Source organism: Ptychodera flava, chromosome 9 (assembly GCF_041260155.1).
Source record: "Ptychodera flava strain L36383 chromosome 9, AS_Pfla_20210202, whole genome shotgun sequence".
In the NCBI taxonomy this organism is placed as follows: Eukaryota; Metazoa; Hemichordata; class Enteropneusta; family Ptychoderidae; genus Ptychodera; species Ptychodera flava.
This window is the reverse complement of record NC_091936.1, coordinates 5,158,589-5,230,677: the sequence shown is the minus strand read 5'-3', so window position 1 is coordinate 5,230,677 and position 72,089 is coordinate 5,158,589. Positions and strand designations below refer to the sequence as shown.

Here is a 72,089-nt window from a genome sequence, read left to right as displayed (position 1 = left end):
TTAAAAAGCTGCTACGCTAATAAATATGGTATCCAAATTAAAAACATTTTATCGCATTGTATACAAGGAACGCTCTATTTCAAGACAAAACCCAGTAGAAGCATACATTGTGGTCAGATACATGAAAAAAAAATTGTCTGAGGGGCAGTAAAAGCACATGTAACCCAAACAAGCCCCTCTACTCTTTATACAAAATTAATGAAATTTTTATTTCATCATATCATGCAGAAGATTGGTGTCGCAAAGTCCCCAACTCGTATACATTCTGGCAAGGGATCCAGCATTTTTCAAGGTGATTTACTTCTCGGGTGATAGGGCTGGGGATTTGGGAAATGTAGAAACACAAGAGATATAGTTTTCCAGCCAACTCCGGTTTATTGTTTAATCACACTTTTGGGAAAAGACACTGAAGGGAGGCTCATCTAATTTGTTTGCGATTAAAAGATGTGAAGACAAGTTTTTATGTCCGGTGAACACCGTAGAACAATATATTTGTTTAGCAAAGGATTTAGGTATGGATCTGAGGAGAGGGCATCTCTTCCGACCGACAACCTCAAGTGGAGACATTGAACAACGCCCTCTAGCATCACAAGTTTCTTATCAGCGCCTAAAACTACCTCAAAGAATTAGACATGGATACTCCTCACAGTTGTAGAAGCGCATGCGCTGTAACATTAGCCATGGCAGATACGGATATCAAAAGCCTGGTGCGTCACCTTGGTTGGCGGTCGGAAGAGATGGTCAATTGTCAAATATGTCAGTCAGGACCCAGCACACAAGTTTGTTAAAGCTGTGAATGAAAATCTAGACACCTTGCAAAGTTATGAACGAGTTTTACGATAGCCTTTGAGCCATAGTATGTGCATATGTGAAGTGTCGATTAATAACCGCTGTATAAATATTAAAGAAGATAAAACAATCTGGCATAGTTTATCTTGATGTCCTGTTTTGATAGGAAAACTGGTTTCATGAATAACTGATGGTTGTAGCACGCATGTATGAGTTGGGGTTTGGATGAGGAAGAGGAGAGTTATAGGCAAGGGTTTATAGGAATGGGGTTAAGTAGTGAGGGGGATATATAATTATATATATGGTTAATGTGTGAAATGGACTGCCGGAACAATACCCGCATCCCCCAATCCTTAACAATAGGCTATATTCATGAGCGGAGTGATTGGGCTTTAAATATTATATTATTCAAAGCCCAATCACACAGCGATATAATTACGCCAGGTGTTAAGTTCCATGAATATTCATCAAATGGAGAGAAGTATAAAAGAAAGAAGAAGTACCAAGACATGTGTCATTCCTCGCACAGATAAGGGCCAGGCTGCTGCAGGAATGGTATAATAACGTATACGACGACAGAGCAGTAAAGGTACAAGCAAGAGATAAAGATGTGCTGCCCACCCACCCACCCTTAAGATGGTTTAATCTTTCGCATGGATGTAGCCTCCACAATACCCGCATCCCCCAATCCTTAACAATAGGCTATATTCATGAGCGGAGTGATTGGGCTTTAAATATTATATAATCGCCCATGGTCGCCGGCTGAATGACCTGCGAATGGTTTTATTTTGTTCTTCTCCGTTCAAATACGTACTGCTACTGTGTTTCAGAGGATACAGAACTTTGGCAGAGGAGGCTGACATTCTATTCTGGTACAGTGTGCGTTATATACGGATTATTCAAACTGCAGTCGGCGGCAGTGCACCGATGCGCACCCTGCAGTTGGTCACTTAGAACTCCGGGTACCGATGTAAAATCAAGACGACACTATATACACTTGGCTCACTTCTGTAGGCAAATAGCTATCAAAATTGAGTAACTTGAAGTAGTAAATTTCAGCTGATTGTCGCTTTAGCGGCAAGATGATTGCGAAATCGAAGCAACATAGTTTGGCAATGTAGGCTGTCGAATGCTTTGAACGCGATGGCCTTTGGCAGCAAGTAAGGGAACCGTTAGTATTTACGACCTGGGGGTCATTCAAAAATTGAAAGTGATAAGGGGGTGCTCAAAATGTTTTTTCTTTGTCTTACTTTGTCCTCAATGACATAATGATTAGTTGATTATATATGTTTTACTCTGATACATATTAAATAAAAAGAAAATAAATACTTTAACAGTACAAATAAATATCAACTAGATGAAGCAAGGCAAAAAACTACAAGTAGGTGCTACTACTAGCAATACTTATTATGAAAGATAAGATAGTGACGATGAGAATGATATCGTTGTTCATGTACGCAATGGCACCAGCGACAGTAAAGATGAGGATCAACAGTGGTGATGATGATGTCACACAGTAGTTTTCTGCAGTCGTTACCAGGGTTGGAAGGAGAGGCTGGGTCGCGGAGAAATGTTCTCGACAGATATCACTATAAGTGCACAGGATCTAGGACAAAACTGAACTGTTGTGAATTCATCCTTTATATTATCATAGAAATGTATATTTTATTTGACTTGAGTTCAACAACCATCTGGACATTTAACCATACCATAATGACATGCTACCCATCCAAATTCAACAATACTATATGGTCGGAGACTGCTTATTAGGTGAGCTTTTATATCTACAAATTATTACATGGGCTCAGGTAAGCCAAACTTTCTGTTAGAGAGGGGGTTACTCAAAGTCATCATGGTTGGCTGGGGTGCGACTCAAATTTCAGAGTTTCTAATGTAATTCCTCCGACCCCCAGATCGTAAATAATGACGGCTCCCTAAACAGCTGTGAACGCCTGAGTCAGAACGATCGGGACCAGTATACGCACTGCTGTATCTCAGCGAAAATTTAGAAAAAAACAATGGAGCTACTGCTAAGAAATTTACAGATTCTTGGCTCTTGATGCATCAGTTACTGAGCTTTAATACTGGTAAAAAGGCATTCTGAATACAGCCGTAAATTTCCTCCCAAACGAGACAGGATAACACGCGGGCATTCTGCAATGGACGCTGTCAATTTTACCTTGCTGCAGGCCCCACACCAATCTCGGCCCGGCCCCGCTGCACTTGTACAGTCTACTACCTCCATGTAGTACAGCCTTACAGGTCTAGTAGCTGGCCAAACACACAAAAAACAACGTCGCAGTGTAAATTCCGTAGGTCAAAACTGTTGATCATAAATTTTCAGAACCAGTGATGTTTAAAACTTTTGTATTGATCACTTCATTTAGGTTTATGTGAATGACTTTCTCATCGAGCTGCGTCTATAATTGTCCCGGGCATTGTCCATGCAAATTTGGGGCCTGCCTTAGCTCCCTCCGATCGTCTGTACACTACAGCCTGAGCAAATTGTACAGTTGTGAAAGTCAGATATGTATCATGAATTTTATACAAAAATATAAACAACAGAATCAAACCAAGAGGTTAGTTTGCTGTCGGGCCGGGTGCGCAGGGGACGACTTTGCAGTGAGGCCGGGATCTCTCTTGCGTTCGAACTTCCATCGCATAGCAGCTACCCGATACTTGTTGTACTACTGTAGTCCTTGTGAGGATTAGATACCCGTTACGTTCGATATTATTTTGAAATACTTTAAAATTTAATAAGTAAGACTTTTGTACTGCATTCAAGATATAATTTTTCCTTTCTGTGCGTTTTCAATTACGCCGTACGGCAACGATATGCGAAGTTGATAGGCTGTGTTGCCTGCAGCGTAGCCTGGCCATACACAAACCTTCGTTTGAGTAGGCGGAGCAGAATCAGTCCCGTCATTTATTTTCAACGAAATTTTCATTATACTCCATAATGGAAGAAACGACTAGTTCAATGATTACAATGGTGAAGTGTTGAATTTTTATTCATATATGTTTTTCTCTCCCAATTCATTCAGCAAACTTGATCTCCGTACCATCGGTCACAACGTGCAGTGCCTTGCATGAAGCTTACACTATCGACTCACCTCCGTCGTTAGTTTAGCTGTTCAAGACGTTTTGTTTGCACGGCTCATTATAGTCGGAACAATCTGTAAACACTTACATATTTATATCTATCTGGTATTTCACCCAACTTTCGCGCGTTTTTCGCTGAGTCTCCAGTTTCGATGGACCAGACGTTTTCGAAGAGCGTATGGTTTCTACAGACGCCACAGTAAAACTTGCGTAGATGTGGTTGAGCATGCGCAGTGGTGTGATTACGTTTCGTTTCGTGTGTCAACAAAGCTGACTTCTGGTCCGGACAAGAAGTCATTTTTCAATCCTTTTACTGTTAATCGTGAGGCGGGCTGGGCATGCAAACCATGCGATTCAGTATTAATTATGGTCTACTTTCACATACTGAGGATGTCATTTTAATCAAAAATATGAAAAAAATTGTTAAAAGTTACAAATACTGGGGCTTTAAGCTGACTTGAACTGTTTGGTTTGGTTGGCTAAGTTGATATAGCATCCCAACTGACTTCAAGCAATGTGGGCTAAAAATCTACATGAGCCACTTTTTTCAGGACCAGAAATATTTGAAGTGTACTGACAATCAGATGAAGTTGTGGGATTTTTTTCTTATTACTTTGCACAATTTTATCAAAGATATTCTAGCCACTAATCATGATGTAAGCATAAGAATACATACATCCCATTCATTTCTTTTGGCCAGTTTTAGCGTCACTACAGACCAGATATCGTTGCTTGCACTGCATCTGTCATAAGCTGGTGTGTATGCTGCAAATATACAAACATTTCAGACTGAATCATTCATTTCTTTCACAATACCTGTGTGTCATATTACGTGCAGAGGAAATATGGTCTAAAATCTCAAAGGGAAATCACTTTGATGAAGGGGGATGATCATGTTATCCGTAATGCAGTTATCATAGAAACTGATACATGAAAGCACCTTGCTTTGAAATGAGATCAACAATATATACAACATATGAAAAACACAAACGCATTACACAGACACAAATTGCATTGACATTTACATGTAGATAGATTAGTACTCAGACTACTGTAGCCATGATTAGATAAAGTAATTTTTGCCAATTTCATAAATTGGGAATCAGTATCTTTCTGAGACTTGATTCACATTATGTCCCTTTGGTTTTACACGTATCACACATTTGCACCAAGATCCTATATGATCAAGGGTGTGGTATTTTAAACCTTTATCTACCAGAAGTAAGTAACATTAACAGAACATTTACATGGAGCCTTTATCATGACCCTTGCAATTTCCATCAAGTAGTCGACTGTGGTAACTCTTGCATCAAAGCCACTGACTTTTACAAATTCCAAACCATCAACAAGTACTTGCAATGCATCACGGTATTTTCCTTCTCTCTGGAAAGCAAGTCCAGCTCTAAAGTAACCCTGAAAGATAAAAGCATACATCAGCATCTCAATGCGATTCTTTAAATTGTCAAAAAAGGAGTTTGTATGATTGATTTATTTACAGATATTCAAGTTAAATAATATACTGTGAAAGTATTATTATCAGTCACCACAAACATATCCTACCATACAACTACATTTGCATTTCAGACTTACTCTTCCATATTCCTCAGGACACGTACAAACACATGAAGTAGTTTTGTTTCACAATCTGTCATCACTGCACAATACTGGTGTACAGGAAGTTGGCAACGCTCAAAATGTGCTAGGATCAGAGTTTTTTTGAAATGTACCGAAACTGAATCTACAACTTACATCACTGTTACGCAAAGAGCATTTACTGACAAGGTTTCAGTCTACCTTATTGTTCATGGAGCATAGTTACTCTACTTTATCAGGCAAGAGCAGGTCTTTCTGAGCGATACCGGCTAGGTGTCGGCACTTTGAATTACATACATTACAATTTGGAATGATTTCAGAACCTCAAATCACAAGAGCTGCCCATCAAACACATTTAGTGCAATACAATAGTATTAATTGATACAAAGTGTGTTGATAAGTATTGTTCTGATATGCAAATTTTATACTAATGATTGACTACATGATTGCATATCTACATTCCTTGAATTGCGCACTATATGAAAATCATAAAACTTGTCTTCCCTTCTACCAGGTTTGTAACATGCCTGGAATTGTGCACTTTATGAAAAATCATTAACTGTGCTCTGTCTTACCAGGTTTTTCATATACCATTGAACTGTGCACTGTATGAAAATCATGAAAATTTATGTCCTCGCATCTACCAGGGTTTTTCTTTTGTATACCTTGGCTCATGCACTATATGAAAATCATGAAATGTCCTACCTTCCACCAGGTTCTGTCCTTCCTGATGGACCGTAAGGCATCATCTACGGCATTTGGGTACTGTTGAAGCTTCAAATATGCTTGAGACCGATTACTGAAGAGAATTGCATGCTCTCTTTTAGTGTTGTTACATGATGGCTGCAAACGCAACGCTACTGTATACATTTCCATTGCCTTCTGGTAGTTCCCTTCCTTCATGTATTTGTTTCCAAGGTATTTCATTCCATCTTGACTCTGCTTTGGTGGTGATTCTGCAGGCCCTTGTAAATCTTTCAGGTCTATTTAAATAAAAGGAAAGAAAAATCAAGAAGTAAATATCTTAAACTCCAGAACAGTTTACCAGTATCATTGAAAATGATAGAGTTGAGGGGATTTTTGAGAGACGCAAAATTCAGTCCTCAACACCAAAATATAAACTTAAATTTACATATGTAATTTGTCAATGTCTAATGACAGTCTATATTTAAGGTAGTATGCGCCTCGAAAGTGAAAGACTTCAACTTTTGCTCAAACTTTCCTCAAGGAGTCTTTCAATCATTCTCCTGCAAAATCAAGAAGAGAATTTGGGGGTCACCGTGCAAAGTTTGGTACCAGAGAAACAAATAACCAAAGATTTATATGGATATTTAAAATTTAAAATGGCCACCATCCCTGTGTTAACTCTATAGAGAAAAATAGTGACAACATCACTGTTCGCTCCCATATAGTTATCAAAACAAGTCAACAATTGTATGAAACATGGACATACATATACAGACAGACTGACATACACAGACTGGCACAGAGTGATGACATTGACCCCAAGTGTGCCTTGGCCCATGGAGAGTGATAAAGATATAACAAACAGCTGAATGTAATGATAAAATAGTTAAAGCGCAGTGGTCGTCGCGCTGCGCGTGCGTGATTTTTTTGTTGATAAACATAAATTTTTGTAAACATAAGTCTTCTCAACTTCAATAGGAGTGAGATGGGAGCAGTCCCCCACTCTGTTAAGGCCTTTGTAAGACTCAACATCATGCAATAGTAAAATATTAAGATCGGAAACGAACTTCAGTGGTGTATTTCTATCTATAAACTCGTGTAGAGCTACGAACATCGGGACACTACACTCAGTACATTATGTCGCTGAGTTTACTGCACGCAGACACAGTGAACAAAAAGGTTTGATCGCGCGCGATCACGTTGGTTGTACACAATGCTATGTACGGTACAGTGAAAATACATAACTAAAATGATCAACGTTGCCTATATATGTAGACCAGCAACAAGCACAATGCCTAACACAAAAATTACACTCAAGACCATGATCGGCAAGCCAGAGCAGGGCACGAGAGATGTTGTTGGGAGACGGTCACCGCGTTGACGTACACGGATATAGAGAATCCGGTCCCACAACGTACCGGCCCGCGACGACTTGGCCCACAACCAACTGTTGATCACCATGTCTTACTTCTCCTAGTATAACGTGGTAAGAAATAGTAAAATGACAGGAAACAATAGACAAAACGAGCGGGTTTTTGCGGCATTTGGCAGGAAAATTGCACGGCTACACCGTGCATAGACGTATCGAGAGATCCTGTGCACGGTCATGGCAGTGATCCAACCGCTAGCTGGTGTAGGCCTACCGGTGATGGGCAAACGTCGTTGTTGTACCTCCGATTGCCGGGTAGGTCTATTCCTCTTTCAAGTGAGATAACCCCCACATAACAAGAAGACCTATGGAAGGTCCTTCGCTAGACTTGATACCTGTACTCGGAATTCTCGTTTGCACCCCCAAACGGGGTAAACTTTGTAGTTGAGTTGGACTCTCCACAGCCGAGTGAAGCGCGCCATATACCCGGTTTGACACGGACGTTCATACAGACCACAGAACGGAACAGATGAAGAGATGCTTCTTGCTGCAGCGGGCATTGCTCTGCAAGCTGTAGATTTCTGTAGTTTGGGTTGTTGTCTTTGTACTCCTGTCGGGCCTCTTGAAATGAAAGCTCTCGTCCTTGCTAGCGATGTCGAAAACTAGAGCCCGGTCGTTGATAGTCTGTTGGCGTATACATGCGTACATGCGTATGTCTAGCTCTATGGCTCAAGCGATAACAGTAGCCGAGCCCCATTCAACTGATTCAAGAAAATCATGAGCAAATGTGATCTCAATCCAGCGTGCAATTATTGTTCAATATTCAGCAGATATTTAACTTAGATTAATTGACCTTTTATTGTGTGTTACATTTGGTTAGTTGGTATACTTGTGACAGATCAGCCGCCATTTTAACAAGCGGCAATATCGCAAACATTACAATCAACCCGTAACATGTGCGGCGTTCTTGGATTTGTTTACAACAGAGGGGGACCCCCTCAGGAGGATGCGCAGCGCGACGACCACTGCGCTTTAAGTATAGGCCTATACAGGCACTGAGAGTGAATAACTTACAGCAATTTGATTAGTTTCTTTTCCTTTTCTACTTCTGTGATAATCTTTAAGACAATCAATCTGCAAGGCACTTTATGTATTGACAAATATGTTATCTTTCACAAGCACACAGTAAACTCTTCTTTGATTTTCAATTTTGACATAGACTGAAATACATAACATGCAACCAATGTTTACACTTTGCCCATACACCAGATACATGGAGAAATTTCAACATACAATCATCAACTCAGAAACCCTACAGGGAAAAGTAAACATTGTTTTCTTCAAGAACAGCTGTGCATCCACATCTGGAACAACTTACAAACTTAACCAATTACACAAGGATGATGACACAAGAGATAAAGTTAAACTGTGGTGAACTTGACTATTCCTTTCAAATCCTTACCTCACTTGACATCTTAAACTAAAATACACTGCATGGTTAATTGTGCACAAAAATACATCGGGGTGGACCATTTGATAAGGGATGGTGTCTGGAAGATCGATGAGGTACGTTATCTTTTCTGTCCGATCCATTGTACATTCTTTTTTCCCACTCTCCCACCTTTTCTTTCTGTCAAACCTTCTCTGGCTGAATTTTTTATTGGCATTTGTTTGGAATTTTTTCAAAATCTGCCAGGATTTTTTTACCATATTTCAACACCAAATACAGTTTACCATATCAAATGCTTCCTAAATCACCACATTATATACTCTTACTTAGTTCCAGTAGGTATAATATTACCCAAAAAAATCTTAAAAATACAAAATGAAAGATATCCCAGTAAAACTGAAAGTTTCGCAAAGTTGCCCCAAAAATTCAAAATTCCGGATTTCAACTTAATTTCAATATATCTTATTAACAAAAACCCTAAGAACCGGTTTACTAAATATCAAAGCAATCAGACTGGTAAATTTTGAGAAACAAATTTTTTGACCAAAAATGAGAAAAATTGCCCCCAAAATACAAAATTGGAGATTTCATCCTAATTTTAAATATATCTAAATAACATAAACCCTAGGAACCTGTACACTAGAAGCTACCAGATCAGTAGTTTTAGGAGAAAAATTTTTTGACCAAAAAAGGCAAAAATTGCCCCAAAAATAAAAAAAAATTGCCAGTTCAACATACCTTCAAAACATTATATTGAGATTAATCTTAGATACCTGTATACCAAATATCAAAGCTATCAAATCAGTAGTTTTTGGATTAAAAAATTTTTTATCAAAAATTGGGAAAATTGCCCCAAAATTACAAATATGACAATATCAATACAATTTGTACAAGCATGACTGAGGTCATTCTGAGGAACATGAATATTAAGTTTCATAGCAATCAGACGAGCGATTTCAGAGCAGATTTTTTGACTAAAAACGGAAAAAATACCCTAAAAATACAAACATGCAAATTTCATCCCAATTTTCGCACACATAATTTAGAATACCAAAAGAAATCTGCATACCAAGTTTCAACCAAATATGACCAATGCTTACTGAGTTTTAGCCATTTGCAGGATTTTTCCTTTTTTTCCCCTCATTTGCATATTTTTGGCATTGACATGTTCATTTGAACAAATTCACATCTCCACCCCTTGGTGCACCTGTACACCAAATACATGTACTAAGACAGTAGGTGCTACGGTTTAGGAGTTTTTGATGTGGACGGACTACAAGACATACATACATACTTACATACATACACACAGATGCCATTTTGCCATCTTATATGAATACCTTCCATTTGCATATATACATATGCATATATATATGGTAGCGTAAAAATCAAATTTCTGAATTTTGAAAAACAAAGCTGATGAAAAGTCTTCTTACACCAAGAGCTTTAAAATGAACCCCCAAATGTGGTATATCAGAAGAGAATTGTAACATTTTTAGGAGTCCAAATATCTGTTCCTGCCGTGAGGTTTTTTCTACCTTAAACTTCAGTTTGCAGTTTACAAAAATTCATGCAGGCATGTTTTAATACATGATTATATCACTTATCAGTCTTTCCAAATGATACTGATAAGCATTTGGAAATACTAATTTTTCTGGCACCTTGTAGAAAAATTTCAAAGGAAATGACATTGTTGACTATAATCTGAACAAAAGGCAGGATATAATACCAATTTGCATAGGAGATTACAGAAAAGTTATCCTCATGTGCATGATTGTTAGGCTTTCCACAATTTTACTCTTCCCAGAAGACCACAGCTATAATGATCGATCAAACTGTAATAGGCATGAATCACTTCATCTCACACACTTTATTTGCGGATCTGCTTTTAATTTCTCTTGCATGTGTTTATATAGTTCTGTCCATTTATTCCTGCACAAGAAGTAAGAATTATATTTGCAATTAAATCTGCAGTTTCTAATAATATGTATTACACTGTCAAAGTAGGGGCAGTGTGATTGGCTGTTGCAAGATATCAGAAATAACCATTAACAAGTCCATATGTTATTATGTATAGAGTTAATCATTAACAAGTGTTTATTTAAATGTAGTTTTACTTTCAATGTTATTGACTCTCATTATTTTCTCTGTATTAAACATGATATTGTACCAAACAGCTTACTTACAATTATTTTTGTTCTAAATAACTACCGTATTGTTATTAGTTATACTGTTAACCCATATTATTACTGTATCAAAATAGAAGAGATCACATGGTACCCATAGAGGCAGGTTTAAAGGTGATATCAGGCCTTAGGACAGGGAAATCCCCATGCAGCTCTTTACCAGAGAACAATGGATTTGGGATTGATAATAGATAAGGTTTCAAAAAGACTTCACAACTTGTCAGAAATCTGCATATGTGCTGAAACACCAAGGTTTTCACAGCTTTCAACATTTAAAAAAATTGCTGATATGACAATGCAAAAAGGCAAACTTCACATGTAAAGAAATGGGAAATGGTGTACAATTCTAATCATTCAGCTGCATGCACTGGACTACACTGGCATATATAAGCTTTGCTTGGTTAACAATCCAATTTTGTCCAATCGCCGGCATTCAGCAACACATCCTGTTTGGACTTCCAGTATAGACACCAATTTCATGCATGCCTTTCGACTAGTGCATGAAAGGAAGTTTGAAAGCGTCCAGAATTTCCGCAAAAAATAATACGAAGTACACATTCCGTACGGAGTTTGCATAAATGCAGGATCGCTTCTTGGTCACAGGAGGTCGTTTTGCACTTCGGCTCTCACACTCTTTGCACCTACTGACCCATTCGATTTACTGGGTGCACAGGGAGTGATCGCCAGGCACACACAAGTGCCTGTGCTCCTGATGGCGGGACCTTGCAAGATACGTGGGAGTTTGTGTATTTTTTGCTTGACCTCGACCACATGTGATCACAGATTTCGAGTGGGTAACCAAGGCAAAACAAAGCAGCCGGGAACTCACAGTATTGCTGAAAAGCTGACAAAGTTCAGTCAAGAGTAACCAATGCATAATATCGTGCGTCGCGAACAATTGTGTATATGGACACACAACATACCTAGTCCGTGAGTCCTTTTCAAATCCTCCGCGTCAACTCTTCTAACCGATTTGCCGTCATCCTGGAGCTCGTAGGCAACCGCTGAACTGTCGAAATTTCTAAGTCCTATCAACCTCGTCGAACTCATTGCATTTGGTGTTTCGTTTGTCCGAACCCGTTTGTCCACCCAAACAAGAAGACCCACGCAATGTTGGTGGGGGGAATCCCCATCCCAAATGTGCTTGCGTATACGGGTAACCCCCTGAAAGATCAGGCTTATGCGCAGATCAGGCTTATGCGCATGTCCGGCATATGGCGAGTACTTACTGCTACGCTGCGGATACCATTTACAAGTTCCAATCAGTTTAGTTACTTCCAGCTGTGTCAACAACTTGAAAAAGAGCAATGAGATTGTAGAAGCCGTCTACGTTCTTTCTACCTCCATGCCGGCACCATAGATTGCGGCAACATGATAACTTTTGGAAACAGATAAACAAAGCTATTTCCAATTTTGCTCTGCAGTTCATTTAGTTTAGGAAATTTATTCACCATACTTTGTTGATATCATAATCATTAAAAATGAATAGGCCCTACGATATGGTATTTCATCTGGATTGATCGAGCTTCCTCTTGATCTCTGCTCTGCAATATTTAAAAAAAACTACCGACGTGACTTAACGTGTGTGAGCTTAAATACTGCAGTTCCGCATCCCGCAACTTTCCCTGGCGATTTTGCGCTGGCAGGAAAAATTCAAAAATCGAAAGTCGCCGCTTACGGTGAAGCACTACGAATTATGTCAAAATTAGGTTGTGGTGTCATTTTCTTAAAACTTTGCACAAATATAGGGCCGTTCACAGTTTACGTCACTGTTCTCTCATTAATATGCAAAAATAAATATTTGTCCGCATTTTTAGATTACGCTTTTGAAAATTACGCATGCAAGAACGACGAAAATACATCTCAGTGGGCGACTGCTAGTGTAACAGTGAATACTAAAAATCATATTCACGACTCAGAGTACAAGCTGCAAAAACAGCCACGCATGCAACATTGATAAAATTTGTCCGCATTTCAAGCTGCGTGTCCGATGTCGCGCGCGTACAGCTATATTTAGTAACAAACCTGTAACCGTGAACAAGGCTATTCTTGGAAGTTGTGCAAGTGCAAAAATGAAATAAAAAATGGGGGTCACCACGCTCGTTTCCATGGAAACTGACGTTAAAATGGCGTCGTTAGAAATAAATAAAAATGATATAATTCACTTAAACTAAAGAAAGCAATTATAAAAAGCTTAGCAAATGAGTTAATTTTAATAAATACCAAGGATTAAGATCCATATCTATCGAATGTATAGTTTTCATGATGTTTGTAAAGAAATTTTTACATAAGTATCGATTACAAAATGACGATATCGAAATTATATCACTACATAATTTTCGAACTTTCTTCCTGTCGCTTTGAATGGTGTCATTTTGACCAAACTTGGCGAATAAAATCCTGACATAATACCATTTAGTTTACACTTTTAATAAAAGGGTGTCACCACGCTACTTTTTACAATATCTCCAGGTGAATGGGTAATATGCGCCATGTAAATGGGAGAGAAATGTTAATTTTGCGCTCATATTGAATAAAAACCAGCTTCCTAGGGGGTCAAAATATGACAAGGTTAAAGGTCACATGTATTTCTAAGACACTGGGTCAAAAAATTAGGTAAAAGCGCAATTTCTTAAGTTGTAGGCTACGGAACGGCAGCAATGAATATGCGTGAATGATACTCAACATTATTATACACCTGCGTCTGTAATGTAAGCTTATCAGTTTCTTATGGAGTTTCGGATAAGTAGACCCGTGAATTGAGTTATAGATCTATCACGGCGCATCCCATATGTCCAAGAATGGCCGGTGCGAAGGCCTATGTATTATTTACGTTAGTGCCCTTTCTTTTATGTACTGATGTTGCAGAGCAGAAATGATCCCAGAAAGCTCAACCTAAATGAAATACCATAATGATTTGATCATTAATGTAGAACACGTCTCGTGGACAGATCGTCAGGCTCTCACATTTCTAAAATTCCTTTCTGATCTACCACTTGCGGGAGCTTAGTAAAATCCTTGGAGAATGAATAACTTTCATCGTCTTATTTTCGACAATCCAAAAATTTAATTTTTCCCCATAGTGTAAACACAGGGAAATGTTGGGCGATTTGTTTCGCTAGTTCTAAACTTTGCACGGTGATCCCCGACTTTTATCGTTACTTGGTAACATTGGTTGAACGTTTCATTTCGGAAAGTTTGAGCAAAAGTTTAATTAGGAGTCTTTCACTTTCGCCAGGCGCATACTACCTTAATATTAGCCTAATATTCCATGATATTGATAATAATATATTTCTTAGACTATTCAAGCCCTGTTAACACGTGGTACTTCTTGTGATCGCGCGATCTGTAAGGATTGTGGTTGACACTTCAGGGAGATGTCACTGTTTATACAACTTTGGCTCCACAATGGGAAAAGGTTTCTAAAACCGATCGTATAAAAAACAAAGAGCACAAAACAATTCTCGAGTGACAAGTGTTCTCACTATCACAAAAACAGGGTTACTAATATTCAAAAGTCAAGCTTTATAAGTCTTCAATAGTTTCCGTATCAAAAGGGGATCTCCCCACATGTATTCATAAATTTACAGCTGTCTATAGCTTATAAACAGGGAGGTAGCTCCATGGCTTAATAGTATGAGTAAATATAGGCCCTATACTGTTGAAAAATGGTATGCAGAGATAGCCACTTCTTAATTCCGTGACAATGAAGACAGATTGCCATCTTGTCAGTTCCTTCCTAATATATCCTGTGTTTACACATAGTCGTAATTCTTTCTGACGCGATTTATCTTTAGCCAATCAAAGTCAAACACACTTCTATGTTTCCTGCCAAAATCGCAGCCTGACTTAAAGTAAATTTAATCAAAAGTCAAGTCAAGTCAAGTCAGCAAAGTCAAGTCAAGTCTTAATTGAAATCGTATCCCTTTGGGATCTTGATACATACAAAAGTTCTACAACTACAAAAGAACAAAATGAACGACAACTTTACTACATGTAGAACATATATACCTATGCATCGCGGCGGCATATGCGTATACTCCTCTATAACTAGTGCATATCTTACCATGGGAACTGGTCGTCACACACTTATTGCACCCACTAATTCACATATTGTAGCAGCAGTACAACGTAGCTGTAGTAATAAAGTCTGAAGAAATAGAGCCGCCTCTCTGTCTCCATCACTTGAACTCAAAATTATATAACTGCTTCACAAACAGTTCCACAAAGATATAGGGAACCTAATGCAGTGACTATACCATGGACTGTATGTAGTTCTTGCATTCTCCAGCAGTATTACATATGCATGTAAAGCTTGCCTTTGTTGCATCTCATATGCTATTGATACTGGGAGAGTTTAGATTGGCATGGTAGATTAAGTGTATGACAAAATCAAATGTAACGATGCACATTTTATGAACACATTTAAAATACTACATAGTTGCGGTTGAGCTAGTTGAGGTTGGATGTGGGCAGTGTTGCTGGTATCATCTAATGTCTCTATTTTTTTCAAATTAAAGCATCAGCCTAATAGTTGATAAGATTTTTGTTTACAAATTATTTGATGAGAGAGATTATTTTAATTATCTTTCATTGCTTCATTGTACCCATGTTCAAAATAACGTCACATATCTTCAAGGTACACTTCTCCACTGTTTAAGCTTAGCGCGAGAATAATAGCGTTCGCCATGTAATTGGATTGATCTTTATAAGCGGTTGTTATCACAAACAGGTTTAGCCTAGATTACATTCGTCCGCTTGCCTCCGTACCTCCGACCCACTCGTACGGAGGCAAGCGGACGAATAGAATCTAGGCTACAAACAGGTTGGTAGTAGAGAAAATGTTTTGAACAGTTCTGGAAGTTTTGAGACTCATTGATATCACCGGAGATATCAGAGTTGCCTTTATAGTGAGGCCGTGTGCAGTCTGATCAACACTGCATGCATACTATATCTAATTATATCTATCAATCGATGAATATATCTATCTATCTATCTATCTATCTATCTATCTATCTATATATATCTATCTATCATCTATCTATCTATCGATCGATCGATCGATCGATCGATCTATCGATCTATCTATCTATCTATCTAACAGGAATTATACTGTAAGTACAAAGTAATTATATGTGTAGCTTTTCATGCATCTCGCAATCGTCACTCTTGTGCATAAAGGAATCGTGAAATAAGTACTTCACTGTACTGAAAAATCTATAAAACTGGTGAGGTCCCAGAACACAGCCTTTGATCTCTTGTACTGAACAGCAACGGTGAGGACTCAACTTTCAATCTCCACCCCTCTCACCTCTGCCCTACTTACTTCTCTGCTCTACTCTACTCTAAAAACTTTCAAAATCTACATATTACAATCAATGACTGTAATTGAATACAGATACGTCGGAAAATTTGAAAAGACAGGAAATATTATTGTCAAAACAGGATGAGATGATCTTTCTAACTTGAATCTTGAATCTGGAGTCAACGTCAATCTCCGGTCATTTTTACCTTCTCGTGTCTATTTATAGACAGAGAAGGTATTAGAGTTGAAAACCAATATGCTGCTGTCAAGAACTTCCGTCTGTCAAGACTTCCGTCTGTCAAGATCCGTTGACGTCATGCCATTGTGATGGGTCATATCATAAACTGGTGGGGTGTTCATGGCTCAGGTTGAGGTGTGGGAGAACGATTTTGAGCTATGACAAAAATCAAAAGGGACTTAGCGGCATAGCCACAGTGTTAAGCCTTTCTCCAAGGTTTCTTAGTTGACTACAATCTATTACAGACTACTGAGCTGACGTTAGGGTACTCACTTTGTGTTTGCTCACTCTGTGAGCGCTAGTGTTTGGTACTGAGTTGCGTGGATATCCCCTCATGGCCTCACGTGATCTGGGCCTGTTGCATAATCTGCAGAGATGATCATATGCCTCCGAGTCTGAAAACTGTCATTGTGTAAGCCTGTCGGCATTTTCCTTGCATTTTTTCTCATTTAATTTTGCAAAATATCGGCGAGTACCTCAATATTTCAAGATAACCCTTTCTTTCCAATCGTTCCTGGAGTTTCAGAGTCATATGAACGAAAATGAGTGAAAGTTTTAGACAGGAAAATCGGACGTCGGCCATGTTCAATGTTTACAGTACAATCAGAAGTTTACGTGGAGGAATTAACCAACAAACACAGGAGTGTTCATGATGCCCGCCCTCTAGAGGCAGACCCTCCTATATGAAGTACCACATTTGATGCTTGTGGAAAGCTTGACCACACAATGGAGCATTTAAACTTTTAGAAAATGACAAACTGAATAAGAAGGTATTCAGAAAATGTCAAATACTGAGGAAAAATGCGCAAATATTCAATATAAACAGGTTAACTGACCGGTCAGCTATAAAAAACAATGAAAATGTTTATGATCAAAAGTTTTTGAGATGTACACATTTTAACAAATACAGAAATTATTAACATTATAAATATAAGACCAAACTATTTTTTCAGGGATGGGACAGGTTGGAAATGAGGGGTGAGAGACAAAGGCACTCCTATTGCTGCATGTGGATGCAGCCACACCATTTCATTTACAGCATACTTATTCACTGTGTTGTGTTCAAGTTCCATATTGTACTGACTGTCATACAAGGATAACATAAGCAAATCAAATCAAATTAGAAAAGGATCAATGCTGTTGTGTGGATTTTGCTGAACATGGCTGATATTTCGCCCAATATATTTGGTACCCAGCAAAGGCATATTTTGATGTAAAGTCAAAATTAACACTACATTGCTGACAATATATTTTACCGTTTCTGCATGAATTTTTCTTTTTTAAATTATAGTATATTAGTACTTCAAACAGATTAACAGTTATCGTGATGTCAACCCATAATTTTACATCACAAAGACTGTAATTCTGCCAACTTTTGTTTTTCAGTCATTTTATAAATTTTGCACTGCACAAGATGATTGAACAAATTGCAATGTTTGAATTTGTAAACTCAAAGAATAAAAATCCTTTGGTCACAAACTAAATTATTTTTTGAAAAGAAATGTACTCTTAAACACTTTTAGCATATATTCTTTACACGGTCATGTATTTCAAGGAAAATATGCCTATGAAAAACAGTAATTTCTTCACTTTCAATTTTTTTTCAATACTATGACAATTATCAGCCATGAGGTTATACAAACACAAGACCAGATAGGCGTTTTTCATCATTTCCACAGGACTCTTTGGAAAATCCATTAAAAACAGTTAAAAGTGACTGGAAATGATCACTTGGTATACATTTAATTTACAGATGCCAGGTTGTGTATTTCACATGCACTCAGGTCAGGAAGGAAGTGCGTCATTACTATTTTGGACTGTTAATTCTTATTTCTGAATTGTTTAACTTTTTTCCACATTGAACTATCTTTAGGCAGTTTATACTGTAGCTTAGAATTTTTTTGATTGATGTATTTAATCATCTTTTGGGTTCTTTGGGTCCATATCCCACCTCATGCCCCTACATCATCAAATATTTACCAACAACTCCATGCCAACAACCAATTACCTGACCTGGCCACACATTAGAGAAGGTACAGCGTCATTGACGGTATTTTTAATGACTTTGAATAGCTACTAATTTAAAACACACATCGTAACTCAACCATCTGACGATAGACCCTGGAGCGACTCAACGCAGGACAGATGGTTACTTCAAGATTGGGAGTGTTAACAGGCTTTGTAAACATTATCACAGGAAGTTACGTCTGTCTGCTATCGTCGAATTGAAGAAACAAGTATAGAAACGCAGTGTAGTCTAGTCTTGTAGGTTACTATCGGTCAAGCTATGGGTGATTGTGGCTTTGCTATAATCCTGCATGATGGAGTGTTACAGGGACGCAGACAACAAGCCCACTGATTCGTTGCAGCCAATCACACCACTGCTTCACCTTATCATATACTATGATGTAACACTAACCGTAGCCAATCTTCACCTGTACATTATCCCTATCAAGTTTACTTGCGACGACATCTCCTCTGAGGCATCACCCAACGTAATACCCACTCGGGTTCGCATATCCGCACTGTAACATCACATAGACTGACAGTCATGCCACGTCGTCAGCTCGGCCACGCTCAGTGAAACAAGAAGTGCCAGTTCGCTAACTGTGATGTTGTCCGGACGCATATGATTCAAGATGCTTTAAATTAATTGTCTTTGTTTAATATGTCTGTGAATTGAGCATCAATTACCTTTACAATTAACTAAGGGAGCCTTCAGTTATTATGAGGCGGTGGGCCGGAGGAATTTGGGGAGGGTTACATTTTACAAACGTACCCTGAAGGAAGGGTCACATTTTTGTTGCTAAATTTATGATGAATGCAAAATCTGAATGAGTTGTGTAAAGAAACTTCACAGCAGTCACACGGACCTCTACTGGCTTCAAATTCAACACCCTAGCCTACTACCCCTCCGTTCGCATCTATAAACATGATCAATATTTCCTCCAATCCTCGACAGAGACTAACATTCAAATTAAAGTTCGCATGGATTAGTGGTGAATCACCGGTTGCCGCGAACAAATGACACATGGTACATAGTTGTGGTGTTAAAACCATCATAACAGAATAACATTGTATTGCTCCGCTTCACGTTTTACAACCAGATATGAACTGAAAATTGCTCACGTGTTTCATTATATATTGCAGTTATGTGTAAATTTGAACCTTTGCCACATGTTTGCAACTTCATTGAAAGTGTTATGATCCAAATAATGATCAATATTCACCACAGATTAATTCCAAATCCAAGTATATATCCCTAACTAGGAAAGATCATTAAATATGCAAATAAGGAATTGGCTAAAGTAAAAATGCTTTAATAATGACTTTCAACAATGTTGTATCGTAGTACCTTTACTGTACATACGCAAGTTTTGTCAAATTTGGTCTAGTCAATACACATTAATATCCATAATTAGAAAAGTTCATTAAATATCTAAATTAAGAATTGGCTAAAATAAACAAGTTTAATGAATTTCAATAATGTTGTTTTATAGTACCATACGGTATCTCCAATATATGTAGCAAGATTCATCAACTTTGGTCGAGTCAATTCAGATATACATCCCTAATTAGGAAAGTTTATTACATAAGTAAATCAGGAATTGACTTAAGGAAAACTGCGTAATGATTTCAATAATGTTATAGCATAGTATCTTCAATGTACATAGCAAGTTTCATCAACTTTGATCAAGTCAATTCAGATATATTTATTTAATTAGGAAAGTTTGTTAAATATGCAAATAAGGAATTGGCTGAAGTAAAAATGCTTAATGACTGTCAACAATGTTATATCATAGTATCTTCAATGTATATAGCATGTTTCATCAATTTTGGTCAAGTCAATTCAAATAAATATCCCTAATTTCAATTGTTCATTAAATATGCAAAGTAGAGTTGGATGAAGTAAAAATGCTTTATGACTTTCAATAATGTTAAATCATAGTATCTTCAATATACATACCAAGTTTTGTCAATTTCGATGGAGTCAATTCAGATATTTGTCCCTAATTAGGACAGTTCATTAAATATGCAAATTATCCATTATCTTTTATGTCACCCCTTAATATCTTTAACAGCTGATATATCTCAACATTTGTAGCAAATCTCATCAAGTTGTGTGTAGTCAAATCATTAATTATGCAAATGAGCAAAAGTAAGCAAGCCTCACCCACCAAAAACTAACCAGTTCTTGCCATTTTCACTCTGAATCTATGTACTGCAGATTTGATTCTGATGAGCCGTTTTTGAGATATCGAGCACGCAGACAGACACACACACAGACAGAAGATAGACAGATAGACAGACATACATCGCTGCAACATTAGCTCACTTGTGTGAACGCGTGAGCTAAAACGACGCACGTGTTCCATATATAATGTCTAATACTAAGTTAGTTCTTGATAAGTGGTTTGTGATAGCAGACTTCAATGAATGAGGTACACGGTCGGATTCGAGTGACGGATTACCAAAAAAAAAAAAACAAAAACGATCGAAAGACGTCGGAAAATGGATCCAAACAGTACCTTTTTTGGTACTTCCTAGATGATGTCATGTCTTTCCTTCTAGATACTGTAGATATGACACGAAATGTTCATTTAAAGCTCGCCACGCGAGGCGGGGCTGGGAGTGGGGTGCTCAAAATTTCTGCATTATCGAGGTATGAACGCCTTCGATTCGGATCCGGGACCCGGCTCAGCTGCATTATCGCTCACGTATACATGTAGTTCATTTAGCCACTGTGACTCGTAACCAATTCTTCGATGGTGAGTATTAACGCCTAGCAGTCAATTCCCACAGGGCAGCCAGGACAGACTCACAAAAACAAATAAAAATCAACCAACCAAACAAGCATAAAAAACCAACCAAAGACAACAAAACCAAATATGAAAATTAATCTAAATTGTTGTTTGGCATAGATATTACTTTCTGCGGCAAATGTAGACGCAGAATAAAATTTGTACATTTTTGTCATTATTTACTTTTCTGACGGGAAGTTGGTAGAACTGCAGCGGCATATTTGTCGGCTTCTTCCCGAATATGAGCATTGAAATTCCCGCTTTAGGTACGGAAGATAGTTAGCTGTTTATCGAGTACTTAATCGCAAGCTGTCAGCTCAGAGTCATTCAATTTCACGTATATACCTTAGGTACGGATATTGTCAATCCTTTTTCAAGTAAAGCTTTCGCTAACTGCCCGCTGACGGCCATTCCAATCCACATTCTTTGGTACGGAAAATGTCGACCCTTTTCCTGGCATACCTGTTGTCTGCTGCCGGTTGACAGCAATTCCAATCTACGCGCTTTTTGCACGGGAAATTTTCAGCTCTTTATCGGATTCACTTGTCGCCAATTCCCGCCGCCCGACTTTCTAGTCCTCTGCAATTTTTTAGTTGTCCTTATTGCAAAACCTTTATCGAGCGCATTCGTTGCCTAATTCCTGATACTCGACAAAATACGTCCATTCTGTCAAGACTTGGTTTGACCACTCAGGAGCTGTACGAGACTTTCTTAAGCTTCTATCAGCACGGCCGTCAACTGCCGCAGGAAAGATATTAAAATCCCTGTAGAACAGTGCCTCTCCAACAAATCACAAGTATTTCCGCCATGCATTTTTTTGCTGACTCATTGAAAGGTAAATTTCGTTTAAAACTGCGGCAAATGTAGACACAATAAAATTTGTACATTTTTGTCACTATTTACTTTTCTGACGGGAGGTTGGTAGTACTGCAGCGGCATATTTGTCGGCTTCAAACCTTTATCGAGCACATTCGTTGCCTAGGCTAATTCCTGATACTCGCATCCGTTCTGTCAAGACTTGGTTGGATACTGTGGAGCAGTACGAGAATAGGGACCGTTCAGTTTTTACGGCCGGGGGGGGCCGGCAAAATCCAGGGGGGTCATTGTAATTTTGGAATCCGCAAAGGGGGATCATCGCTTTTTCACTGGTAGGAAAGGGGGGGGGGGGTCACCACATTTTCAAAACAAATACAACATAATACCAACAATAAAGTTCACTTTATGCCATGGCCATGATCGACCCACTACAATAAATATACATTATGTATTACCCATGACCCTCTTAACGGGCAGACGCCTTTGGTGGCCCACTCCAATTAGGTTTACTTCATGCAATGGCCATGATCCGACCCTCTTTACCGGTGGGCCGCCTGCAGCGGCCCCATACAATAAATTGACTTTATGTAATACCCCACGGCAATCTTAATGTAAAATTCCTAATTGAAGCCGCGGCTTGTATTAGAAACTTTTTGAGGGACCCCTGGGATCACGCACTGGGATCACGCGCCTTCAGCAGCCCTGTCCAGTAAAGTCTACTTTATGCAATAGCCATGATCGACCCTCTTTACCGGCGGGCCACCTTTGGTGGCCCACTAGAATAAAGTTGACTTTACGTAATGGCCCATGACCCTCTTAACCGGAGGGCTGCCTTTGGCGAACCACTCCAATAAGTTTACTTTATACAATGTCCATGGACATGAGTTGTCTATGGAAATGAAGTTAAAATTGCCTTACAGTCGTCCTAATTAACAGACGTTTCAATGGATGTGGCTGAGAAGTTTGTGCACTGGCATCTCTGCTACACCAATAAAGTGCGCCGCGTACCGGAGTTCAAATCCAAACCATGCGGGTAAATTTGACATATGGGTTTTGGTTATTTTTTAGGGGGGGGGTCATCAATTTTTTTTCGTCTTACAAAGGGGGGTCATCTTTTTTTCACAAAAAATGCAGGGGGTCTATATTTTTTTGAACACCGGCGACAAGATTTTGCCGGCCCCCCCCAGGCCATAAAACTGAACGCTCCCTAAGGCCGAATATTTGTAATTAGGTGTAAGTATATATAAGCTTAGGCCTGTTCTGGTGTGACCTGCACAAAATCATACGGTATGACGTGTGTCCATCCGATTTATCTAAAAAAGTAAGTAGGGAACATTATCTGTTCTTATCGTCATCTTATGGCACTGTATTCTGTACGTATTAGGTTAAATATAAGTAAGTTTAGGATAAGAAAAATAAAAATTTGTTTCTCATCCTAGACATATTACAAAAAATGATTCTTCAATCAACAGGATTGCGCAACAAACATGAAAACAACATAGGACTGCACGCAGAGATAAATGCACAGCAGTGTTGCCCAATTATGTTTGTATCGCAACGGTTTTGCGGTTTGACTTTTAGTGCAGCAATGGACAGTTTTGACAGCTTCATACTGACATATGTGTACAGTTCTGAATGGAATGTTAGTGTCAATTATTTTGTTTACGGTTTGTGTTTTATACAGCACTGTGTTAAAACTATCGTTGCGTATTTTTGCGTTTATTTTTACATTTTTTCCTCATGAGTAGAAAAAATGGTCGACGCGACGGGTCTGAATTGACGCGCACGAGGATGAGAAACAAACTTTTTATTTTTCTTGGCTTTAGGCATTGAGAGTACTTTTACGTTTAAACCAATATCGTGTAAGTGAAGCAAAGAAGTTTTGAACGACCGGACAATCGACACAATCATGTCCGTAGAATACTATTTCTGATCATTTGGCGTTTTTCATTTATGGATGCAGTCGTCTTAACTGCACTCAAAGGTCTTATGGGACCCATACGACCAATGTAAACGCGGTATCCAAGGTACGATGGTGATTGATGAAAATGAAAAAATGTCTGTCATAGTCTAGACCTACATCGAATAATTTAAATGTTGCAGCTATGATGACTAGGTGCATGTAGATATCGTGCACGAAATACATTTTTGTAAACAAGAAACTCGCACAGGAGCAGTTTCGACGACTGTTTCTCTTTAATTTTGGCGAACAAGGTGCAATCATGTAATATGCGTTCTCACAGTTTTGCCTTCGCCGTCTCTAAGCATGATGATTCGCTGGTAAGCTTATGCCATTGTGGTATACGTCATCATATTTGGCATATTATTAATATCATGCATTTAGGTATTTATGAAGGAGTATATTATGACACAAATATAATTTATTGGACATATTCATATATAGGCCTATAAAGTTATTACATGTAATAATTTAACAATTTAAACTTGGATCCTGATATAAATAAAACTTATAATTAGATCGTGATATAAATAATAAAATAAGTATAGGATAAAGCCCGAGTAAGAGGGCTCTTCTGGTATATAAAGTCCAACCCTACGATAAAATGTCTCGGCCTGCGGCCTACGATAAAATGTCGAGGCCGCAGGCCGAGACATTTTATCGTAGGGTTGGACTTTATATACCAGAAGAGCCCTCTTACTCGGGCGTTATCCGACTTAAAAACTATCTCCCCTAACTGATATAAGGGGAGAACCATTTGATTTCTGGGGGGATATGGAGGATTTTGAGAAAAAAAAAAATTGTCACCAGGTGAGAGAGAAGAAAAAAAATTGATCCTGTCATGGCCTGAGAAAAAAAATTGTCATAACAGACAGAAGAGAAAAAAAAATTGTCACAATGCACCAGAAATAACATAATTTGGAAACCTTATTCTCATGTATTCTTTGCCGGCGCGCCGCCATAGGCGGCGCAAATGTTTTTACCACAAGCAATTCTTATATCATTTTGATGTGTTCACCTTTTTTGAACCATCATGAGATAACTGATGATAGTCTAGCAGGGTACTTCAGGATTTGATAGGTCTTTACTGTTGCTGTATTTTGTGAATTTTACAATTACATGTATTGGTATTTAACTTTTCTAAGTGGGGGATCGGTCAAATTTCAGAGTTAGAGAGGGAGGTTACTCAAATTCATCATGGGTTGGCGAAGGGCGGGGGTCACTTGAAATTTCGGAGTTTCAGGCCGTAAATAATGACGGCTCCCTTATATACAACGCATTACAAACTTGATGACCGATAAAAAAAAATTTGCACTGCTACTCCATTTGGAAAAAAAAATGATGCAGGTCTGACAGTAGGAAAAAAAATTGCTGTCACTCTGACAGGAAAAAAAAATTTGCTCCCATACCCTCTTCCTCCATACCCCCCCCCAGAAATCAAATGGTTCTCCCCTAAGCCTTATTTTCGTTTTCAATGTGTTTAGGCCTACGTCAACCGTCCCCTTTGTCAATGTAACATGTTTAGGATATGAATTATAGTACATTTACCAATGATTTTGACGATGAGATACAGCTGGATATTGATACACTACCTAATTAGGTTTGTCAGTTTGCTCCCGAATTTACCCTTTTAGTGGTCAACTTTTACAACTTTGCGCCAACATCAGACAGACTAAAACAGCAGGTGACACAGCAAGATGTCTGTAAACTAATTTACTATGTAGTATGTTTATATCTTTACAGCAGCTATCAGTTTCAATGGTGACACACACAGAGACTGGTTGCCAAGTTTTACAAGCAGTTCAAATTCACGGAGAGGTGGTAAAAGAACGACGTTACTGCAAATTTAGACTCAGAGGACAGTGTTCTTTGTAGTTGAATATCAATAAAGTTCATGACTTCAAAATAATAGAGTGATGTGTAAAATGAACAAACTTTACTTTGAACTGCTTGTAAAACTTGGCAACCAGTCTCTGTGAAAACATAGAGAAACATACTACATAGTAAATTAGTTTACAGACATCTTGCTGCGTCACCTGCTGTTTTAGTCTGTCTGATGTTGGCGCAAAGTTGTAAAAGTTGACCACTAAAAGGGTAAATTCGCGAGCAAACTGACAAACCTAATTAGGTAGTGTATCAATATCCAGCTGTATCTCATCGTCAAAATCATTGGTAAATGTACTGTAAACTTTTATTTGTGAAATAGCCTTCCAATGTAATGGAACATCCTATAAATGCCCTAGGGCACATTATATAATGCCCCAGGGCACAGCAGATTTTGTGTTGCAGCTGGTTTCCGCTGTGTTACCAAATTTGAATATTAAAACGTACCAGATGTCTACAGAATATGACACGTTCACTTTTGATTGGACAGTACTTTACTACGGCGCTGTCATTCGTTTCTGGAATTTGGTGACCAAGGCTTTACGAGTAAATAAAACACCCTAAATTGAGCACTTTGATTGTTCAATCAACAGTAGATAGTTTTTAATAATAAATAAATAAATAATGACAATATAAATAATGACAAAGGCTGACTCTACGAATGCGTTTTGTTGAAAAAATATTGTCATCTTTGCATTGTGTTCTTGAGTAGACAGCAAATAAACAACGCAGCATTATTCATCTTTCCCACTATCTGGCCTGGAGAGTGCGCACCTTAAATTTGTCAGCAAGTCGCTCAACTTCACAAGTACAGCATGCACAGAGTATATGTACTATCATGGTAGCATGATATACCGGTAATATGATTAACTCGTGGCAATACGTCCCAACCAAGCGCTGATATCGTGGGATAACCTCATATTATTTAAATAAGGGCGCCATCGAAATTGACGAATCACAGCGCAGTGAACGCAGAGTGAGTTGGCGCTATACCGAGTAACTGATCAGCTTTCACTCTGAGTCTTGCTTTGTGAATGACCATCGATATCGACAGCTGGCTGGTCGGCGGTGTAATGATAATGGATGATCCTTGGGCCGATGGTCATGATGGTGGTGGGGATGTTGTTGAACTAGCTGAAGAATTTGGAACTGTGTGTTTGAATTACTGTGGCAAACATGAAGAAGAGCACACTGAAAGCGACATCGAACCAACAAGATCAGATTCTCGAAGTCGAAGGACTCGAAATGTCGTTTGCCCGGATTGCCAAAAGGGAACGTGTGTGCACCCCGAAATATGTGGCCGTGAACGACATCCTCACCTTGATTTCCCCCCTGCGTCTAGATGGGAAACTCGCCACTTGATCAGATTGAACATCAATACATGCCCATTCCAAACTGTCGACTTGAGACATGTACCAGCAGAAGAAGTTATCTGTCGTTGGTTAACGGAAAACGCAGTGTGTAATGACTACTTGCCGACATATCCAGCAACACAAGATACGGCCGCATGCATCTACGAAGCAAATGTCACAAGTTCACGATATCGTGAATTACTGTCAACGAGCAGTAAGTACTCTATTAATCATAACGTCTAAGTGAATTATTTTGTGGCATTTTACTGAATATTTGAAGTTGATTATGATAGCACAACGGCTTCCGGCGTCTACGGTCTAGATTTATTTTCACTTATTTTGACCCCGACCACAGGCGCTTGTACTAGTTGTAGTTTGCAGTGCATCTGATGATGTGACCAACAGTTGTGAACATGTAGTGTGATGTACATATTTTACTAGTAAGATTGTGACAGTGTATTGAACAGAATGCCTGGCCCTCAGTATTTCCATCTTTTGAATATTTCGGCAGTTCATTCTTAAAGTACACTAGTGGTGTCAATTTATTGTTACTGTAAATACTGTAATCCAGTAATTTACATATTATACTGTCCTCCAGTTTTGTGATCTTTTGCTGACATTTTGAATTCCACATAAGGCCGCGTTCAAAAAATGGTGGGGGGGGGGGGGCTGGAGGAATCGCGATTGAAATCAATTTTTTTTTCAGATCCCCCCTCAATACCCTTAAAAATTAAAACAACATTGTGGAGTGACCATGATTTAAGGTAGTATGCGTCTCAAAAGGGGATTTTAGAAAAACTGTGACTTTTCATCGCACATTTTGTGTAAGATCAAGCATGGTGACCCCATCTTTTTTCTCTGATATTTGATTGTTCTCATATGCCAGAATTAAAAAATCCTTGGTAACTGTTAATCCCCTAATCTTGTATGTGTGGCTCTTGGGCCTGATCTTGTGTACAAGTAAATGTATGTTTCATCGTCAGTTTAGTGTCTTATGACCCAAACTCTTCTTAAACCACCGGTACATCAGTGTCAGAGCTATCACTGTCACTGCCAGTATGCAGGAGCAGGGCATTAGCTGTATTAACTTTGTATTTTGACAATATTTTTGTTCAGTTTATACAACTGTTTAGCTGTCCAGTATTCAGCTTGCCAACACAGCCTACATGTAGCGTGCATTTGTATCATTTACAGTCTGACCTCTAATTCAATTATCACCAATATTTAGACAAACAGGCTTTGTTGACAAACTGAGCCTATAACATTATGGCGTGACCATGATTTAAGGTCGTATGCGCCTCAAAAGGGAAAGACTTAAACTTTTTCTTAAAACTCTCTTACCAAATCAACATTAAAAATTGATGGTCACTCTGCATTGTGCGATATTTGAAATTCAAAATGGCCGCCATTCCTCAGTGTGTAAAACTCTAGGGTGAAAAAATTAAATTTTAGTTTTTCAAAAAAAACTGAGATGATGACAGTCTTTCTTTCTCCAAAAGCTTTAAAATGAACCCCCACAAGTGCTAAATCCGAAAAGGCGCATTCTACTGTAAAGGGACATCAAAATACTTTTCTTTTGTTTCACTCCTCTTTTCTGACATATTATATCATGGTTTACAGTCAGGAGAGGCTTACAAGAAGACAGTTTTATCAAACTTGTGACACAGTTTGCCCAAAAATATAACTTGCAGTTGGATCAAAGCACTCGACTGGTACAGGCTGTTTTGAAAGATGTGAGTATTTGACATTGATTTTATCATTTTTCAAAATACGTGGTTTGAGCAGAGGCACTTTGTCAGCCACTAATAACTTTGCCAAACTATTGGAGGCTGGCCTATTGGCAGGACTTTGTGTCCCATGTTGTAAAAGTATAAGTTTAAGATTTAGCAACAGCTCTATTGTCGTCCATCCAAATGAGGGAGACAGTTTTTCATATACACTAAGACAGCCCAATATTCCTGTATACAGCATATCTGGAGTCAGTTAGGGTACTCAAGCATGGCTAAAACTTGACAATGTACAGCTGTACATAGTTCACATTGTTTGATTTTTTTGCAGAGAGTAAAATATGGTTACCAGATAACCATGATGGTATTGTTTTGCTACAAGAACTTTAACAATAGTCCATCAGACAAATAAATGATACATGTGAAGTGTTGAATAATTATGATATGAATCAAATGTTTTTTTTGTATCTTGTATGACTATGTATTATAAAATGTACAATTTACTTTACTTACTATTGTTTCTCCAACTTACAATTCCTACAGGACTTACTAGACAGAGAGCAAGTCAATCCACATGCTAGGTCAACTTTGTTAAGATGGATATCAATTTTCAACTCCTACCGAAGTTATGCTATACGTGAAACTTTTCTTGATCATCTGCTGGAAGATTTGGTAAAAGTTGCTGCCTATGAAACAAATAGTCATTTGATAGTTCAGTAGGTATTACCTTTGTGAAGTGTTGTAATATGAATTGAGCAGCCAGTCGCCCAAGAGTTCATTTGCATATCATTGTACAGGATTTTCATTTTAAAAGTGGACAGTTACAATTCTGTCATTCCAACTGCTGAAATTGTGCCTCAAAACAGGTATATTATGGACATGACTTTAGGTGTTTTCGGCTCTTATCTCCATCATTTTTCGCATGTTGAAAATCCTTGTTGTAGCTCCTCGGTCATCTGTGTGGAACTTATCAGAGAAATCTTGTGTCTGTGGTATGTCAGCTTTACGCATATTCGGTGAAGCACCTGGTCTGATAACGTTTTTATCTCAAGTCCCCAGATGTACCCTTATGTGCACTTGTTCATATGATGATGATATTTGCATATGCATATTTTTAGGGCTTTCTCTGATACCACTGTTTCTAATTCTTGGATCACAAGCGTACAGTTATTGACACAGGAATCAATTCAAACACCTGCAATTTCCTGTGAGTCCATAACAGCAACTGAAAGGATGTGCTTAATTTATATTGTACACTGTCGTTCTGATGCGTATTGATGTACTTAAGTGATCCTTTATGTTAAGTTGATATTCTTTTTCATTACACACATCCAGGGTTTGGTTTGCCATCCGTTTGACAGTGACAAAGGGAAATATTTAATGAAATCAAATAAGTTCACTTGCATTTCACAAGACAAAAAAATCTCTACACGTTTCTATCAAAATGAGAGGACTCATTTTGATTTCTGTAAAAATGTTTGGCTTCCTGGGCCAGTTTAAATACATGTATCTGTCATTGTTTTATCTTGCAGAATTAGAGAGGCTACTGCACGCAGAGTTGTTTTGTGTGGTCAAGCTATTAATGTGCAAAGTGATGTTGAAGTTCAGTCTCCGTACGGTAGAAGTGTATTTCAAGCTACTACATGTGCAGAAGTGAGTATAAAAATGTTGGATAACATTAATAAAATGAAATGCCAGAAATGAATCACAGTTTGTGGAGTGAAAGCAGCAGATGTACCCAGCAAATATCCTGAAATTATGGTCACATGTATGCAAGTTTAAAGTTAGCTGTAACAGTAGATGATATTTTGACTTTTTTGGTATGTCAACAGCAAATTCTTGTTTTAATTCCCAAAGCAAGTTGAACCGTACTGCTGAGCTTGTCAATACAGCATCTATACTTGGAAAATGCACTGTTATTGTTTACATTTGAATTCCAATCCAGATTAGAATTGACATGTCAACAACAACAATGTAGTCTACAAAAATACAGGCTGAGTTGACAAGCTGAATAGTATGTATCTCATTAGCGTCGTGAGAGTGGAGCAAGAACGGTAGTTGATATACAAAACAAAAATGGTAAAAAAATTATCAAAAGTTACAGCTATTGGCCCTTTGAGGGAATTTCTTGTATTTACACCATTGTGTAAAAGTGTTTTGGTTAAATTAAACAATAATGTGTTCTGAATATTCACAGTGTAATGTCTCTGTTGACTTTGCAGAATAAATCGTATTCACGACTACAAGAGTTAGACAGCGTGCTGCCCCGGATAGCATGTGAAGCCCTTGCTATGGCTGAAGATACGCCATTTGTTAATGACTTATACAGGACAGCGTACCAAGTGTCAATTTACATTGCAAAATCCACAGAAACCAGCAAGGATCAGTTGTACGTCTTCCTTGTCAAATGTCATGTTTCAACTAATACACTGAAAAATATGACATCATGCCCACTGGGAAGTTGTGGAGTGCCATCTTACTTAATGCACAACAGACTTGAATGCCCAAACATCCATAGTCCACACTTCATAACATTTATTTACAAGGCCTTCAAGGCACTACTGCTGGCTTTTAAAGGAGTGGAACAAAGAGAACTTGTTGGTTAACCCAGTTCCTACAAAATATGGATAAAAGTGAATATATACAACAATATGGCTGAAGGTGATAACATTTTGTATCATTGCAAAGCTCTTAATGCATTTAAGGCCACAATGGTATGATATACTGACTTCCAAATGTCAATGTTGGAAGTAAATAGCATAATCTATACGAACCCAAGACATTTATACAGAAATCAAACTAACAATACTGAAACACAGTCAGATTGTTTTACCGAACATTCTATATTACATCAAATGCTTTTCATTACGCAGTCAGTTGATGTCTGATGAAGATATTAGAGATCTCATAATGTAAAAGCTCTATATCCAAGACATATTCATATTATTTAAGTGAAAAGGGGCAGAGACATGGCCTTACAAAATGCCTGGAATAACTTGAATATTGAAATTTGGTGAAGAATATTGAAGTTTCAATTTGACTAATTTTCATTTTTGTTGCTGACCTTGACCTGGTTTCACAAGTCAGACATTCCAGCTAAACATAGAAAGCTTAACATTGATGTGTGTTTCAACCAGTCAAATCTGTTCACCAATTTGGCAAAGTGAAGATGTTCTTAGCTACACTTTCAATCGAAAACTTCCATCTGTTTGCTTTCGGAAACACTGATGTTACATTGTCACCATTCTTAAATCAGGATACATTCAGGTCAAAGTTTTCAAGATTTTGGCAATTTCTTCTTTAAAATAATCATGGGGTTGATAAAATACTTGATAATTCCCGACATCTAGACATTTGAATAATGGTAAAGGTATTAGCACAAGATACCATAGTGGTCAAATGTCATCATATTCTCCTACCAACCAAATACAAATGGTAAAGACTGAAAAGGTATAGTTCCACCTGTTCTGACAAGCCTTTTACATTAAAAATAATGCTTGCATACAGACATACATACATACATACATACCCACCCATACATTCAGACTTTCAGCAGTCACACATCACTTATCAATAAATCATGAGACAATCTTTACTTCCAAAGTTTTGTATTTTGGAAATGTACAGCTTGCTTGATAAAAGTTAAAATAAAATGCTTCAAAGTAGTGCTTGCATTGCAGATGGCATTTAAATCCAACATGCATCTACTAACAATAATATTCACTGGTCAATGAAAACTGTTACTGTCCAGTGTGAATGTGTAAACCCTCAATGTTTTTGTCTCATATGGTCTGTAATTTTCATTGTAATATTTTTGTTGTGAGCTGTAGCATACTCTAAGCTGCCAGAATAGTATATCTGAATTTGGTTTCAGCAAGACTGTCGCATGCTTGGTTCATGTTAAACCATATTAGGATTAAACGTCACTTGTGTATCCTTCTAATTATTATATATATCACTACTAGAGTGAGTACTGTATCCAATATGCCTCAGGTACACCACAGCTTCCATAAGTTCAATAAAATTTACCAATATGCTGTTATCCACTTTTGTAACTGAACATGTAATTGATACATTTGTGGTGCAATTGATACTCGCAATCACTTCTCAGTACCACTTTGTCAAGATAATTGTTCACAAGAGCCCCCTCATACATGTCTCTTAATTTAACATATATTCTGATATCAATATGAAATATACCAGACAGATGCACAAATCTAAATGTACACATATATTACATTTACAATCTTTAACATGTCAAGTTGTAGTTTTGACGGGCACCACAAGCTTTACAACTGTTGCTGTCCAAGGCAAACATCAATGATGGTATACCTTAAAACTAATGCAAGCAAATACTACATCAAATGATCAATAATTATATTCATTAATTTTCCAATTGTTTTGCATTTGGTAAAAAATGTATACGCAGGAACTGGATCTGACTTTTCTAGACATTTGCAGATTATGAACAAACACTTTCTCTCTCAGTTTTATCAATGTACCTTGTATCATGGTTATGAATTCAAAAACAATTATCTTACAGGTGCTGATTTCAATGAGAATACATCTTCTGGAAAATGGACAACTGGCTTAAGAAAAACCTTTTGCGTGTATTTGTTCTCTATAGTACAGTGAATTTAAAAAGATCCGTTACACTTGTTTGCTTTTGCCATTTCAAAGAGCAGAGACTATATTATATCTTAAATGTATTTGTAACAAATATCCCTTTATCCAGTATGTTGGAACAGTCAGCATGAACATACATGCAAAAACCCCACTTGGTCTGATTAAAAGTATTATAGGTGAACTTCTCCTATTTCCATCTTGTTAAGTCAGAAATACAAGCTTCATATCAGCTATGAGACTGTCATTGCCTGCTATCAGCTATGAGACTGTCATTGCCTGCTATCAGCTATGAGACTGTCATTGCCTAATAGCCAATCACAATACCACTATTGCCAGCTGGCCATCACACTGACGTACTCATCATCTTCAATAAATGGTTTGTCAATTGATCTGTGAAGAAAATATAGGAAGATTAACCTCAGTGAATCACCTGTGTAGATTTCTCTATTATAAATGCATTAATGTTATAATTACCTGGAGTATATTACCTCTACACTCATGCTTCATGATAATGAAATAGAAACTCTCAGACACTGATGTTAGAGAAACGTCTGGAAATGATTCTATTTCACAAACTTAACAGACACAGCTTGCGCAAGGAAAACTGAAGTTAATACATGGTGCTGTACTTCCTTGATCACATCCACTAATATAAAAGAATTCTAATCAAAGACTTAATTCTAAACTGACAGTATTTTGGTTTAAGTGAAAAAGAGCGCCGTCTTTTCACTCCTTGAAATAAAGCATAATTTCCGCTGTACAGCATAAATTTTTGCAGCATGCACATTTCTGTCTCCGCATATCACGTTAGAATGGAATGTGCTTGCACAGGGCTTACTGATTATGTAGCACATCCATATCGAATACGGAAATAAATGAATTGAAAGGCCATTACTGTCTGGGGAGGGGGTAGGGGTTAGATGTGAGAAAGCTTGAGTCCAATTGCATTTTGAAAGTTGTGCTGTCCATTATATTTTCTGCAGCATATCAGCATGCTAAAAATATTAAATTCAGTTATTTTTACTTCTCAAAAATACAAGTTTTCTTAGAGGGTTTTAATTGCTTGAAATTTGAAGTTTGACAACTAATAGTAACAGAAGTCTGAAAATGGCAAAATTCTGGTCTTACTGGTACTTTTACATGGGGCCATGAATGTGTGACTCTCAAAAATTACAGGTTTTATTGAATCTTGGTTTTGATATGCCATTGCAATACTCCTTCATATAAAACAAAAATGACAGAGTCCCAGGTTTCATCATTCAGACAATTCTTTAAAATATCAGACAAGATTGAACTACTATGAAGTTTTTCATTCCTGCACTGTGATCTTTGAGAAAGCACACTTCAACCCTATACAAGTGTGAATAACAAATAGCCTGGCATCCCTGTTTTATTGAGTACCACACCATGTGTAGTGACTTGCTAAATGTTACCTTTTATTGACATAGCCAAGAAATTCAGGTAAGCCTCAGAGACAGGTTAGTGACATCTTTGTTACAAATGGTGAAGTGATAAGGGAGGCTGATAAATCAAGTTGAAATTAAATGATGGTTGACCTTTTCAAGCCTCAATTGCCAGTAACCTACTGAAATCAATTCTATGTATGGGTTCAGACCTGAGAGGATTATTCCTGGCACAAATAAACTTGTAACATCGAAGTCCCTATATACATAGGAAAACCGCTGGCGATATCCCTATATCGCCAAGTGATTAGCCAAAGCGGTATCGCTAGTGAGTTAGATCATCTTACAGTTTGTTTATCAAAAACTGCGGGGTGCCCATACTGTGTTTCATAGACAAAAAGCCATAGCAGAGGCCGTTCAATTTGCGTGAACGATGGTACAAGAAAGGATTGATGTTTTGAGTAAAGTTACTTGGGTAAATTTCGATGAGCAGGGAACCTGTTGAAGCAACCATTTTGACAGACTTTCCCTCAAAATGAAGAAAGAGTGCAGGTGAGAAAACGGTAGGTGTTGTCATGGAGCTCGCTATCGTTTGGCTTCGTTTTGTTGTGCAGGCGTGTCATCATAAATGCCGTCATTTCCACTATCTCACAAAAATTGTAAATTACGCCCGGCATTGTGGTTAAATCTGTATTTTTAACTTTCATTTTTATAAAGTGATCAGCTTACACTAAGGTTTAAAATGTGCGTCTCTTTCTTATATGTTGTACATGGACCTTGATATTCACGTTTTACACCCATCGAGCGATGTAATATCTCGAGCATGTACTTCGACAATTTCCATTCAAAGCGACAGTGTTTCCTTGAGTGAAATTCAAAGTCGCTAAATTTCTAATTTCGTTTCGAAGAAACCGGTTTGTCCATAGACCCTCGTTTCTCGAGGATCTATGGTTTGTCGACCGGTTTAAAGTAGATGCGTATTCTAAGTGAGGAATAGACGGTTGTGAAAATAACCAATGGTACCGGTACGTTATCGGCCGTGCACCGATGTAAGTTGCTAGGTAAAACTTCCTGGCTTTGACGTTTTTTTATCCGACATGTCGTAGCGAAATTCTGTGAGAACTAATACTGGCAAGGTTTCGGTTTTCGGAGAATTTCAGTGTATCAGCTGATTATCAAGTTGAAATAAAGCGCGAGCGTGGATGGTCCGACTTGTTGCTGCTGGCGCACGGCGTGGCGGGGAATCTATGTTACAAGCATCCAACTGTCGGCCATAACCTCTACGGTCGCCATCGACGGCTTTCGTGATTTTGAAGAATAAAGTAAACCGTAGATAAAGCTAGACCTTTTCTCGGCTTTGTTTCTGAAAACCTCTCCTCAGAGGCAAAGGCGACGTAAACTGTGTCCGAGTCTCGGCCTTGACATGACACAGAAAGTCATAGTTCAATCACATTCATTTGCGTGCGTCATACAGATGATATCATTATTCATAGGGGTATCCGATTGAAGTGGGTACATACTATTCTCAAGAAACGTACGATGAAAAAGGACAGGCTAAATAAAAATGTTTCAATCATATCATCAATTGCAAAGAACGCTGAAATGCTGCAGATTTTAATCACTATGGCAAAGTTTGTTTTTTGACCTCAACGTTATCCGATCGAGAACGTAAACTTGGTGTGACCCAAAGTTTGAAAATGTGTTTTCTGATCTCCCGCGGCATGGCCCGCAGCCTAGCTAGTGACGTCGACGTTTCGTACTCTTCGAATTCTGAGAGCTACATCAAATCGCCACGATCAGCGGACAAGAAATTACTATTTTCAAATCGCCATCACCAAAAAATTACAGAGAAATGAGACAACACGTGAGAAAAAAGGCATATCATAAATGATGTTGATAACCTACATTTTGCTTCAAAACGGGTACCTTTTCAAACCACCCAGATTCCCGATACCAACTCGCCCGAATTCAATTTGTTGGGCGAGCCAACGATATATTTTTCCTGCAAACGTAAACAGACTTGCACTGTGCACTGAAAGGAATAGTTGGCGATATCTTTACCGAAACTGAAAAAAATAGCTAAAGAAGTATCCATCTCTCAGGCAGTACACGGCCAAGGTAAACCTGAGCATTCATATTCGACTAATGCCAAATGGAGCATTTTCAAACGAAAATGGCAATGTCCAGGCGAAGAATTATTTTTAAAGTTGAAGAAAAATGCTTAAAATTTTGGTTGTGTTAGTCAATCTATCGAAATATTTTTGTTCCAATTGATAAAATCATAGACAGTCTCGATTATACCATCCATAATTAATATTTACAGACTAAATCGACTGGGGGGATGTGAATTTTAACACAAGGAACGCGGTACGAACGAACGTGTAATCTCAAACAACGGGCGAGTTGGTTTCGGGCCAATATGACTAAAATCAGATGTAGGTTCCCTGGTCATTGAAATTTACCAACGTAACTTTACTCAAAACGTCAATTCTTTATTGTACCATCGTTCACGCAAAATGAACGGCCTCTGCTAAGGCGTTTTGTCTATGAGACACAGCATGGGCACCCTGCAGTGTTTTCGATAAACAAAGTGTAGGATGATCCAATGCACTAGCGATACCGCTGTTGGCTGATTACTTGGCGATATAGGGATATTCCAAGCGGTTTCCCTATGTATATAGGGACTTCGGTGTTCCAAGTTTATTTGTGCCAGCAATAATGATTTTAGTGCCAAGATATGAAATGCTGGCACTGTGTGAATTGCTTTGAGTTTCAACTTCCTGTTGCCATGACTTACCTTATCATGATATCACCACAATAGACACATTCTGCAGCAATGATGTCATCCAGTTCCATTTTAATCTGGTCCTTCTGATCCTGTTTTGTCAAAGAGTCTGCATTAACTTGGTTGGAAGTTGATAGCTGTGCTGGTTCTGAAGGCTGGCTGAATTGTCCTGATACTAGCTTCCTCTGCAGATCATCAACTTTGTGTTTCTTGGCAGATGTAAGATGTGGAAAAACCTGCAAGAAAGAGTAGATGAATGGTTGGAGATTTCTCAATCAAGTTAAACCTCCCATACAGTAGTTTGATAGCAATACATACGTGTAATCTGTGTGTTATTTAGAATTCATATCATAAAAAGTTTGTTGAAACACCCAGTCACATAAATGGGTGGTGATAAAACATCACTTTGATCAATTTCCTAAGTGCATATTAATCCTGTGGAATATTTGTTTGAAAGAGCTAAAGAGAGGGTCTGTTCACTCAAAAGTCACTTAACATTCAAGGACTTTATTTAGCAATTCCCGAGAACTTTTGGAGGTCCAAAATACTATTTCAAGGTATCACTTTTATGATAAATAATAACTTAATGTATCATTTTAATGATAACATGACCTATCATAATGTGATTTTCATAAATTGTGGGTGGCTAATAAATTTTAAAGGACTTTTAAATAACTTTCTTGACTGCCTTAAAATTCAAAGATTTTCAAGGACATTCCAGAAGTGTACAGACCTTGTAAACAAAAACAGCATTTCTCAACTAGCTAATACCCAAAAATAATATGCAGAGAGAGAAAGACAGAGATTTTCAGTGAAATTTCTCACCTCAGCAATCAGACAGTCTGAGTGAAACATATGTTGGCATGGAAACAAATAGAATGCTCTAGTCAGCAATGGAAATGAGCATGATGAACATTTTTGTTGCGCTGTAACCAGACCATACTTGTTTCTCATCTCTTGAATGTCAGCTCTGATTGCCTTGGCACTCTCCGTTGCTTCATTCATTTCCTCTTTCAAAGATTCAATGTGTTGATTGTACTCCTCAAGGGATGTACAGATAGCATCCTGTAAGGAGAACAGATATCATGTGAAAATGGGGCATTGTTCAAACTGTCTGATAACATTGTTTTTGTACATTCACATCATACCACTTATAGCTGTGAGTTCTGAGCATACAGCTTCACAGGAATTTGACTGGTGATACAGACTGATAAGGGGAGAACCATTTGATTTCTGGGGGGGGGGGTATGGAGGATTTTGAGAAAAAAAAATTTGTCGCCAGGTGAGATAGAAGAAAAAAAAATTGATCCTGCCATGGCCTGAGAAAAAAAATTGTCATAACAGACAGAAGTGAAAAAAAATTGTCACAATGCACCAGAAATTAGCAAAATTTGGAAACCCTATTCTCATGTATTCTTTGCCGGCGCGCCGCCATAGGCGGCGCAAATGTTTTTACCACAAGCAATTCTTATGTTTTTCTCCCAGCACTTATGATATAAGCATGCACTACATAGGTCTACTTACACCTCAGTGCACTCAATGTTTTCCTTCCTTTCCTGACCCAAGAAATCATATTCAGGATTTCTGTTGCAATATCTCAATGGCATAGGCACTATCTAAAGGGGACTTTTTGACTTCTGTAAATTGTGAAAATTTTAAAACACGAGACAGGAGTCAATAAACTAGTGTTAAAATCAATATAGTATTCTCTCAATATAAATATATTAGGAAGATGTACAAGTTGACAATGAAAAATTGAGGAACAACAAATGTAATGAAATACAAGGGAGAGGGTCACTAAAAAATTGAAAACTTCAGGGGGCGTTACTCAAAATGTGGAGAGGAAGAAGGGGGACGGGTTACTCAATTTATTTTGGCGAAATAAATTGAAACACATCTCAGATTGCACCATTGCACACATCCATTTCTCAAAATTTTCAATGCAAGAGGGGGGCACCCCCTCTCGTGCTCTCCCCCCCTTGGCTTTTCTAACAGTGTTACTGGTAAAAGACAAATTTAAAATACCTATCGGATTGCACTAAACTGCACCGTGGCGCACATCAATTTCTCAAAATTTTCCCAGGATCTAGGACAAAACTGAACTGTTGTGAATTCATCCTTTATTATCACAGACACATGTTCCATTTACCTCACTTAAATGACCATTTTGACAGTTAAACATACCATATTCAAGCTTTTCATTAGAAGCTGGCAGCTGGAGAAATGACACAAGAAGGTCACAAATTTTCCGTTCCTGTATATTTATTTATCTTCAGTCTCTGGCAAACAGAACTGTTTTTCACAAATTGTATTGTCATCGTTTGGTTGTTGAATATTGTGACACAAACACTGAATCAGTGATCATGCATAAAATGTAAAAAATATTGCAGTGTTCAATGTCATTTTCAAACAGTTTTACCAAATGCAAAATAACCTGAAACTCCTCTCAGATTGCACCATTAAACACATCAATTTCCCAAAATTTCCAATACGAGAGGGGGAAACCCCCTCTCGTGCTCTCCCCCTTGAGGTGTTCTAACAGTTTCACTTAGTAAAAAGAAAAAATTAAAAACACCTCTCAGATAGCACCAGACTGCACCATTGCACACATCAATATCTTAAACTTTCTATGCAAAATACGGGAAAGCCCCTGTGACACTTTCCCCCTAAGCCTCTCGCGTGTTCTCCCCCTGTACTTTAAAATTCTGCCCGGTCAGATATCCTAGTGAAAACCTTGTAATAATACCCATCCAAATTAAACAATATACTATATGGTTAGATACTGCGTGAGCTTTTATATCTTTATTTTATTGTGACTTGCAATTTCATTTTGATGGGTTCACCTTTTTTGAACCATCATGAGATAACTGATGATAGTCTAGCAGAGTACATCAGGATTTCAAAGGTCTTTACTGTTAAATTGCTGTATTTTGTAAATTTTACAAATACATGTATTTGTATTTAACTTTTCTAAGTGGGGGGGATCAGTCAAAATTTCAGAGTTAGAGAGGGGAGTTACTCAAATTCATCATGGTTGACGGGGGGGGGGGTGTCACTTGAAATTTCTGAGTTTCAGGCCGTAAATAATTACGGCTCCCTAATATACAACGCATCACCAACTTGATGACAAAGAAAAAAATTTGCATTGCTACTCCATTTGAAAAAAAAAAATTGATGCAGCTCTGACAGTAGAAAAAAAAATTGCTGTCACTGTGACAGGAAAAAAAAATTTGCTCCCATACCCATTTCCTCCATACCCCCCCCCCCCAAAAAAAAATCAAATGGTTCTCCCCTAAATAGACAGATTTCATGGTGAACGGATTTGTTCATCTACTTCAAATCTTGGCATATAACTGATCAAACACAGCTATGTTCTAGTTTGGCTGTGCCTTCTTTTCATGATTGGAGTTGATTCACAAAGATTATACATGGTATTTGAATTGTAGTTACAAATAATTAGTTGACCAGCTAGAGATAAAACCATGTTTATTGAAAGTGTGCTGGTTACCTAAAATCTTACATTTTACACACAGAGTGTACTCAATCTGTTGAAAGGCTTTGTATGTCATGTATGGCCTGAATCTTCTGTTGTCTGATGTTTACTCTATTTAAAGCTAATGAAGATGTGAAATACACACATTTAACGTGAATTGCCTTTATAGTTGACAATTTCCAAATTTGTAGTTTGATCAAAAACCTCATTGGTCTCTGCTGTTAGTTATCAATCTTTGCAAGCGTTATAAATGTTTACGTGATATAAATTGATCATAAACCATGAAATGATATCGGAGTAATTAAATATTTACCTTAAAGTGATCAATAGTAACAAAGTCTGGGAAAAATGGCAGAATATCTTCAATTTTCAACAAGTCACATTCATGTAAAAACTTCATAGCCCTACTGACATCTTTCTCCTCTTCTACGACATGACGTGCTGAGAAAAAAATACAAATCTCATTAAAATTAAGGTTGTCATTAATTGGGCATATTTATAACAGTTTTATCTCTGAACAGATTGATTAACTGAACTCTACTTTAAAAGCAAAATAAAGGACTGAGATTTCATAAATAGTCAATGTAACAAATACTGAAAGAACCATGGATTGAAGACAGCCGCTTTAAAATTCAAGTTCTAGCAGTCACTGATTGGGCTACTTGCACTTTTGAGAATCTGTTAAGGACAAACAATGAAATAAATGAATTGATGTGATAATGTTCCTTGATGATAACAACATGCGAAGAGTTGTACAATAAAGCTAAAATTTGCAGATTCCCACAACAAATAGACTTAATTTTGAGACAATATTATAAATAAATATTTATGGCAAAAGAACAGGCAGAACAAGGATAAATATCATCAGAAAATGAAATATAGCATTTCAAATTTCACATAAAAAATGTCAATATTTGAAACATATTTTCTCAACTGAAACACTGGTACATATGATTAATCACCAGTTTCAGAAATGTTTTTTTAAATGAGAAAAAATTCTCTATATTTGATCACTATATAGCTCACATTTCACTTGGCCAATGAACTAATATTCATATCTGAAAATAATCTAAATAATAACATATAGGAGGCATGCATGTATGTTCTCATTGTCATGTTTGAATTCTATCAGTCAGGAGTATCAGGCAAAAACTGTGGCTGACACAATTGTCCTTTTGAATCAGAAAGATGACATGAAAACACATTTCTTACCTATCCTCAACCAAAGCTTCTTTCTGAGTTCATCATCATCATCAGGTCTGTTTGCATTGGATTTGGCTAATTCAACATCCACCTGGAATACAAGATTATGTCAGCCAATCATTGTCAAGACACATGAATTCTCTGATTTATATGCTCACCAATCAAGAGACAGCAGATTACTTCTTAAGGTTCAGACTTCTTTAAACTCACATATTTTCATATTAACTGAAGACACACAGACAGGGAGGCAGCAACATTCATGAACGATGTATTAGTAATTATATTCTGATGACCTCATGGATTATTAAAACAAGGACTCTAAAGTAAACAGTATGTCCTCTTGTGTATCAATACAAGTGTATAGCACACTCAAATAGGCTTCCTGTCAGGTTCATCATATGTAACTTTAATTCCAACTATCTGACTCTAATGAGAGGGAAACCTACCTTCAATGCTAAATCTACAGCTTCTTCATAGAGTTCCATTGTAGTGTAGATATGCACACATGCCTCCTCCAATGAATGCTCTGAACACAGTCTCAATGCGTACTTCAGATCAAAATTGACCATGCCAGGATTCTGATGAGGAACCCCAATAGATTGATTAGTACCGGTAATAGCAGAAATAAAATTTGGAGAAATGGTAAACTGAATGCTGCGTTAGGTAAAAAATAAAACTTACAGAGAGAAGAAACCTGACACATAACATGACGTAATACTGTATTGTAAACAAAGTGGATAAAACATGATTGGAACTAATTATGGAAGAATAGAATCTTTCAATGGCTCAAATTTATCAAAGTGTTAGGTGCCTTGTAACTGAAAGTTGCAATATTACAAATTACCCATTGAGAACAAGTGAATTGCAAAAAAAGTAGATGAACTTCAATTTTGCTGGTTAAACCAACCTTTACTACAATATCCTATTCTCCTAAATTAGTTCCAATTGTATTATAATTGTTTGATTTCAATATCATTGAGATACAGTAGGAAAAATTGTCAACTTTCTGCAAAACAGTTTGGCTGGTTTTAACAGATTTTAAAGTTTCACATATGAAAATTTTCTGATCATTTGCATGCAATCAGCATATTACCCTTGCAGAGAGATCAAATACAATAGATTCAGAAAGAGTATAGACTCAACTACCCTCAGAGAATGGTCTGGAGTTTGCGCAATTTCCACATCTCCACTTTGAAAGGAATAAAACAGAACCACTCTTTTCTAAATTTCTAAGGATGTCACTATCACAGATACAGCTAGTATGAAACAGACGCATGATGTGAGAAGTCTTGATGTGTACTTACATGACCTTGAAATTCTAGATAGACCATCAACTGCTGTGGTTGGTACTTTGCATACAGGGATAACAGATAATTATGAATGGCTTGGTCTTTGATGTCCAATGTCTGAACACAGAATTCTAAGTACCTGATAGCTTCATTGATCTAATGAACAATGCAGGGTGAAAAAAAAATTAAAGACAGGCCAGACACAAATGTCATATTCTCATAGGCAGTGACCACAGAGAGCAAGTATATGCACAATTTTTGATCCTTCTATGTGCAGATTATGGCTTAGCTGGTCACCTTCCTCAATTTGTCACAATAACCAATCACTGCTGACAGTTTCTTACTACTCGGGGTTATAAAAGATTTCATGAGCCAAGTATGCATTTACAAATTATTGTAACCAATGACTCAACACAGAGAATCAAAGGGTTATGTATGTTTGGTACCTATTACTCGAGTTTCACACAATCATGTGATCGTCAGATAGGTAGATTTTACTGTCTGAAATTTGAACAGGTGCTTACATATAAGTATCGAGTTTGGTCAAACCATTTGTTGTTGTGGGATGGGTGGAAATTTGATTAGTATAATATGTTTTCATGTCAGCCCTTGGAGACCAACTGCAGCTTTTTTGACAGGTTGGGCTTGTCTGCATTGCTTATAACTAGCTTCTCTGTTATGCAAAGGTTGCATTTCTAAGACACATCTGAGTAAATACTTTTTTTCAACAGGATTGACCATGATATCTTGAACGGTTTGTCCTTAGATTTCAAGTGCCAGACATACTTTGATAATTCTGGGCTGTTAGCATAGGCCTTGCTTTGGAAAGACTGGACTTGATTTGCATAGTGTGTTCTAAATGCGTCGTCAGTTAGGCTGATATAATGTTTCACCCTCATAGGCATTGCTTGTAACAGTAGCTTTAAGGATTTAGACTTGCAAGTTCCCTGGAGTAGGCATTTGGGCTTGATACTAAATCTACTAAATCTACATACGTCAGTGAGTTTGTAAGCACCTGAAGCAAATTTCATGCGATAAAATTGACCTATCTGACGATCTCATGAATGCTTGAAACTTGAGTAATACCCGGTACGTACCAAACATACTTGATGTGTTCTCATCTTTATTGTAATATTGCTCTGTGAAGATACAAATTTTTGTATATGTATCCAGAAATGATACTGGGTTCCTACAGCATTAAGCTATTTTCAAAGAACTTGGCAAAAACAATGATAGAGGATTCTGTATCAACATTTTAAAACTGTTAAGGTCGTTTTATTGGACAATGTACTGCTAAGCTAAACAGCCACCTGGACTTACTTTGTCTGTGTCTCGGTTTTCATGGTAATGTACCAGAGCTGGAATCAATCGTTTTGGTTCAAGTTTTCTTCCCTGTTTGATCCATGCATCAACGGTGTCTTTTGGAATATGTTGCATCAACACTGGTGAAAATTTGTAGTACAACTCCATGTTGGTTTGTTTGGTGAGCACTTTCAATGCAGCGTTGTAGTCATCATGCTGGATGTGGTGACTCATCACTCTCTCAAAATCTGCAAAGAATCACACAATCTATATTTCAATACATTTGGTATTGGTTGAACTTACAGACGTTAGATCATAAGGTGTGAGTCTGTGTAAAGTTCCTCTCCAAAGATGGCCACAAATGAAATTGCTCATGAAAGAAAAATGCCACAGAAGAGAACTACACTTCATGCAACATTCCAATGAAAAGGACAAGACTAAATCAAGCGCCAGGCCATGTATGTGTACATTTATTCCAGTGTGTTGGAGAGTTTGGAAACATCCTATTGTCATTATCTCCTTTGAACGTTTTTGTCTTCTACATGTGCTTTTGTAAAATTCAAAGCGAGAGAAAAGTAAAGCAAAGATTGAATGCAGCGATGACTTGCCTTGCATGAGGAAAGCAAAGTAAACAAGATCTTCAACATCTCCATGGCTTGCTATCAGATCATAGGCAGTGGCTCTGTTGTGACTCAAGCAATCCTGTAAATTGACCAACAAATGTAAATTTGTGTCTGTTTCACTTTTTATACTTTGATTCAAAATGGATATCACACCGATACAGTTAGAGAATATATTAAAACAAAAGTCCAAATGGACTTGTTCAAATTAATATCACTCACGAATAGCATACATGTCACTTACAAAATGAAATTTCTGTGTTGACTGGAATATGATGTCTATAAGTATTGAAATCATCATTTATTGCAGTATGTGTACACTCCTGAAACAGGTAAGCAATCAATTCTTTTCCTTTAACCCTTACCCTGCTAAGTTCATATTTCACCATCATGTCAAGTTCGCTAAAACTACCAGTAGTGAAACAATATGTCCCATTAGGTGCATTTTAACAAAAATACCGCAATTATACGGTGTCGCTCAAATTTGATCAGAATTGGTATATACCAGTATGGTTACCAAAGATCAACAATAAATATTATTTTCTATCTGTTCAGTGCAGGAAAATTCTATGTTTATTTTATGACAATGATTTCTGCACAGTACAACCAGAAAAACAACAAGAAATATTTAAACCAGAAAAAAAGAGTGACAAAAGTAAATAAGGTTTGAAACTTTAGGTACTGGAGGTCAACTTTAGCAACATGCACAGCACTACAGCTAGCCCCTCTCAGTTTGAGCATAGACAGTCTTCCCCCCTCTACTGTCTATGGTTTGAGCAGGTCTGTTAATATGTAACAGTTCATAAACAATGACAGGAAATGACTCAAGCATGTTTCAGACACTGGCCATCACTCCTGCACATTTGCAGGATTTCCCTTTTTCTTACCTCATTTGCACATTTTTGACACTGACATGTTCATTTGAACAAATTCACATCTCAACCCCTGCATCTACCTGTACACCAAATACTGAGATGGTAGCTTTGACGGTATGGGAGCCTTTGTGTGTGACGGACATACATCCGCACATACATACCCACAAATATACAGACATACAGACGCCACTGACTCATCATATAAGCTCTTTTTGGTATTTATATACAAAACCAAATATGAGCTAAAAAATTGAATATTTGAAGGCCCCTGAAATCACAGATACGGTAGACATGATTTTTAGGGACTAAAGCTGTTGGAAGAGACCAAATGGGTGGAAATACGTATGATTTTGTTCAATACCGCTTGTCACCGAGTTGGCTGATGGGGAAGCGACACTGTCTGGCAGTAAAAGGGTTTCCTGTAAAATGCAATGGAAAACTTGAAATGACTCCTGTACGATATTGAATGCACGAGAGTCATCACGTATGTCTTGCAGGTTTCGGCTCTTGTAGAAGTTTGTAATATGTCATACCTTAACTTTTGTTTGAGCCAAAAATTTCTGAAATTCATCTTGCAGTTCAAGAAAACCCTGGGAGTCTCCCTGGTCTCTGAGTGTTCCTAACTGATTTAAGTACAATTCTATCAGCCATGTAATGATCATTGTCATTTGTGTCTTCTCCTGAAATTGAAACAAAAGACATGAAGATGACATATTTGTATTGATTTGTTCATCAGGACTGTACTCAATGAGAGTAACAATACTTTGTGAGTAACAGTGTTTTGACATACCGGTAGTACATGTATTTTTAAACACAAAAAAAATTATGCTTCAAAGGTAGAGTTATTGTTTTAGTGTATAAAGTCAAATTACCCTCTGCCAGGGCCCGAATACGTTAATTCAACAGTGTTGTTTGTTGTGACATAGCTGTCATAATTCTCATGTAAGAAATGGTATGGCAAATATCTGGTTACATAAACTTTCAGATCAGAATGACGGAAAATTCATGAAAGATAGACAAACCTGAGTAATAACTTACTGTACTTTTCTGCAAGTCTCGGTCAGTATAAATATTCAAGATTACAAGGTACATTGTGTAAAACATTTGAAAAGAGCCAAAATAAAAACAAAGTTGAGGTGGGATCACCTGACATAATTTACAGGTAAAATGAAAGAAAGGAAAGTATAATTTGCACTGGATCTATAATGTGTTCTGCATGCACATACAAAACATGCATGTTTACATCATAGAGTCTTGAGACACAACCAATAGATGCAGGTACAGCACTGACCAAGTGTGGCTGCCTGGGTAGGTTCATAACTTCACTACTCACAGTGTTTTTCAGAGCATTCATTTTCTTGTTAAGAAATGTCTTGAGGGCATCTCTCTTTTCAACCTGGATGAACTTGAGTGCAACTTCCTCGAAAGACCTCTCAGTCAATGCATAATACATGGCACTTTTCTCATAACTGAAATAAGATCAAAACATGAGAAATTATCAGGATCAAAAGATAATACAGGCAATAACATAGCTTTCCATGACTTTTACTATTGTAAATGGTTTCTCATTGGTGAGCCATCAAGTAGTAGACATTCAAAACTAAGGAAAGATGACAGAGTATCAGGATATCAGGATCAAAAACATCTTGGATATCTGTCATATGTTACATATGCTTTTTGAGACAGCTGCACACAGTATTAACCAGTACACACTCCTAAATTTCCATCTTTTCACTTCATGTCTGTCAAATGAAATGAAGTACTAAAAGGCAAAGATTCTGACAAACCTTTTCTCATTGAAGAAATATTCAGCTTGTCTTGTCAAGACTTTGTCCATGTTGGCTGGGTTGTCTTTAGAATACTGCTTGGCTGATTCAAAGTCACCTTTATCCAGGTACATCTGCCATACATCTCTGAAATGGTCAGGGGGAAAAACATTGTATCATATGATTTGAGTGTAAAATCCAGCCACATTCATTGAATAATCAAAGAATACTCAAAGAAGTCATAAACATTTTATCTGGAACAAGTGATTCATACAATGATTGAATGACAAAAACACAGCGTTCAATGAAAGTTGTGAATGATTTCTTCTGATGAAGGTCAGCAAATGTGAAAGGTACATTGCAGGAGAAGAAAATCAGTTTTACTCCTACATGTACTGTAGTTCTGCATGGAAATAATTTTCTTAGAAATCTAAAACTTCCATAATAGCCCAGAGTAATTATGATCTTTGACACTACCTGGTATGGCTCACGAAACTTGCAGCAGCAAAAACTGAATGGTCTCGATACAAAAAATTTTTGAAAACTTCATGCTCCTGAGATAATGGACACAATATAGTTGATAAGGTAAATTTTCTCTGACACGTTCAATTTCCAATACTGGTGTTTAGAAGAACAAGTTGCAATGATTGAAAAGGCAATATATCAATTTGACCTGCTCATGGTATACAAGTACACATGAACATTTCACCATCTTACCTTGTTTCTCTGACAACTTTATATTTGAAGACAGACTGGTCTGTGTACGCCCATATTGTTCCTTTCACAGAGTCTTTACATAGACCTAACAACCTACCAAACCTCTGTAAAATTAACAAATTTACATATTTATTTATTTATTTCTGATGTGTTCAACAATGGAACAATCACGAGTGAATCATTCAAGTGAATGTATTGGTAATTCTGTTCAGTTCTCTTACTCTGCCTGGTAGTTTTATTTCTGGATATCTGATAAATTACATTGTGTTTGGTGTGTAGTCTTTTGCATGATGTCTTTGAGAAGATACAAATCGCAGTAAATGGATGATCAGTTGTAAATGTTTCTTGAAAACCTTTACTTGTAGCTATAAACACACTGAAATTTCAAATGCAGCACTCTCACTCCTTGTTACATTGTAAAACATGTACTACAAAATTATCTGCAGTACAGTTGCAGCAGCAATACAGCTGCTGATGACAAATTACTCTAAAACCAGCATGAGTTAATCACAGATAGAAGAAACAGACTGTCTGTTTCTAGGGTCTATTGGTCAATTGACTCATTTGTGGCACATGTTTGATTTACTAACTCTATTCCTTTCACATGGATTCATCCAAATAAAATATATTTTCAGACTATTTGTGTATGAGTTGTATCATTCCATTGAGGTAACAGTGAGAGCTGCCACCTCCATTCATGCTGTGTCACCCTGATTCCTTGCTACTTTTAGCGTGATTGATCCATCATATTAGATATCAAGTTGCATATTGTCTAATCCGTAGATAGAACAGGCAGAGTCAGTTGATAAAGTCAACACAAGGCATATGCAGTGACCCCTATTTTTGACAGGGATGTCTGGTGTCCACATTATTATCCAGTGTGTCTAGAGATTAGTCAATGAGCAGGTGCTTCACAGGTAACTGTATCATTAGACTGGAAGATCCGTCACTCGAGGACACTCTCTACGCTCCCCTTCTCTTACGTAGAGAGCGCCCTTGAGCGATGGCTCTTCCAGTCTACTGTATAGTGGATCAGGATCTGATAATAGGCAAGGTTGGGAGGTTATTGCAGAATAAGCACTATTTGCAGTAACAAAGAAATGGTTGAAAAATATTCTGTATTTGGATGAAGTACTAAAAAGGGGAAAAAATGGAAGTGGATTGTGTCACGAGAGCATTTCCCTGTTCCATTTTAACAGTTGCATTGCATTCTGACAAATGTCTACAAATTATGTATTGTATGGAAAGATCACTTACACTTTGATAGATATCTTCATAGATCAGCTGTTCATTGAGAACACACATGGCTTTTAACCTGCAAACAAAATTCACAACATGCGTCAGCAAAATCATTATCAGTCCAAATATTAATGTGAGCTTTCACACTGACAAACTATAACAGTTACTGTGATGAATTTATTGGCATACAATAAAACAATTACAACATTGTTTTTCTATGTCTTGCTCTCTTATTACAGTTAATGCGAATACTGCCTGGAGCATGAAGAATAAACAAATGTGACATCTCAAGAGGAAAAATATTAGAATACCAGTAAAATGATTGGTAAACTACTCCATTGAATACTGTTTTCAAAAACACATGTACCAGTATATCAGTCTGCTATAGTCATGTAGAAGACTCACCTATCTGGAAACAATAACAAAACATGGAACTCAGTGACCACCATGGACAATGGTGGTACAAACTTCTCTCCATCTTCCAATGGATACTGTAATAATCTACTGTCTGTTGTTACATCCCTTGACTGCCCACTGTAATCCATATTACCATAGTATACACCAGGACCTTCAATACAAATATCATTTCTCAGTGTGGTAATTATTATCATGTCAAAGCATAGGCAATGGAGCAGCTCCACTCCGTTCTGAAAATAAATTTCATTCCAATTTTCTGTCAATGTTTCACAGTTACCTGTCATCCATGCAAAGTTCTTTGGAGGTGCTCTATGTCTGTCAACATATAATTTTAATTCACTGTAGCCAAAGTTACCAGGCAGCTCAAGGAAACTTGCTGAAATGAAAGAAAACACACTTCAAGATAAAGACAAAGTTTGTACTGTGTTTTTGTTATGTAGACCTGTTTACACTTCAAACAGAAAACAGACATTTCATCTATTTTTAAACCACAACTTCTCAATTACTATATTCAACAACACAACTGAGACAGACAAAGACAGATTTCACAGGATAGTCTGAATAATTTACACTTTAGTCAATACAACTTCCCAAATTATGACAGGGACAACTACATCACCTTCATTCTATAAAGGATTCAGATTCAAGCTGTAATGATGTCACTTGTTTTCACAGTGAAGTATTTGCTTCATATTATGCTGCAGTGCGGTCTAACTTGATCTCTTTCTACTAAACTGTCCTTCCTGGTCATTTTCAAAATAGCTAAATTAATAATTCAAACTTTGTGTCTCATCCCCAAAGATGTAAAAACAGACCAAGCCTATCTGCATATACTATACAGCAGATTACAATTTGTCAGATGTGTCTTCATATTTCTTTTAAGAGCTTTGAAATTTCTTTACAATTGTAATCTGGTTCTAATTCTGATTTACAAGGTATTAATGTGGCAAATTGATCTTAGCCTCAACTTAAAAATCACAGCATTTGATTCCATGAAAATCACACTACATAGAAATCTTACCAGGACTGTCTTCATAACTCTGGAACACATAAGAAAATACTGGTGCTTCTGCAGATGTTGGGATGATACCAATGAAATGATACAGTCTCCTGAAATAGTGAAATAAATTAACATAATTGTAGTAATCTCCCTACCATATTAACTTATACCTAACACCTACATGTACTGTGTGTGTTTTCACTCTATTTGGTTGGCGTTACTTCCAAACTATTGGTGCACTTTACATGCTGGTATTTTTTCACCTCCAAAATCTCTTTGTATTCTGAATGTTAGCAAGTCCAAAAATGACAAGGTAAAAATAGCAGTGTGCAATATTGAAGCACTAAAATGATTGAGTATTAGGGACAGAACCACAGGGCTTGGCCAATCAAAGACAGTATTGCAGAGACTGACCAATCAGAAGCAGAAGAATTAAGATGATTGACCAATCAATGATGGCATAACTACAGTGATTCATACCCTGGTGTTGTTGCCATGATGAAATATTTCTTTTCTGTTGTTAACTTTGTGGGTATTCTCTCCACTTCAAGTCCTGTTACTGGTACAGGTCCATCTTTGCCCAGGTTATAGAGCTGCAATAGGGCAGTAAAGATGATAAGACAATTTCCTGTCATATGATGACAACTCATTGTTTGTTGATTGTAAGAAAGTTAGTTTTAATTGAGTCTGTGATAAAAGTCATATAATTTGTGATTTCCATGATAATTTTTTCGTTTGAAAGGATGGCAATGCATCTATGAGACTTTTGATGACTTTCATTACTTTGTGAAAATTATAATTATTTACAATTTTAGAATCACATCAACATCATTGAGCAATGTCTAAAGATTTGCTCTTTCAGGTTCATTCCACCGTAATTTGTGGGTATCATCACTCTGAAAAATTTCTCATTGAAAATTGCAGAGGCAGGTGTGAAAATTTTATTTTTTGTAGTTTGGCTTGGAGTGTTAAGGTATAAATGACCAAAGTAGACAAGATTTACCTGTCATGAATGTGGTGTTCTATATCACAGTTTTAAGTGCAACACAGTTGATGGTTGAGTCAAGTGGGAATACAGTAACACAATACTGAACACCATGTACAATGAACAGACTCAGACTGACTCTGTGATGAGCAGATTTTTCTTAATAGATGTTATCATTTATATTATTATGCATTAAGACCAAAGCACAATGAAGAAAACATTACAGTAATCAACATCTAGGAGTTTGTCAAAATTGAAGAAAAACTAAAAAATGATGGTGCAGCTGAAAAGTGCACATGGTAATAATTATGCAAATAGGAAAATATAAGCAATAACACACCATGCCTTACAGTAAAACCTTCATTTAATGTCAAATGAAAAAACACGAACTTTGAAAAATGATATAAAACAGGATGAAGTGATGTTATCATTGTTATGACAAAAGTTCTTTGGATAATTTTGTTATGGAACCCCATGTACACTAACTTTTTTAATTATACGATGACTGAAATAAATATGTAAACTAAACCTACACTATGCTTACAATGCACACAAGTTGATTATTTTAAAAACATGCTATGCAGGAATAGTTTCCAAACTATTGATCGGGAAAAAACACTTTAAATGCTTGAACTAGTCACAATCTCACTGTGAAATGAATCAAAAGATGATTTTTTTTTACTAGACAGTGACTACCTTTCAAATTAAAATGACCATGAAACATGACCTGTGTATACATGTCTTGATACAAATTGGATTATTTTACTTATTTACACAGATTATCTTTGTTCTGAGATGGTGTGACATTAAAATTCTAATTGATACAATCTATATACTGGTAGGATTATCAATGTCACTTTTTAATGTTTTTTTTTTCCATTATGCAGTGTACATGTGTTTCTGGCTGCCAGGGTCACATTTGATGAAATGAGAAAGTCAGTGCTCCTGGGGTTCAAATGACACATTGTGGTAAATGAGTGAATGTGGTCAAATAAACTGAAAAAAAAACAGCATATACAGTACAACAAACAAATAGCAATGGCCTACAACCATATCTCCTTCTCTTTCAAAATTGAAATGTAAGAGAGAGAGAGAGGAAGGAGATATGGCTAATACACAGATCAGAGAAAGATAGCAACAAAGAAGTACCTCATAGAAACCCACTGCTAAGAATTTAATCTACAGTAAGCATACATTGAGAGAATGGAAGAGAGAAAGAGCAATGATAAGACTGTGCTGTAATGAAGATTATCTTCCAAAGACATGGATGTACCGTTTGAAAGGATTTCATGACCCAAGCTTACCTTACTCCGATGGTAAAATTTTTAGTATTCCACTCTAATTTCAATGATAAGTGTTTTGGCTAGAGGTTTGGTACATAGCTAAATAGTTTGGGAACCCTTTACCATGTCTCTTTTCTCTAATCAGAGTGAATTGATATAACCATGGGACACCTTGTAACATGGCTGGGGAACTCTGGTAAAATTTACCTAGGTAACCTCTTTAAAATAACACTGGCTGACATCATAAGAATATTCCCAATTTGCTATACAAGGAAGTCAAGCATTTTGACGAGATATCAACTTTGAAATCAAAAGTTGTAAGTAAAGAAAAACATTAAAAATTTGTAATAACACGGAAATATATGGGTAGTGGAGGAGGGATAGTGGCTCTTATTTTTGTTTAGTTGAAAATGGACACTGGACAACATTGTTCCAAGCTGATGATATCAATATTTTAAGAATACAAATATCTACAGTGTAGCTCTTTGAATGCTACTAACATTTGTAAGACACAAAAGAAGTCATATGACAGATTGGTGAGAAAGCTGGTCACAGAGAAGAAGGGACTTGAAATGGGATAGCATTGTTAGATATTCAGATATTAGAATTAAGGTAGCGGTAAAGGCTAGAGCGTCATTTATAAACTTCAATAAAACTATTAAAATATAAAAGTAGTCAACATTCTCTGTGGAATAAAAAAACTAGACATTTGGGGTCATAGGCATTGCAGAGTTATAGCCCGTTGAAACTTCTGAAACACTGACCAAATAAGAGGAAGTTGGGGAGTCCTTAGTGTATTAACTATGGTAGAGGTCGCCTAGCTTTTAAAACATAGGGCCAAAGTCCCTGAAGCTACTATAGACATGGATACAAAATTAAGTATTTCCTGACTGTATGAAATTATCTCACTAAGGTCATCCTAGGGACTTGTAAACCAGTTAATATTAAGCTGTCTGAAAAAACAAGTGACCCAACAGTTGATAGAGCTCTGCTGTGGTATGTAGAGAATTAAACCTTTTGTGACACATGTATTGATGAAGAAGGTGGATATCTTTGATAGCTCATTTCATTTAATAGAAATAGTTTCTCAAAATTATATATTTTATCTACAGAACAAATATCAAATCAGTAAGTACTGCAGTTTTCAAGATATTTGAGTGGGCGGATGCCTCACAAACGGACATACATACATACATGCATACCGGTACATACAGACTGATGGTGGACACCGGACGGATACCCATCCCAATAGCTTCTATAGACTATACCAGTATTAGTCTAAAGTAGCTAATAAATGAGAGTTAATTACATTTTAATTAAAGTAAACAAGACTTGTTATCAAGATTTACGTCATAAAAACAGCATATCTGTTAGGTTATAAGGAATCTTCACCTGGTTTAATCTTTATCAGTATTTTCATCTTATTAACCAAGCACATTTTAACTTTCAAATTAACATTGTAAGTAAGTTCTTTTGAATAAGTTGAGACTGTACGTACTAAGAGAAAGCACGGCACTGAAGAGACAAATGTTTGAAACTTAAGAAGTTCAAGGTCATCAAAAGCATTATAAGGAATCATGTAACACTTTCATTGCACTGTTTACACAGATTGCATAATTGCTATAAATAGCACATGAGGAATCTTACAGCCCAGCTTTACCATAAAAACCCTTTCACTTTGACCACTCTTTTAATTGACCACTCTATTTTTTTCCTCAAAAAGTAATTTTAGTTTATCCTTACCAAGTCAACCATAAATGGAAATTAGAACTTTCTCTATCTCTATTTATTTGACCACCCTATCATGACAAACTATTATGAGCAATTTCTTTTAGATAACATACAGAGCGCAATATATGATGGTTCAGAATATGTCAAAGTTGGGATTCAGGAAAGTTGCCTTTACCCCTTTTCCTGCCAGACAGTAATAACTGTATCACTTCCCCATCAGTCAAGTAAGTAAAAAGCGGTATTGAGCCAAAACATGACGGATTTTCACCCACTTGGCCTGGTATGTTATAGCATCTTTAGTCAAAAAAAAAATCAACTTTACAGTATTATGTTTTCAGCAGCCTTCAAATGTACATTATTATATGTTAAAATACATCATATGGAATACATTTTGTTTCATTAATATTAACCAACTTGACCTGGTGGTGAAATATGGACTTGGCAGGAAAAGGGTTACATGTTTTAATCCTCCAAGATGGTAAGCATTTCACTATGAACTGTCAAAAAAGTTGAACTTTCTAATAATTCTACACTAAAATTATTTTGGCTTTGATGATCTCCTAATTAATTCAATTATTTAAAATCTTATTTCTTATTTTTTTCTGGGTGAATTGATAGGGTTTATACAGTACAAGAACTATAACAACGTACCGATAAGTCAATTTTGACCAAAAATGACAAAAAAATTCCTTAAAAATACACATTTGCATATTTCATCACAATTTGAACAAATTTAAGTTGGGTTATCCCTGGGGACCTGTATACGAAATAACAAAGCCGTCTGACCAGCGGTTATGAAGAAGAAGATTTTTTACCAAAAACGCCTTTTTCGGCATTAATTTGCCTATTTTCAACAATATCAAAAAATTAAAAAAAATAGTTTCTCAAAATCATATTTTTCATCTACACAACAAATATCAAATCAGTAAGTACTGCGGTTCTCAAGATATTTGAGTGGACGGACGCCTCACAAACGGACATACATACATACATACATACAGACTGACGACGGACGCCGGACGGATACCCATCCCAATAGCTTCTATAGACTATAGTCTATAGTAGCTAAAAATGTTTGAAAAGGGAAAGTCATTTTTTACTGTTTTTCAGGAAAGTTTGACAAGGCAGTGCTTGCATTCAGAATGCTTGACTGCTATTGTAAATGCATTTTTAGATTCTTTGAGTGTCAAAGAGGTGTCAAAAGTGAGATTAACCAAAAAGACTGCTCTGTGACTTCAAAAGAGGGGTGCAAATATGGCTTGTTTTCAACATTTTTGACAGAATAACAGTTTTCCTACATAATTTTATACCAATTTAATCCAACCTTTGAAATGAGATATGGACATGGAATTTTTACAGCCTATTAACAAGGTTACAGATAAGATTTGTACGGCACAATTTTCCTGTATTTGAAGTACTTTTTGAAAAATCACATTTTGAAATTTGAAAGAATTTTTAATAATTTTTTGATATGTAAACCCATGTAAAATCATAAAAACAAATTTTATTTACAAATCCTGCCGTACAAATCTTGCAATTAATAGTGTCAACATATTTATAACTAATTTGGTAATATTAATACTATCCAATTATTATTAAATTCAAATATGTAAAAAAAATATGAAAAATTAAATTTAATATTGATTGGTGTCATATTTCAAAGTCATGGTTACAAATATACAAATTTTATATTCTTTGGAGAAAGTAATAACTAAGGGAGTTATCCTGAAAATTTGAACTAAATATCTTGATTCTAACACTTGAAACTTGACATTAACTCTGAGAAAAGAATTGGTGCAAAAATAGCCTTTACCGCTACCTTAAGATGTACTCAACTCATCAAGTGCATCCACAGACTGCAGTACATTTACTGGTATGACGCATAGAGAGGTCAGAGTTCATGTTTCTAAATGATAAATGTTGGCAAAGTCCCGTGTCTCAAATTTGTACCAAATCCTTGCCTAGCTTACCTGTTTCCAATATTGTTCAAGACTTCCTTGGAAAAATCTACTGTCTTCTCCAGAAAGTATCTCTGTTTCATATATCAGACCTTCAAGGAAGAAATTGAAGTACAAAAAAAAATCAAAGATCTTGATTGTCTTTCAAGAAATATTTTGATTAATAACATTTGCCATTTCTGAAAGCGAGGAGTTGTCAAAGAAGGGACAACGAAATCTAAGATACCTGTACAGTCAAACTCATGACTATGAACAAGGTCTATTTCATTAAGCATGATGTTTTAGAGAAATGTTCAGGGAAAGCATGATTGGAAATCAAATCATCAAATCTTGACGAATTAACTTTAGAAATTCATCTGGGTTTTGTGCTTATTTCATCAATGTCTTGGGTGTTCAAGACTTGAGATTGATAATATCTATGTAATGTGATATCTTCCACTGCTTTAAGAATTCAACACTGACAGATTCTGATGTGTTATTTACTGTATTGACATTTGAGATACTAACCTTTGCTGGTACCCAGTAAGATTTCACCGGTAGAGTTATCACCACCAGATGCTTTATTCCAAGCCACTGAATCAATGATTAAACCCTGAAATCAGAATTGATGAGAAATCTTACTTGAACTGGTACACACTGCCAATGATGTGAATACACGTAGTCTCTGTAAATATAGCCATGGTTTATTGGAAGATTTTGACTCTGCATCTGTGTACATCTATGTGCTATCTTTGAGTACATGCATGCATGACAAGTTGCATTTGGTAAAACACATACTGAGGAAACATATCAAGACATAAGTGTCAGGGAATAAATATTTCTATGTGTCAAACATACATTTACATCAGCATATGTGATTACAGTAACAGAAAGACTATTTCCTGTGATGGCATAAAGCACTGATCACTTAAATTGGATTTATATTAAAATCTGAGAAAACATATTACAATTTATCTACCGAACAGTATACTAATTATGTCAATTCCATTGCAGATTATCACTTACCTTTATTTTCGTTAGTTGCCGTGGTTTCTTAGAGCTCCTTGACAGATACAAAACATCTTGTGATGTCATACTCACAATAAGATGTCTACCATTAGGATCAAGAAACATCTTGTGTACTTTATCCTCTCCACTGCGACTAAGCTCTACTTCTGTAATGTCAAAAATAAACACAAGAATTGAGTTTACTGCAAAAATATAAGTTTCATTTTTTCATCATCATTTGTAATCACTTTTACATTTTATGAATTGTTCTGTACAGTTTATGTCATTACATTATCCCACTGAAATATTTCAACAAAACTTTGAGAAAGTAAATTAACCTATTCATCCAAATTCCCTGCACACAAGTCAAAACTCACCATCGATACCAATGGGTCTGGGCCAAACCATAGATACCAATGGGTATGGGCCAAACCATAGATACCAATGGGTATGGGCCAAACCATCGATACAAATGGGTTTGGGCCAAACCATCGATACCAATGGGTTTGGGCCAAACCATCGATACAAATGGGTTTGGGCCAAACCATCGATACCAATGGGTTTGGGCCAAACCATCGATACCAATGGGTTTGGGCCAAACCATCGATACCAATGGGTTTGGGCCAAACCCTCAATAACAATGGGTTTGGGCCAAACCATCAATACCAATGGGTTTGGACCAAACCATCGATACCAATGGGTCTGGGCCAAACCATCGATACCAATGGGTCTGGGCCAAACCATCGATACAAATGGGTTTGGGCCAAACCATCGATACCAATGGGTTTGGGCCAAACCATCGATACCAATGGGTTTGGGCCAAACCATCGATACCAATGGGTTTGGGCCAAACCATCGATACCAATGGGTTTGGGCCAAACCATCGATACCAATGGGTTTGGGCCAAACCCTCAATAACAATGGGTTTGGGCCAAACCGTCAATACCAATGGGTTTGGGCCAAACCATCGATACCAATGGGTTTGGGCCAAACCATCGATAACAATGGGTTTGGGCCAAACCCTCAATACCAATGGGTTTGGGCCAAACCATCGATACCAATGGGTTTGGGCCAAAGCTTCGATACAAATGGGTTTGAAGCAAACCGTCAATACCAATGGGTTTGGGCCAAACCATCGATACCAATGGGTTTGGGCCAAACCATCGATACCAATGGGTTTGGGCCAAACCATCGATACCAATGGGTTTGGGCCAAACCATCGATACCAATGGGTTTGAACCTAACCATCGATAAATATGGGTTGGGCCAAACATTGGATAACAATGGGTTTGACAATGACAATGACAAATAGTTACAGAGTTACGGAGTGACAATGACAAATAGCTAACATTATACAAAACCAGATAAAAAAATAAAATCCTGACAAAACTCAGAGACTGACCACAGTCTTTGAGTTGAAATAGAGACAAAAAATGACATGTAATGAAACTGTTTACTGGTCACTTTTCACATTTTTTTCATTTTATTATGTACAATGAAGGCCTACAATCATTGATTGAAAATCATTTGCACCAGTTCAAAGTAATAACTAATCCCTTGCCTGATCAAAAACAAAGAAATGTTCAGCAACAAATGTGATGAGATTCAGCAAAGTGCTGTAAATTACATGATTTCCGTAATATATCTTACCATCAATGTTGTCTGGATGTTCAAGGTCAAATCTCAGGACAATATTTTTGGTCATTGCTAGTACCAACATGTTATTATTGACAACAATGTGTGTGACTGGATTGGGAGGACTGCAAGAGACAGATATTATAAAAAATCAAATCTTGTCTGTTCACAGATCACAGAACTACATGGAATTTCAACACACTGAAGCTGATAAATTTTCAATTGTCATAGAAATGTTGTACTTACAAGCTTATGTGCTTGACAAACTAGAGAGATTGAGCTTATATTGACAAACAAATTATCCTATTTTTCAAACACTGAAGTGAAGCAATTTTGAATTGAAAAAACGCCTGATGACAGTCCAAAGGTATGAATCACAAATTAACAACAGATTCTCGATTTTGATTCAAGTTAATTTCCTAATTTGCATAGCTATAAACTGTTGAATAAGAAATGAATAAATAAGCAGACAATAAATAAATAAATTTAACAAATAATATTAAAAATATATATCATAATTATTGCAACTTTTCTGCTGAATACACAAACCAAAATGTTGAAGACTTCCAGTACTAAATAAACAGATTGCATATCACAACCTTAATCATGATTGAAACAAAAAAAATAATTGATTTTGAATGGACAATAGATTTCGTAAGATGGTGTTTGTTGATTTTATTCTTTGAATCATGAGTATCTTTGAATCATCTGTATCTCACCTGAAATTGATTTTCTGTTTGACAAATATCGGTGTTTTATCTTCTTCCCTTACATTGATGTAGCCTGAACTAATCTGTCATAATAGACAAGAAAAAGACATTATAATCAAACATGTATTGCAAAAATTGTACGTACAATCACTTTACTTTAGCTACTGATGAATTTTTTTTTCAATGGCAAATTGAGCAATGTCTTCGATCAGTGAAAATGAGTACTGAAAATGCCGTGTTACTAGAGTACTGCCATGGATACGCACATTATCAATTGACCACAATCAGCTGACAAATGTTGGAAATGGTTGTTTTGTTAGCTTTTGCAAAAACATACAATGCAAGTCATTGGTTCATGTCATAATCATTGATGAAAACTAGCTTTACGTGCAAAGTTCAGACGCTGTAAACACTGGACAATAGAAACCATGTCAAAAGAATGAGAATTTGTAATGCAATTTGTATTTGGGAAACAAAGAAAAACAAGACTATAACTAAACCTATCTGAATCTTTTCAAATGATAAAAAATTCATATGCAAAGTTGGACAGATTTCTGACTTACTGCATAAAACCAAGGTATCTTGTTTGTGGAGTGACTATGATAAAATTAAACAATGTAAGGCATACATGGTGTTCATTTCTTATACATTTAAAATACATCGTAACAAAAACTTACTGGTTCTGGTATATTTCCTCTTGAAAAGTTAGCTGAAGAGGGCATTGACCTCGATGAGGCCTGCTCATATTGATCAAAAAGAGACGCCATCATTTAATGGAAGCTGTTTACTGTTTGTCTAGACATATATAATCTGGAATGAGAGAAAATAAATTCAAAAACTTGTGCATTACACTTTTATTTCTTGTTCATGTTTGTAATACCATAATATTATAGTCTCTGTAGCCTTTCAGCCAGGCATACCAGCACACTAAGAACACCTAGGTTTCGCCATGTGAGCAGAATGATATACTTGTAAGCCTATAGTATATAACCCTGCAACATTAAATATCAAATTTGCAATTAATTGCTGGGGTAGGTCTTTATCAGCTTTCTCTCTGAAGAAAGTGATGCATCGCACACAATTTTTAATGGAGGAAATTAAATAAATAATAGACAGTGCCAACAAGCATGCAAGAACTAGGAATAAAGACTGCCACTTTAAGTAAGTCATGACTTGCAAAAGATTTTGTACGCTGTAATTCTATGCACTGTTTATATTGAGGTTTCTGAGATCAAAACGGATATCATGATTGTTGTTGCTTGTTTTGTTTGTATTGCGATTGGGCACAATTTGTAGATATTGCAGTATGATATGAACTTGTTTTATTGTTTAGATGAATATAACAATTTCTAGCCCAGCTGTGTGACCCACTGAAAAATTGATCTTAAGGAAACAAGGTAGTGTTCAAATTTCATTTCTTATGAATCAATGTAAGAGTGTTTATTTCAGTAAGACCTCCACTCGTGGTCACACCGACTTAGATGTCAATTTCCTACATTGCATGCATGCATGTATTGTATCTGTTTTACATCATATCATTATCTGTAACAACCTATCGGAAATGGTATGTTATTCAATGAATGATATGATAATTCACCACACAATAACCAGAAAAGGCAGATTCTAAGAATTGATGCAAGATGAACATTTCAAGAAATAAACGCGAAAATGGTTTTATCTGTCTCTGTTTCACTTCGTAAGGTTTGACAATGTCTTCATCGGGTCAAGGACCTTAATAAACACAAAATGGATGGGCAGTTCCCATAATATAAAGACTATACCAACGATGCTATCGCATTATTCATTGCTGAAGAATATCCTATGTTGCCTTTTTCGGCTAATATGCTAGTGTAATGTTTACTGTATCCACTATATCCTTACTTGAGGTACATGCATGATTTACAACGCCCCTTCCTAGATCCTACACCACAGAATATTACACACACTCGCTATACATTATGGCCCCAATATGAACGATAATTATAAAAAATGTATACCATCACATATATGCAGTATATTAAAATTCTTTAACATACATACCAAAGGGCCCGTTGCTGCTTCGTTTGACATGAAATACCAAATACATGATCTATGGTTCTGTCATCTTCAATGCAGTTCAACTTACACGGTGTCAATTTTAGTATCAATGCAGAGAGGTGAGGGCGACCGGACCCAACTGAGACCCTCTAAGCGGATAGTTATACGTTATTTTCCAGGAAATGATATCAAAATATCATCGGTTTAAATTAATAATTCGCCAATATCTTCGAAACCTTTGCAATGCTGTAGGTGTAATCATAGTTGTTTAACTACAATAGTTTAACACAACATTGAATTTTCATAGTATTTTTGAAATGTTACATAATTTTAAGTAAGTTAACAGGCCTTTTCATCATGTGATTTGTGATCAACTTTGACCTTATTGAGGTCAAAGGTAACACTACTGTTACTTGCATGCAGGCCACTTGCGTAAGACTAAGAGTAAACATCGCTATGCAAATACAGACACAAACACAGTGTCAACAAACCATGGTGTCAACTGAGTTGAGTGTAATGCAAATCATCAGTTGGCGACGTATCGGCGGTGAACTTCGATGATCGAGAGTAAGCTGGATATCTGAAACGACGAGTCGAGAGTCGAGTATGATCGTCTAGCAATATTGATAGTGAACAAGTCATTTACGAAAACCGGCCTCTGTGCGCGCAAAAACATGGACTACGTATCGTTTGAAAATCTTTGCGAACGCGTTCAGAAGGTAAGCATACGAACGTTACCTTAACAACAATCGAAACTGTTTGTATTGCAGACCCAGGCGGTTTCCAATATTTGGTGGTGGGATTGGGAAGGTTAGTGGAGCTTGGAATAGATGTAGAATATATTAAAGCGAGATTTCCATAGATGGATACGGAGAATGTCTTTTGCCCTGCAATACACCACCACAGTCCCTCTATAGAGGGACTGAGTACACCAATATTCCCAGACACTATATGTACACAATAGCAAAATACTCAATATTCATAACAATTGGACAGACTGATCTAGTTAGTTTAGATCTGTATTCCAAAAGAGTTATTTCACTTCTCTATGGAATTGGAATATAGTTTACAAATTTGACAACAAAAAGGTCGTAGCAGTAACAAGTTGTCAAATATTTCATACAGGACATAGCAAAAATACGGTTGTTTTTAAAGCACTGACAGGAGCCAGAAACATTGTTAAAAGGTTCTGGTGTCATTTTCAAACTTAAAAGTCTTTTCTTTTCTACTTTCAGTCTACACTAGAATATTCCAAGCTGTCTGAGATAACAAGTTCCAGAGGTTACCTTTCTTTTGATCAGGTAAATATGGTGATAAATGCAATAAATGACTCAATTGAATCAGAAGAAATTCAATTTAATATTCTTTCGTGTGCAGGAAATTATTCCCAATTGCAATTGTATGTAACAAATCATGATAGATACGAGTAGTGTACTTAACCCCACCCCATTCTGATTTAATCTAAAAATCTATAGCAACATACTTATATAACAATTTGCAGATTCAAAGGAATACAAAAGACAGGAACACCTCATAATCTTCTTAACACCATAGTTATAATCCCGATACCTGGCCTTTTTGGGGGGGGGGGGGGGGGGTGTTTTAGAATATTGACATTTCCCACTCAAAAGATCTACAAATGTTTTTTTTTTTATTATTCTTGATGTGATTTCTATTGCCTGACACATACATCAATACATCACAAAACGTCATCAGTGTGGTATATAATGTTACTCCTAGGTTGCTAGGTTACTGAGTCTGATCAAGAACAGTCAAGTCAAACTGTCTTGCTTGTCATTGCTTTGTCCAAAGGTAAGTCAGTTGCTTTATTTACAAATATTGTAGCTATAGTATGACTAATACTTTTAATATGACTAATACTGTAATCAGCTTTTTACCCAATTTCAATTCCCAGTTTGTTTTGTAAATATTTGCCCTATGGTCAAGTGTGCTTAATGTTTAATCTAGAGATTAGGCCACAGTAAGTTAATTCTTTGTTTTACATCGATCTGCTAAACATTCTGAAAGGTAGGTGAGTTAACAGTTCAAAAATATTTGCATAAAATTTAAACAGTGATATACAGTTTCTTATATTTTGTACATTTCTGTAATGTATGCTATTACAGAATGCAATCTTATTTTCTATGGTGTGACTGCTGTAGGGAGGTATTTTGTTGCAATGTAAAAATTATGACTTGATTTAGCAACAGAATGTCATCAACAATGGAAAAGCCTACAAGAAAAAAGTAAGGTGATTTTTCTGACATACCATAATGTGTGGGGATACAAAACAAAATATTTTCTTGCTCTTGCCTTATGTAAAGGTGCACACATTTCACTGCATTTGACAAATGAAATGTTTGACTTTTCTCCTTTGACTTCAGAGAATGTTTGCCTGTACATGTCAAGAAGGCATAGAAATTATCAAAGAAATCAAATATCGCTCCGACAAGGTCAAGGCCATGGAAATACTCATAAGGTGAGGAATTTATGCCAAGTGAAGGAATACTGATAAGGGACTTTTCTGTACAATTCAGCAGGTTACTTTAGAAAGCAACGATTTGGTACCAGTAATTTTGTAAATTTAACATTTCAATATCTGAAAGAAAATCAAGGCCAGGTGTCACTTTTGTTATTTTTTCTTCAGTGATATTTGTTAAAGCTAACAGTTGATATAGGTATAACCATTATAAAACAGAACAATCTTATTAAACTCATGCCAACAATTGTCGGCCAGCTCCGAGCTGGTTTATATTGTTCAAGGTGTCACAGCATGTAATCTTTTCCAACTCAGTTTGTTGTGTTGATTTGTTCAGATTTTACTCAAACCAGTGTCAGTTTGCCATTCCAGCTGTTCTGACAATTCCAGTAAATACAAGTAGCAAGTAATTGTGTGATACAGACTGTGAGCAAGACTTAGACTAGCAATCTTAGTGTGCAGAATTACTGGATACACTATGATACTACTCCAAGATAAGTTTGATAAGCGGCAGTCCTGTATTTGTATTTTAACATATACAATGAACAATGTGCAGTTGATGGCAACAAGCATTTTTTGGAAGATGTATATTGTGACTGTTCCATGACTTGACAAAACACCTCTTATGTGTTCTTTCTTTTCATCAGATGTATTTCAGATCCTGAAAATTATGGCGACATATTAACAGCATTTCCATTCAAAGAAGAAAAAGCAAAAGCTCAGAAAATTTTAGAACAGGTGAGAAAGCGTTCTTAAGAAACATAGTTTTTTGACAAATAGTTTCCTTTTTTTGGGCACCAACATTGTCATAGGTACTGCCAAACTTGTCTTTATAAGTTTGAGCAATGTCTTATTGATACTATAGTTTGTTTCTCCTATTCACATAGAACAAAAAATTGATATGCTATGGACTCTATTTATGTGGTGCTGGTTCAGTGCACTTATAGCCCAACAACACTTTTGTGGTACATTAAAGTTGTCATTCACCAACCTCAACTAGCGTAACTCCAGTCTATAACTTTCAAGTGTTGTCTTTTAATGACATTAGCCACTTTGCATATAGATTCCATTTTTAGCTACTATAGACTATAGTCTATAGAAGCTATTGGGATGGGTATCCGTCCAGTGTCAGTCTGCATGTATTTATGTATGTATGTATGTATTTATGTATGTATGTCCGTTTGTGAGGATGTCCGTCCATTCAAATATCTTGAAAAGCGCAGTACTTACAGATTTGATATTTGTTGTGTAGATGTGAAATATGATTATGAGAAACTACATATTTTTATTTTTTGATATTGTTAAAAATATGCAAATTAGCCCAAAAAAGGCGTTTTTGGTAAAAATCTTCTTCATAACTGCTGGTCAGACAGCTTTGATATTTTGTATTCAGGTCCATAGGGATGACCCAACTTAGATTTGTTCAAATTGTGATGAAATATGCAAATTTGTATTTTTAAGGAATTTTTTTGTCATTTTTAGTCCCCACGGACACCGTCCGGGGGGACTTATAGGTTTGGTCATGTCCGTGCGTGTGTGCGTCCGTGCGTGCGTCCGTCCGTCCGTCCGTTCACGCAGATATCTCAGAGATGCCTGGAGCGATTTCATTCAAACTTGGTACAAGGATTACTTCATATGTCATACAGATGCACGTCGATTTGTTTTGTGATACGATCCAATATGGCTGCCAGGCGGCCATTTTATTACGATTTTTTCATGTACAGAGCCATAACTCAGGCATGTTTCAACTGATTTTATTCAAAGTTGGTACAAGGACATTGACCAATGTCATAGATATGCATGTCAATTTTTTTTGTGATACGATCCAACATGGCCGCTATGCGGCCATTTTGTTACGATTTTTTCATGTACAGAGCCATAACTCAGGCGTAACTCAACCCATTTTATTGAAACTTGGTACAAGGACATTGACCAATGTCATGCACATGCACATTGATTTGTTTTGTGATACGATCCAATATGGCCGCCGTGTGGCCATTTTATTACATTTTTTCATGTCCAGAACCATAACGCAGACATGTATCAAGCGAATTTATTCAAAGTTGGTACAAGGAGATTGACCAATGTCATACATATGCACATTAATTTGTTTTGTGATACGATCCAATATGGCTGCTGTGCGGCCATTTTGTTATGATTTTTTCATGTACAAGCCATAACTCAGGCATATCTCAACCAATTTTAATCAAATTTGCTACAAGGACATTGACCTATGTCATACATATGCACATTTATTTGTTTTGTGATACGATCCAATATGGCCACCGTGTGGCCATTTTATTACGATTTTTTCATGTCCTGAACTACAACTCAGACATGTATCAAGCGAATTTATTCAAAAGTATTTTTATCACAGACCTAATGAAGAGGACTCTATCCTCTCTGAGGACCTGTAATCAAAGTACCCATTAACAAGTGGGGACTGTGTCATCAACAATGACTTGTTGGTCAAAACTTTATTTTATCAAAACTGCTTGTCTGGCAGCTTTGATATTTGGTATGCAGGTTCATAGGGATGATCAAAATATGATATATTCAAATTATGATGAAATCTACAATTTTGTATTTTTGGGGGCAATTTTTGCCATTTTTGGTCAAAAAAATTATTTCTCAAAAAGTACTTGTCTGATGGCTTTGATATTTGGTATACAGGTTCCTACAGATAAACCAAATATGACACATTGAAATTATGATGAAATCTGCAATTTTGTATTTTTGGCGCAATTTTTGCCATTTTTGGTAAAAAAATTGTTTCTCAAAAACTGTCTGATACCTTTTATATTTGGTATACAGGTTCCTAGGGTTTGTCTTACTGTGATATATTTAAATTTGATGAAATCTTCAATTTTTGTCATTTTTGGTCAAAATCTTTGTTTAAACGTAATTTTGTATACATGTCTATAGTAGCTTCAGGGACATTGGCCCTATGTTTTCAATCATCCATTTCATTTCTTTGATAACAATCACAAGTTATTGCTTTACTTGAGTACTGTACATGATTGAGTACTTAATTCTTGTTGTGATATAGGCTGCACAGAGAGGAGACGCACCAATGCACAGAACTGTACCATCCAGATGTCAGTCAAGACCCAACTCAGCAATGTCTGTCAGACCTCTGTCACGTCAAGTAAGTGTCATACCAATGACAGTCTGGGAGTATTTTGTATAGGTGTTCCAGGCCAGTAAATATTACTGTTCCTCAGTAATTTCACCAAATGTCTCCTTGGTAGACCAATGTGATCATAAAATGGGAAGGCTATCATGTATCTGTAAACTGTACTGTACTGTAATGGATGGATTAAATTTGCCTCTTAACTTCCATCGACTGCAATCATGTAGACTACCTCACTGAGGGGAGAGGCCATTTCAAACCTGAATAATAAGTACATATTACATCAAAATGTGGAAATCCATGTTTTATTTTTAATGCCGGTTAATATAAAATGAAGTTGATGTTTAAACATATACCACATGCTAGTACATACATACCGGTAGACATAGTTTGTTTCATACTCTGTGAGAAGTTTTATTCTCTGTGAGAAGTTTTACAATCAGCAACCACATTTAGTCTCAAAAATTAGATAATGCCAATTTCTGCAGCAGGAGTTTCACAGTAATCTCATCTCTTTGGTTGTCATACCCACAGAACAAAGTGGAAAAGACTGTGAACAGATTCTTCAACAACTTGGCCAACGCTCATGAAAAACATGTGGAAGGCAAACGTGATAGAGTGAAGCCATACTATGACGATGAAGGTAAGCTAAATAACTGCTTTGTACGGTACATGGTATTGAAATACAACAACCTGGTGGTCTAAGGAGATGTGGGGCTAATATAACATACTTTTTTTCATCATCTAAAAGTAAAACACAAGGACTACACCTTGCCTATACAGTTATGTTACAAAAAAGGACAAAGTGGCTTTTTTATTGTGGTTCTTCATGTAAAAGAATTAATGATGTACATTCTGCAAATCAACCTGTATAATATTGATTTGCCAAATGATGGATGTCAAACTGAAGGTAGTTGTACTTTACACAGAGTTTACTCCATGTACATGGAGTTGATATAGCAGTCATCTCATCAGCTTGTATTTACAGATAGAATACCCAAAAGTTATCGTTTTAGTTTCCCTTGAACTGTCTGATAGCAAAGTTAAATGTTTGCATTTTTGTTGACGTGTCCTCCAGCATATTTTACAAAACATGACTAATCATTGTGCAAAAAATGACACAAGTAATCCCCCCCCAAAAAAGTGGTTTTGTCCCTTGCTACAGAATTTACCCCAATTTACCAATGGATGGTTTGGATGTTTTGAAATTTATCAGCCACTATCAGCTTGTCCAAGATCAGCAACCCTCTTAAAAGTCATTCCTTCAAGCCAGTCTTTACAATCTTATATCTATTGTACACTCAAGAATAAAGGTCTCAGATCAAATGCACATTCCAAGTTATACAGGAACATGTAAACCACAATTGATATACCATACATACATATTTGTCAGTCCTGCCAGTCGTAAATGATGTTTTTATGACAGCTGCCTGTTTCACCTAGACTTGGTTCAAGTCTGTGATTTGTGAATGTTTGAGTGGAGTGAACGCAATGATTTGTATTCTGCTTTCATGTGAAACGCGTGAGTCGAGTGGACGCGATGAGTAGGGTGAACACGATGAGTGGAGTGAACGCTATACAGCGGAGTTTCACCCGGAATCCGGCAGAAACTAACTCACTACTGTGCAGACTCAAACGTGACGCGTTCAATCACTGGGAAAACCTGGCGTGAGCTGCCAAACTCCGGATAGGTTTGTACGAAATAGGAGAGACACAAGAGAAACTATTATAAATGATTTTATTTTTTAAAATTCACCGACTTGAACCAAGTCTATGTTTCACCCTGCATGGAAGTCACTGAAAATTGTTGTAATTTTAAGTAAAACTTCAGCAATTTCAAATAATTTTTACATTCCAGCCATCTAAAGTTAAAACAGTAAATTTTCATAATGTTTGTAATAATTTCACTCCAATTTCACTGTATATAGGTTTACTGACCCTACTGAAAGCAACAAAATTTACTGTATATTTTGTGGTGTAAAGAGCTACAACAATAAAATATTTACTAGAATTATTTCCTTTTACACATTCTTTTGACAGAATCAATTTTACCACAATATCCATCCGATATACCACTGCATGATGTGTCAACAGCTTGGAATTACTCAGCGCGAGATGAAGAACTGAGGGAAAATCAAGCGCCAAAGGTGCAGACATGTAGCTGGATAACACCAGAACCATTGGAGAAACAAAGCTCTGATCTTTTACAAGTATCATCTCCAAATAAGGAGATGAATTTTGAATCTTCTACGAAACCACAGAGTTCAGACTCAAAGACCTTGAGGGGGAAATCGAATCAAGGCTATGATTATGATGTCAGTGATGAAGAATTTCAAGTTTATAACCAATCACCTTCTGTGCGTATGTGCAATCCCATTGTTTAACCTGTTCACAGCCACCAACCCTTTGCCATCCCAGTAAAAAGGTCAGCAATCACCATTGATATTGATGTGTTTGGGGCCAAACTATGCTGGTTAAAGGGCTGTGATAAAAAGATCCCATGCTGTTTGCATAGCCTTCTAATAGTAATCAAGTCTTACATATCAACAAATCTCTTTTTCTATTGTTTGAAATTCCCTTTTGTGTAAATTCTCAAACTTGTAATCATATGAATTGTCAATGTTGGATACATGAACTTCTTTATGTCGAGTTTTTGTGGCGGCATTTACGTAAAAGATTTGATGGAACTCTGTAATCCTATAGTGATGATGCTTTATAACTGAATGAATATAGCTTTCTGTCAACATTATTAAACTATACTGTAGATGTGCAATGAGCGATATACTCTCAGATGTTTATGTATGCTTTACTCAAAGAAAACTATTTACACTTTTGGATGCTGTAGTACAATACTCATAACATTTTTCGTTGATTGTAGTCATCTCATATGTCGTGTGATAAAAATTTATTAAAGTTTAATTATTTATTGATATTTGTTCAGTAAATTTATTGCCTGGTTCACACTTAGGCCAAGGGGTACCTTTCAGCATGGCCCAAGATTTGTGAAGATGTGAAAAAATTTGATGTGTGCATGTTCACAATGTATTTGAGTCTCCCATCTCTCAACCACCTATCTACAGAGACTCTCTAAGTCAACTGTCAGGACATCAACTGAGCCCACTGGGCTGACATAAGCCATTCACACACACAATTGGG

At 36.8% G+C, this 72,089-nt stretch overlaps 4 protein-coding genes across 7 annotated transcripts in view; 2 read left to right on the top strand and 2 right to left on the bottom strand.

Moving 5' to 3' along the window:
• The window catches only part of LOC139139839 (uncharacterized), a 21,507-nt gene extending 9,152 nt beyond the window's left edge, over positions 1-12,355 (bottom strand). The window contains exons 1-4 of the mRNA XM_070708779.1: positions 12,100-12,355; positions 6,190-6,467; positions 5,139-5,304; positions 4,568-4,656 (exon numbers count right to left, since the gene is read on the bottom strand). Coding sequence (XP_070564880.1) covers positions 4,568-4,656; positions 5,139-5,304; positions 6,190-6,467; positions 12,100-12,226 — 660 coding nt within the window. The 5' untranslated portion in view covers positions 12,227-12,355. The remainder of the gene's footprint in view (positions 1-4,567; positions 4,657-5,138; positions 5,305-6,189; positions 6,468-12,099) is intronic.
• A 14,805-nt stretch (positions 12,356-27,160) lies between these two features.
• Positions 27,161-32,925, top strand: LOC139139837 (uncharacterized). The gene is made up of 5 exons (XM_070708777.1): positions 27,161-27,747; positions 29,154-29,266; positions 29,804-29,976; positions 30,793-30,913; positions 31,483-32,925. The coding sequence occupies exons 1-5, from the start codon at positions 27,216-27,218 to the stop codon at positions 31,864-31,866; spliced, it is 1,323 nt and encodes a 440-aa protein (XP_070564878.1). The 5' UTR covers positions 27,161-27,215; the 3' UTR covers positions 31,867-32,925.
• LOC139139836 (vacuolar protein sorting-associated protein 18 homolog) lies at positions 32,828-63,461 on the bottom strand. 4 transcript variants are annotated; one of them, XM_070708773.1, is made up of 27 exons: positions 63,325-63,454; positions 61,962-62,094; positions 61,294-61,367; positions 60,590-60,699; positions 58,958-59,106; positions 58,460-58,544; positions 57,965-58,044; positions 54,130-54,159; positions 52,476-52,588; positions 52,017-52,105; positions 51,273-51,371; positions 50,984-51,146; positions 50,597-50,654; positions 49,340-49,443; positions 48,644-48,769; positions 48,190-48,325; positions 47,390-47,536; positions 45,970-46,063; positions 45,380-45,609; positions 44,075-44,215; positions 43,217-43,348; positions 42,780-42,861; positions 41,881-42,008; positions 38,900-39,139; positions 38,087-38,310; positions 34,191-34,276; positions 32,828-34,134 (listed from the first exon to the last, which is right to left on the bottom strand). In XM_070708773.1, the coding sequence occupies exons 2-26, from the start codon at positions 62,052-62,054 to the stop codon at positions 34,213-34,215; spliced, it is 2,991 nt and encodes a 996-aa protein (XP_070564874.1). In that variant the 5' UTR covers positions 62,055-62,094; positions 63,325-63,454; the 3' UTR covers positions 32,828-34,134; positions 34,191-34,212. The 4 variants fall into 4 exon arrangements, with proteins under 4 accessions (XP_070564874.1, XP_070564873.1, XP_070564875.1 ...); XM_070708772.1 differs by having other exon boundaries at positions 32,828-34,276; XM_070708774.1 differs by lacking the exon at positions 54,130-54,159.
• A 372-nt stretch (positions 63,462-63,833) lies between these two features.
• On the top strand, positions 63,834-71,400 carry LOC139139838 (proline and serine-rich protein 1-like). Its single transcript, XM_070708778.1, has 8 exons — positions 63,834-64,040; positions 64,557-64,622; positions 65,062-65,133; positions 65,706-65,800; positions 66,448-66,538; positions 68,850-68,948; positions 69,468-69,576; positions 70,974-71,400. The coding sequence occupies exons 1-8, from the start codon at positions 63,996-63,998 to the stop codon at positions 71,315-71,317; spliced, it is 921 nt and encodes a 306-aa protein (XP_070564879.1). The 5' UTR covers positions 63,834-63,995; the 3' UTR covers positions 71,318-71,400.
• Positions 71,401-72,089: the final 689 nt, after the last annotated feature.

Bases quoted from the DNA above. Each gene is read 5' to 3' on its own strand.
- LOC139139838 (XM_070708778.1), top strand. From the start codon at position 63,996: ATGGACTACGTATCGTTTGAAAATCTTTGCGAACGCGTTCAGAAG. The intron at 64,041-64,556 runs GTAAGCATACGA...TTCTACTTTCAG, and splicing joins TTTGCGAACGCGTTCAGAAG to TCTACACTAGAATATTCCAA. The intron at 66,539-68,849 runs GTGAGAAAGCGT...GTTGTGATATAG, and splicing joins CTCAGAAAATTTTAGAACAG to GCTGCACAGAGAGGAGACGC.
- LOC139139836 (XM_070708772.1), bottom strand. From the start codon at position 62,054: ATGATGGCGTCTCTTTTTGATCAATATGAGCAGGCCTCATCGAGGTCA. The intron at 61,368-61,961 runs GTAAGTTTTTGT...CTATTATGACAG, and splicing joins GAGGAAATATACCAGAACCA to ATTAGTTCAGGCTACATCAA. The intron at 50,655-50,983 runs GTGAGTCTTCTA...TTTTGTTTGCAG, and splicing joins TTGTTATTGTTTCCAGATAG to GTTAAAAGCCATGTGTGTTC.
- LOC139139837 (XM_070708777.1), top strand. From the start codon at position 27,216: ATGACCATCGATATCGACAGCTGGCTGGTCGGCGGTGTAATGATAATG. The intron at 29,267-29,803 runs GTGAGTATTTGA...CAATTCCTACAG, and splicing joins TACAGGCTGTTTTGAAAGAT to GACTTACTAGACAGAGAGCA. The intron at 29,977-30,792 runs GTAGGTATTACC...TTTATCTTGCAG, and splicing joins AATAGTCATTTGATAGTTCA to AATTAGAGAGGCTACTGCAC.